This window comes from Pelodiscus sinensis, chromosome 4 (assembly GCF_049634645.1).
Source record: "Pelodiscus sinensis isolate JC-2024 chromosome 4, ASM4963464v1, whole genome shotgun sequence".
NCBI lineage: Eukaryota > Metazoa > Chordata > Testudines > Trionychidae > Pelodiscus > Pelodiscus sinensis.
In genome coordinates, this window is record NC_134714.1 from 54,755,534 (window position 1) to 54,827,622 (window position 72,089).

The following is a 72,089-nucleotide window of genomic DNA, read 5'->3' on the forward strand; positions in this document are numbered from 1 at the left end:
TTGGACTTGTAGAGTCATGAAAATGAAAAATGGGATTACACAGAAAGGAGCATCTCAGGATCTGTTTTAGGTCACAGGTGATGTGCCCCAGTTTCTCTCATAATACTTCATGATTGAGACTTCTTTCTTTCTTTCTTCTCTAAAAACATCTCTCAGCATAGCAGATAGGTACCATTTACAACAATATTAAACAATTCTTGCAACACAACAATGACTCAACCCTCAAAGTAAATTAGGTTGCTTTACAGTGCAGTCTTCTAACAGAAAATTAACAACTAGAGTTATATAGTATTTACATTATTAATGTAATAGTATAGTATTCACAAAATATTTAAAACACTAGAGGCTTATCTAATAATTTCTAATTCATGGAAAGGAAAAAATTGTAGGTTGAAATATGCATGAAACTAAACTAAATCTCTATGGAAATGTAAAGGAAGGGTCAAAACTCTGTTCCCATTACACTGGAATAAATCCATAGGTTTCAGTGGATTTATTTCACATTTACACTAATTTAACTGAGATCAGAAGCTGCTTTTCAGTGCCGCAGATAAAACAATAACAAAAAACCTCTAGCAAGGAAACTGAAATGCCCCCTGTCCCAGTAAGCCCTCTTGTTTTGTTTAACCCCATGATTAGTTTTGCTTTTCTCCTCTTAGCCTTAATTCTGAAACCGAAGCCAATCAAAAGCTTTTCTCCTTTTCTTTTTAAAGTTGACCTGCTATTGATGGCTCTGCTCTCTGAATCTGACGTTGTGCTTAACTGCAGTTAAGAACCTATAGTAGAATGGAATCTAGAATAAGCTCCTTGGATCTGAGGTAATAAAAAGAAGAGGGTGGAACTGGGTCCTATGTACAAATCTCTATTCTGACTGGAAGTCAGTTGAGCTAGCCCTGCAGGAAGAAGGAACTGAAGTTACTTCTGACTTGTTACTTGTTATGGTTACTTCTGACTTGTCAAAGTCATGTTAGCCTGTGGCTGTGTTCCAGACATACAGACAGAGACTTCTTGTCCTATGGCTGAGTGACAGCCAATTTCAGGGCATTGCAGAAGGTCAGTTTCCATTACTGGAGAATCACTGACATGGAGCCATGTATCTTCCAGTGGTGTTTGTTTTTACTATATGCACAAGTTCTGTTGATCTTAAACAAGAAGCAGTGCATAGGCACCTTCCTTTAAAGAAACCTCAGTTCAGTTTCTACCAGCCCTGCTACCCTCCTCAGCCCCATCATCCTTGATCCTCATCCGTCTCACCCTGGAGCCAATAGACAGCCTGTGTTTGCCAACTGTTTCCCCAGTGGTCATGGAACCTGGACAGCTGGAACACAATAAGAGCTGCCAGAAAAACTGTGCTTGCTGTGCTTATTGACCGGTGGAATGAAGGTAGTGCAGTAAACTGTTTAAGATCTCAGATAGCTGGAGGCTACTTAATAACCAAAGAGAATAAATACGTTTTTCAAGTAAAATGTTTGACTACAGCTAGACTATGGAAATAACAAATAAGGTATACAACTGTAGCTTCCATGTACTGGATGGGCAAACAAGACAGGTATTTTGAGATCTGCTGGTGTACTTAGATGCATTAAGCTGAAGTTCATTCTCAACTTCTGGTAATATTGCAGTTGTTTGTCAGCTCTTCTGTTGAATGGCAGCTTTACTGCCTCCCCTTCTTCCACAGCTGATTGTGATACTGAACTTCATGACCAGACACTTTGCCCAGGATATATTTCCAATGAAGGCTCCTTTGTCCTTGTTCTAGTAACTGATCTACTTTCCTTTGTTGTTCATTATACTTCAGACCTACTGTGTTTTGCAGCTGATTTAGGACATCATTTTAGCCAACTGAAGTTGATGGAAAAACTGTCATTGACTTCAGCAGACCATGGATTAGATCTTAAGTGACTGAGACGATGATGAGCTATTAGATGATATTGCAATGGTCACAGTTAACAGTGGTGTCCCATATGTCACTGGATGAGATTCGTACTTTCATCAAATGCTTACAAACGTATTTATTCTGTGTCATTTACCTATTATATTTGATAATAATATCCTGCATTTGTTCTGTGCCTGAAAACAATAATCATATCCTATATAGTCAGGGAAAAGCTAATTCTTTTTTATAGACCATATCTGAATTGTGCAGTTTTGCACATCCTTTTACACTTAGGCTGTGTCTACATTGGCAAGATTTTGTGCAAAAGCTTTAGCTTTTGCGCAAAAACTTGCTGCCTGTCTACACTGGCCACAAGTTCTTGCGCAAGAACACTGACGTTCTAATGTAAGAAATCAGTGCTTCTTGCGCAAGAACTATGATGCTCCCATTCAGGAATAAGCCCTCTTGCGCAAGTGTAGACAGGCAACATGAATTTCTTGCGCAAGAAAGCCCGATGGTTAAAATGGCCATCAGAGCTTTCTTGCGCAAGAGAGCATCTATACTGGCACAGATGCTTTTGTGCAAAAGCACATGCCAGTGTAGACGCTCTCTTGCGCAAATACTCTAATGCAAAAACTCTTGCATTAAAGAGTATTTGCGCAAAATTTTGCCAATGTAGACGTAGCCTCAGTCTTTTCCAGCTATCCTCACTATGACTTTTTGGCTGAAAAGTAACTGCTAATGCTATTTTTCTATTTTTCCGCATGTAGTCACTATAAAATTTCTCCTGTCTTTGTGGAACAATCATCCCAGTCAACCTATATCTATCTGTCGCTTTCCAAAACCTTCTTTTCACTTTTAAATGTTCTGTTCTTCCTCTGACAACCTTTGCTCGGCTCATTCTTTTGCCCATGTACCAGTTATTATAGTTATGACATACAAAAGAAGATTATGGCAAGGTGAAATCTTCAAAATGCCAGCATCATGGGATTCAGAACATGCTTGTCCACTTTGTGGTAAGGTCTTTGATGTAGTAGGCCAATATCTGATAATTTATTAATTTATTTTGTGTTCTAACAAGCATATGGACAAAGTAACAGCTTGTTTTACGTGAAGAAGAAATAAAGACATGCATAACTTTAGGTTAAACTCTATCGCATCTTAGCAAAATGATGTAAGGATTCACATGCATATCACTGGGCCTAAATAAGCTTCATTGTTACTTTGAGAATGTGTACCTGCATTGTAGTGATTACAATGTACAACACTGGGAACCAGGAGATCTTAGGTCTATTACTGGCCCTTTGATTTTATTCTTGTTACTTAAATTCTCTGCTCACTTTTTAAATTGATCTCTCAGGAAGGGGGAGATTAATAACATCTCTAATGGGATTGTTATTAGACTAATTTCATCAATGTTTGTAAAGCACTTAGTGGTGCTACATAATTGTTGTGGGAAAAGAATATCCATAAATATATTATTGAAATTAAATGCTTCTTGAGGGGTAATGATCATAGGCTCTGTCTACACACAAAGCTGCAGGCATTCAAGAGTGTATTTTTAAATTGACTTAGTGAAAATGGTTCAATACCCTGTGGGGATTTGATTTGAAACCTGTCTAAACTGAAGCATCTGCTCAGGAGTGTGCAATCAAATTTATATATTATTTAGTCAAGCAAATGCAATGTTTCTGAATTAAAAAAAGATCTGTACCGTAGCAGCAACACCCAAGCCAGCAATATTAACACGTTTCTATGGTAGGATTTGCTCACATATCAGTGACCATATTTCCAAACCTACTAATTTAAAGGCAGTATACTTTTCATGTGTGGTCAATGAGTGTATGTGTAACTTGTGCTTTATACTATATAATTTAACTTATGCTCAAACAATGAGAGAGAAGCAGTGGGGAGGAGATATGTATTTTAGCTGGCATACTGGGTCTCCACGTCTGCAAGTCAACGGCCCAGAGACAACTGGAACACGTTGTGGCAGTGTCTGGATACTTTCAGGAGTTGTCTTTGAGGCTATAATTATGGGCAATCTGTCTGGCAGGTCATTCCATAGTTACCCTCTTAGGGTATGTCTACACTACGAAATAAGGTCGAATTAAGATACACAATTTCAGCTACGTTAATTGCGTAGATGAAGTCAAAGTACCTTAACTCGACTTTTAGCACTATCCACACTGAAGGAAGTCAAAGGGCGAACACTCTCCCTTGACTCCCTTTACTCCTTCTGGAAGCAGAACTACTGACGTCTACCAGAGTGCCCCTCTCAGTTCAAATTAGTATGTCTTCACTAGACCCGTTCATTCGAACCCTGGAAGATTGACAGCAGCAGATTTGATTTTCTCTGTAGAGTAGACATACCCTTGGAGCTGAGCCAATCAGAGCACAAAATGAAGAAGGGGAGCAGTGAGGAAGGCAATAAGTAGAGGAGTTAAAGAACAGCAGCTAATTCACGTAGGATCAGGAGATATGTCTGCTTTGAGGGCTGGCTTCTAATACCTGTACAACTTTGGATATAGATGAATGCCATTCCCACTCCATTTACTAAGGAAGCTCTCCATTAGGATAATAATATTTGTACGCTGGTGTGCATTATGGGAATAGGTCAGATAGAAACAGACATTAGTTGCCCTAATGATTAAAGGAAATTATACTTACCAGCTAACTGCTTTAAACTGGGATTCTGTCTCAGACAAAAAAAAAAACAGGAGCAGAGCCGAGGCAGGTTAGGGTTTTCCAGTTCTTGCCCAAGTTAGCTGGGCTTATGATGAGATGATACTGTCCTAGAAAGTGGATAGACCTAGGGAGGGATATTTTATATGTTAATCATAATACAGGTTGAACCCCTCTAGTTCAGCACCCTCAGGACCTACCTGGTGCCAAACCAGAGAACTTGCTGAAACATGGGAGGTTAATATTGTCTAGAAGCATTACCAACACTTCTCCTGCTTTTACTGGGCTCTTAGAAGATATTTAAGAGTAAATTAGTGCTAAATAACAGCACAGAACACTGAGAGCCAGGACTGATGGCTGTAAACAAACTTTATGGGCCAACAGGAAACTTGGCCTCACCCATGATATGTGGACATGCAGCTAACTAAAACCATGCCAGACCATCACGCCAAAGAGTGCCGGACTAGAGAGGTTCAACCTGTACCTTTGGATACTGGGTACAGATTTCTGATTTACTGATAATGGAAAGGGCCAATCAGCTGTTCACCCAAGAGCTAGAATGCTGGTACCTGTTGAGTATTGTTGGTTGAAATATGGACTTGCCCAGTTTGCAGGAGTTTTGAAATTTGGTTTCATTATGCATAAATCCAAACAAATTCAGAACAAATACAACCTTTCTAACATTTCTTGCAAACCAGAAGCCTTGAAAAACTTTAATTGCAGAAACACCAACATATGGTATTACCTGCTCCTTGGACCCTGACAGTAGCTGACTGGAACTGACAAGAAGACAATTTCACACTGTAACCATCTGGGTTCTGAGGTATGTATCTCTGAGGCAGCCCCATGATGCATACTACCCTTTGGCTGAGAATCTCACAGCCTCCAAACTTTGGAGCTATAGTTCATCCCAGGACTTCCTGGACTTCAGCTACATGGCAGGGAGCTTGGAAGACTTGAACTGGGGTTGCAGGCTCTCTACTTCAGAGCTTTAGTTAAAGATGAGGCTTTCAAGCACCTGTTTTCATGGTAGGGAGCCTGGAAGCCCTAGCATAGCAGGTCTGCCTCAGAACCATAAACACTAGAAGACCAGGCTCTCCAGCCATGATGCTGCCTGAATGATGGGGTTCTAACTGCCTAAACACTTCCTTGGAAGAGGAGATTTTTTTAAAGCCATTCCAATGACAAATTTTCATCCTACTTTACTGTGGAAATCCCCAGACTGACAAGAGTCTTGAAGAGTTGGAAAAGACAGAATGGTTGCCATTCTTCTCAACTTCTGAAGAGTCAAGGTGATTCTCACTATGCGAGTGGTGTATAATAAGTGGCCATGGGCAAGATATGGTTCACCAATATTAGCCCCTGGCAGACTACCAGCACTTTATTTACCTACATGTCCACAGGCACAACCACTTGCAGCTCTCGTTGGCTGTGGATCACTGTTCCCAGCCAATGGCAGCTACAGGAAGCAGCACGGACTGGGACACTACTTCCAACAGCTCCCATTGGCTGGGAACAGCAATCCATGTCCAACAGGAGCTGCAAGTACTGTTCCTGCAGGAGGGCAGGTAAATAAAGTGCTGGTGGACCACAAGAGGCTATCAGTGGCAAACCACATCCAGCCTGGCCGCTTATTGCCCACCCCTGCACTATGCATTATAGTCATAATATAAAGGGTAATAAATCATATTTGAGAGAAGAAATTTATATATATATATACATATATAAAATCAGCAATAGTAGGGAAATGCATATGGGGCACACACAAAAGAAACACTGCAAATCTACTGGTAATAGTTACTTATAGCATTTGGCACCCTATTTACAAACTGGTATGTTTTCTGTGTTCATTACATATGTTGTTTTACTTAGAAACTGTATTGTTCCCTCTGTCTAATGTTGCCAGACAACTGTTAACCCTTGTTGAGGATTTTATGTACAATAGGCCAAAAGTACATACAGGAATTTACATTTACCAGATAACTGCTTTAACTCAATGTAATGCTGTCTGATCTGTGCTTCAGCAAAGAGTCAAGTGGAGTGCAGAGAGCAGGGGAGTGTGATAGAATTGCCTGAGCATCTCCCTACCCTTTCTTTGAGCTCAGTCTTGCAAAGTGACAAGCTGAAGTACTAAGTATCTTCAATTCCCTATGTTTGCTTTTGGACACTCAGCATTAAGCAAGATCAGACCCTTAGGGCGTATCTATATTGGGAAAGTGCTGTGCCATTACAAGGCAAGGACTACCCTGATGTGGCTTACAGTGGTAACAGAGGGTCATCTGGATGCCATCTGAACTCAGGTGCATGTCCTATGAGGTAATTATTTCCTTGGATGCTGGGTTACACCACTGAGCAAAGTATCTACTCTTGGCCATTCTAAGGGTATGTCTACACTACCCCACTAGTTCGAACTAGCGGGGTAATGTAGGCATACCGCACTTGCAAATGAAGCCCAGGATTTGCATTTCCCGGGCTTCATTTGCATAAGCCGGGCGCCGCCATTTTTAAATCCCGGCTGGTTCGAACCCCGTGCCGCGCGGCTACACGCGGCACGAACTAGGTAGTTCGAACTAGGCTTTCTAGTTCGAACTACCTTTACTCCTCATTCCACGAGGAGTAATGGTAGTTCGAACTAGGAAGCCTAGTTCGAACTACCTAGTTCGTGCCGCGTGTAGCCGCACGGCACGGGGTTCGAACCAGCCGGGATTTAAAAATGGCGGCGCCCGGCTTATGCAAATGAAGCCCAGGAAATTCAAATCCCGGGCTTCATTTGCAAGTGCGGTATGCCTACATTACCCCGCTAGTTCGAACTAGCGGGGTCGTGTAGACATACCCTAATAGATTCTGGCTTGAAAGAAATCTCATGAATGCCTCATGGTAGGAAAATGCTGTTGGGATGCATACAGAAGTTTAAAGGGGGCACATGAGCATGCAGATTAAACCATACTTCATGTGGGCCTAGAGAGACCCAGCAAGTGGAAATGAAGGGAGTGAGTAAGCGGATCAGAGAAGCATTATAGTGTTTGATTTTTACTTAGAGTTTGTTATCCTTTAAGGCCTGAAAGCTTTTTCGACTCTCCTTCTGAATATAAAATAAGAAAATACATTTCATTGCAAGTCTGTTTAATAAAAATGAAGGTGAGAGAAATCCAAATTTTAAACCTTCATGAATTCTTAGGACAAAATTATGAGCCTCTTAAATCTCGTTGTTATAGAAACAGACCTTTAGTCTCTGTACTACTCCTGAACACCAGCACTATGAAACTAATGAGGAATTTTTTTATTATTATTATCGCAAAACTCTTTTCCAGTGCAGTATCTCCGATATACTTGCTAACACGGGATTACCTTATGCATTATTAGTGAAAAATCTCTTGTAGTTGTTTGTCCTGGTTAATAAATGCTGAGTGAAAAATCGACATCCCCAGACAAAACTGAAGTGTCAGGCACAACAAATTCATAATAGTAAATGAAACTTGAGTGTACTCAGTCTTGCAACCTATAATGATGATGGCACTAATTTTCTGACACATGACTGAGTTGCCAATCCAAGTTGACACACAAATGGCAAACCTGGCAAAACATCTCATTTTAAGGACTCACTCTCTTTCCACGTGCATGTTCTTAAAATGTGTAGCATTGATAAATCTTACCAGAAAACTTATATGACCCTACCAAATCTACGGCCATAAAAAATGTCTCAGGGACCATGAACTATGGTCTCACACCATAAAATCTGGCCTTTTGTGAGCTTTTACTCTATACTATTCAGATTTCATGGGGGAGACCAGCATTTCTTAAATTGGAGGTCTTGACCCAAAAAGGAGTTGCAGGGGGGTCTCAGGGTTATTTTAGTAAGGGGGCACAGTGGTGCCACCCTTATTTCTGCTCTGTCTTCAGCAATGGCCAGAGAACAGAAGCTGGTAGCTGGTCACCCAGCTCTGCAGGTGGCGCCCTGCCAGTGGCAGCCCAGAACAAAGGGTGGTAATACCATTCTACGTCATCCTTATTTCTGCACTGCTCCAGGTGGCAGCTCTACTTGCAGAGCTGGATTCCCAGCTGGTAGCCACTAATCTCCAGCTGCCCACCTTTGAAAACTGGGTCACTATCATCAGCAGTGCAGTGCACTGAAATGCGCACACACACACACACACCTTCAAACTTGGCAATAATCATGTATTGCTTAGTATTTTTATTCTGCTTAAACAACTGTAAGAGCTTTTAGTTTATTTAGGCTTTACCATAAGTTGTCATGACTTTAAATTTAATTGCGAAGATTTGTTTTAATAAAGTTGTATTTATTTTTATAACTGATTTTTTAAAATAGATATTTAACCACTTTTTATTTAGCAGAGCACTTAAGTCCCATTGACTTTAAATGGGGCTTAGATATGATTGGAGTTAAAAAATAATAGCTCTTTTCTAGTGCTTTTCATCTGTGGACCTTGAAGTGCCTTCACAGCAGCTTAGTATCATTAACCCCATTTTACACACCTTGAGGTCCTTGAGAAGTAGACTGACTTGTCCAGTAGGGGAAGCAGGAACAGAACTCAGGTCTTGAGTCCCAATGCTCTAGCCACTAGGTTTAATTGCTGTGTTGATGTGGAGTGGAAAGGTTAGGTTACTTCAGCATCTTCCATAAAGGTGGGGGGGGGGGAGAGTTTGTGTTTGTGTGTCCATGTGCCCAACCAGAGATCCCTTTTCCTTATTGTCCTTTGTCAATCTGGGAAGCCAGGTTTTAAAAATCTTGGTGAGCCAGTTGTATGTCACCTCCCCCTTTAATTTAGCCAGCAATACAAAACCAGAACTGGATTTCAAATGTACACTATTTATTAATAATTCCTTGCCTCTAGCTATACCTTTATTTCTTTTTCATCTCATGCACACGGGTGTAAATTGGTGCATTTCAAAGATCTTTCACCACATTCTAAAGAAACCTTTCAATCTGGATGAGTGATTCTTAAGCTGAATACAGAATACCTACACATCAGCTAAGCCCCCCAAAGATTTAACAGCTTTGAGAATTTCTAAAGGCTTTCACCTCCCTCCAATGTATCTGAGCACACATCCTTCTCAAACCAATTTCTGGTAGCATACTAATGAACATCTTTCCCTAAGTATTCTCTCTTGTGTTCTAGCTGAATATAGCTTGGGTCATTAAAATTCATAGAAAATCTATACATATTCAACATAGTGCTTTGTTTATTTATTTCAAGGTAGTAAGCATGTATCCGCTGCTTTCCAAACTGGGCAATAATGAAAAATTCAAACCTCATATATCGATAGGGCCCTACCAATTTCATAGTCTGTTTTGGTGAATTTCATGGCGATAGGATTTTAAAAATCATACATTTCATGATTTCAGCTATTTAAATCTGAAATTTCACCAGGTTGTAATTGTCAGGGTCCTGTTCCAAAAAGGAGTTGTTGGTGCAGGGCACAAGGTTATGGAGGGAGGGGGTTGCAGAACTGCTATCTCTCCTTCTGCATTGCTGCAGAGTTGAGCAGCTGAAGAGCATGGCTACTAGCCAGGGTTCAGCTCTGAAGGCAGAATGTCCTGGTTATGGTACTGCCACTTCTGCTCAGCTGTTGCTGAGGTGCTGCCTTCAGCCAACAATCCTCACTCTTTGGCAACCCAGCTCTGAATGTGGCACAGAATCAATGGTGGCAAGCCCCCTATAATAACCTTGTAAGCCTCCTGTATCTCCCCTTTGGGTCAGGACCGCTAATTTGAGATACACTGGTCTCCACTGTGAAATCTGTGTAGTATACAGTAAAAGCAACAAAAGGCCAGATTTCACAGAGGGAGCCCAAGATTTAAAACATAAGAATGTAAGAACGGCCATACAGGGTCAAACCAAAGTTCCATCCAGCACAGTACAGGCAGTCCCCGGGTTACGTACAAGATAGGGACTGTAGGTTTGTACTTAGGTTGAATCTGTATGGGTATGTCTACACTACAGCGCTAATTCGAACTAACTTAGTTCGAATTAGTTAATTCGAACTAAGCTAATTCGAACTAATGCGTCTAGAACTAAAAACTAGAGAGGCTGGGAGAGGGGAGGGCAACTAAAATGATCAGGGGTTGGGAACAGGTCCCATATGAAGAGAGGCTAAAGAAACTGGGACTTTTCAGCTTAGAAAAGAGGAGATGAAGGGGGGACAGGATAGAGGTCTCTAAAAGCAGGAGTTGGGTGGAGAGGGTGCATACAGAAAAGTTCTTCATTAGTTCCCATAAAGAAGGACTAGAGGACACCAAAGGAAAGGAATGGGTAGCAGGCTTCAAACTAGTAACAGAAAGTTGTTCTTCACAAAGCAAAGAGTCAACCTGTGGAACTCCTTGCTGCAGGAGGCTGTGAAGGCTAGAACTAGAACAGAGTTTAAAGGGAAGTGAGATCAAGTCATGGAGGCTGGGTCCATGGAGTGGTATTAGCCAGGGGGTAGGAGTAATGTCCCTGCCCAAGGTTTGTGGAAGGCTGGAGAGGGATGGCATGAGACAAATGGCTTGGTCACTATCTTTGGTCTATCCCCTACAGGGTCTCTAGGGTTGGCTGCTGTTGGCAGACAGGCTACTGGGCTAGATGGACCTTTGGTCTGACCCAGTACGGCCATTGTAAGCTCAGGGCTCAGGGTCGGGGGTCTCAGTGGACCCCCTTGATTTGCATGCACACCTGCTCCTGGGTGGCCAGGCTGGCAGCTCTCCTGCCCTAGCTGGCCACTTTCCTGTGCCTAGTGCAGAGATCGTGGATGAGGTCCACGATGTCCGCACTAGCCCAGGCGGGTGCCCGCCTCTTGCGGTCCTGGGCAAGCTCCCGGGAGCCGCCAGCCTGGTCCCGGGAAGAGGCGGAGGGCTGGGTGGCTCGATCCATGCCAGGTGCAGGGACTGCTGGCTGGGTGCTGGCAGGCTTGCACCTGGCACGGGCACCGTAGCCAGCCCGTGCCCCTTTAAGGGGTCCGGGGCTGGGAGGGGGGCATACGAGTTTCCCTGGTGTTGGCCAGAGTGGCCACCAGGGAAACCTGGGGAGGGCTAGCCTCCCACTAGTTCTAATTAAGGGTCTACACAGCCCTTAATTCAAACTAGTAAATTCGAACTAGGCTTAATCCTCGTGGAATGAGGATTACCTAGTTCGAACTAAGCGCTCTGTTAGTTCGAATTAAATTCGAACTAACGGAGTGCTAGTGTAGCACCTATGAAAGTTAGTTCGAAATAATGGATGTTAGTTTGAACTAACTTTGTAGTGTAGACATACCCTATGTAAGTCGGAACTGGCATCCAGATTCAGCCGCTGCTGAAACTGACTAGCGGCTGACTACAGGAAGCCCAAGGCAGAGTTGCTCTGCCCCGGGCTTCCTGGAATCAGCCGCTGATCAGTTTCAACAGGCTGAATCTGGAAGCCAGTTCTTACATACAGATTCAACTTAAGAACCCCAGGCGTCTCCAAGTCAGCTGCTGCTGAAACTGATCAGCGGCTGATTCCAGGAAGCCCAGGGCAGAGCAACTTGGGGACACCTGGGGCAGAGCAGCTTGGGTGCTGCTGGGTTGCTCCAGTAGCGCCGCTCCTCGGTGCTACTGGAGCAACCCAGCAGCACCCAAGCTGCTCTGCCCCAGGTGTCCTGATTCAGCCGCTGCTGAAACTGACCAGCAGTGGCTGAATCAGGACGCCTGGGGCAGAGCAGCTGGGGTGCTGCCGGGTTGGTCCAGTAGCGCCCAGAGCGGCGCTATGGGACCAACTGGCAGCGCCCCAGCTGCTGTACCACAGGCGTCCGGAGCAAAGCCACGGAGCATGGGGGCAGCGGACAACCCAGACACGCCACGGCTGTCCCGCTGCCGGCATCCTCAGAGGCTTTGCTCCCCGTCTTCCTGGTCTGCTGGTCTCCAGCAGACCAGGGAGACGTGGAGCAAACCCCGTTCGTAACTGCGGAATAAGTCGGATCCACGTAACTCGGGGACTTCCTGTACCCTGTCTGCTGACAGTGGCCAATGCCAGGTGTCCCACAGCGAGTGAATCAAACAGGTAATGATCAAGCGATCTCTCTCCTGCCATCCATCTCCACACTCTGACAAACAGGCTAGAGACACCCTTCCTTACCCGTATTGGCTAATAGCAATTAATGGACTTAACCTCCATGAATTTATCTAGTTCTCTTTTAAACCCTGTTATAGTCCTAGCCTTCACAACTTCCTCAGGCAAGGAGTTCCACAGATTAACTGTGAGCTGTGTGAAGAAGAACTTCCTTTTATTTGTTTTAAACCTGCTGCCCATTAATTTCATTTGGTGGCCCCTAGTTCTTATATTATGGGAACGAGTAAATAGCTTTTCCTTATTCACTTTCTCCACACTACTCATGATTTTATATACCTCTAGCATATCCTCCCTTAGTCTCTCCTCTTTTCCAAGCTGAAAAGTCCCAGTCTCTTTAATCTCTCCTCATATGGGACCCATTCCAAATCCCTAATCATTTTAGTTGCCCTTCTCTGAACCTTTTCTAATGCCAGTATATCTTTTTGGGGATGAGGAGACCACATCTGTACGCAGTATTCAAGATGTGGGTGTACCATGGATTTATATAAGGGCAATAAGATATTCTCCGTCTTATTCTCTATCCCTTTTTTAATGATTCCTGTTCTGTGATGTGTTTTTCAGGGCTATAAACATGATAAGGCCCTATACATCAAAAACGGCTCTGCCAGATGAGCTTCCTGTCGGACTGTGATGTTTTATCAGTTGCCACATTCCTTCAATACTTTCATCATACAAAGCTCAGTACTCCATTTAATTAACTGCCCGGTGTAAGAAAACTCTGACTACACATCTCTTTAGAATGATTAGAATACCAGTCTTGCTTTGAAGTTATCTTTTAATGAAATATCTGAGTAAAATTGTATATGGCAAGTAGCTGTGACCAACAAATGTTTCATGCACCTTTGATGGTCTCACCTGTCCTCTGATACTGAGCTAAATCACTAGAATTTACTTTGATTTTCCAAACCCCTGAACCCATTCAAACAGCTGCCATCTGAAGATTTCTAGCTTTCAGTGAATTTCAAAAGTTGCCCTCATCTTAGCAGAGCTGTGAAATTGTGGTTGTGCTTTTGTAGGTTCAGAGAAGCTTTTACGTCATTTTTCAGAGTATTATTTTACTTGCTTGGGCTCACCTGCACAACCTAACTCTGGCTTTGCCCATCTCATGCCAATAAAACTTTTTAAACAGTGCCGCATCATGTGTTCAGGAAGCGCAACTTAAATTCTGCTCTTCTGTGCTTATCCCCCAAAATAGGATCATATTAATTTAAATTAGAAAATATTATAATTGTGAAAAATTATAGTAAGGAACATACAAACATCAATTCTCTATTCTATGTTTTAGTGAATTCAAGAAAGTGTAATCTGTATTTTCAGCTCCAGTGTAACTTTCTCAGAATCTCCTTTTCTTGTGGAAATTTCCATACTTAGCTGTAAGCTGGAGGAAATGTTGAAGTGTGTTATCTAAGCTGTTTTCAGGATATTGAACAAAAGATACCCAACATTTCTGAATGCTTGCACTTTTCATGGATATCTTGGCCAACAATGGCCTAATGTGACAAGTTAAACATCTCACAGTCTTAGTCTTTCCAATTAACTAATATTTAGAGTAGATCTGAGCAAAACTGTTGTAAAGAGATCCTTCTAAAACTAGTGTAAGCGGGGGAATGATCCCGCTGTTGTGGGGAACTTTCCTGGCTTCTATACCATCCCGGTGAAATGAACCAGCGAAAGGATCTGAGTCCCCGCTCCCACTTCCTTTACCCCACGGCTCCCTCATCCTGAGGGCTCCCCCTCCACTCTCCTGAGTAGCAGAGCCCTTGAAACCCAAACAAGGCTGGGCCCAGGTTTCCTGGAGCTTAATCCCCGACCTTGTAGTCACTAGGGGCAGGAGTTAGGGTGTCCCCACTCCGAGGTGCTCTCTTTTCACTGCAGGCCTTGTTGGCCCAGTGATCACTTCATAAGGTTCAAAGCAAATACAATTTATTAAACAACAACTGATTAAAGAGAAAAGAATAAGAAAAAAATGAGAATGGTTAAATGAGAACACACAGCCCTGCTCTGTAGCACAGGGACATCAACACACCAGTCTGAAGAGTGTAAGGACAGTCCACAGTCTCTTTCTTAGAGGCCCAGGATATGCTGCAGGGGGGGCTACAGGCTGGACACGCTAGCTCTGGTAGTGGCCACACAGTCTCAAGCTCGAAGTGGCCAGACCCCTGTCCCAGTCCAGAGCCTTTCCCCACACTTTGCTGGTCCCAGGTGCTCACCACATCCAGCTGCAGGCTGTGCTGCTTGGCCAGTTCCAGCTCCTTGTGTTGCTTCTCTGTTCCTTTTGGCTCTCTGAGCACTGCCAGTCTACTGCAAAAACTGCCCCTCAGCACAGCTTGCACTCCTCTTAGCAGTCTCTCAGCTCTCTGTTCCTTTTGCAGGACTTCTTCTGCACACAGCTTGCACTGCTCGGGCTGTCTGTGTCTGGTTCTGTCGCTGCAGGACTTCTTCACAGAGCTTGCACTACGCTTTCAGCTCTCTGTTTGCTCAGAGAGAGCCAGAACAATCCCCGCTTACAACCTGTCAGTCAGGCTGAGCTGGAGTGTTGGCTGCTTTCCATTGTCTCTGGGGTCTGTCAGTCTCATGAACCCTTCCCCTTCTGAAGCTGGGAGCTGGCAAACCAAAAAACTCCCACAGAGTTTTAGTAAGGGGTAACAGTCCCCTTACACTAGCATTGAAAGTTCTTGGTAACTTTTCTAAACATCAGTTATTTGTTCCACTTCTGTATTTAAGTTTGCAGATCAATTTGCTGTTGCTGGGGCAAATTGTGAGCTACCACAGATTGTGAGTTCCACAGATTAACCGTGCCAAATGCTGCTGAAAGAGACAAAAAGTAGTTAGTGTTCCTGGGGTCAGCCAGCTTACTGACATTCCATTCAAGGTTGCTCTAATTGACATTACTCTAATTGTTAATGCCCTGCAACGATCATTTTTTCTGTAAGGGATCACTGATATATATAGGTGCCAGGGGCTAGTAAGAATCATAGAATCATAGAATAATAGGACTGCAAGGGACCTCAAGAGGTCATCGAGTCCAGCCCCCCGCCCTCAAGGCAGGACCAAGCTCCGTCTACACCATCCCTGACAGATGTCTATCCAACCTGTTCTTAAATATCTCCAGAGAGGGAGATTCCACCACCTCCCTTGGCAATTTATTCCAATATTTGACCACCCTGACAGTTAGGAATTTTTTCCTAATGTCCAATCTAAACCTCCCCTGCTGCACTTTAAGCCCATTACTCCTTGTCCTGTCCTCAGAAACCAAGAGGAACAAATTTTCTCCTTCCTCCTTGTGACACCCTTTTAGATATTTGAAAACCGCTATCATGTCCCCCCTTAATCTTCTTTTTTCCAAACTAAACAAGCCCAGTTCATGAAGTCTGGCGTCATAGGTCATGTTCTCTAAAACTTTAATCATTCTTGTCGCTCTTCTCTGTACCCTTTCAAATTTCTCCACATCTTTTTTGAAATGTGGCCCCCAGAACTGGACACAGTACTCCAGCTGAGGCCTAACTAGTGCAGAGTAGAGCGACAGAATGACTTCACGAGTTTTGCTTACAACACACCTGTTGATACAACCTAGAATCATATTTGCTTTTTTTGCAACAGCATCACACTGTTGACTCATATTCAACTTGTGGTCCACTATGACCCCTAGATCCCTTTCCGCCATGCTCCTTCCTAGACAGTCGCTTCCCATCTTGTATGTATGGAACTGATTGTTCCTTCCTAAGTGGAGCACTTTGCATTTCTCTTTATTAAATCTCATCCTGTTTACCTCTGACCATTTCTCTAACTTGCTAAGGTCATTTTGAATTATGACCCTATCCTCCAAAGAAGTTGCAACCCCACCCAGTTTGGTATCATCTGCAAACTTAATAAGCGTACTCTCTATCCCAATATCTATATCATTGATGAAGATATTGAACAGTACGGGTCCCAAAACAGACCCTTGAGGAATTCCACTTGTTATCCCTTTCCAGCAGGATTTAGAACCGTTAACAACAACTCTCTGACTACGGTTATCCAGCCAATTATGCACCCACCTTATCGTGGCCCTATCTAAGTTATATTTGCCTTGTTTATCAATAAGAATATCATGCGAGACTGTATCAAGTGCCTTACTAAAGTCTAGGTATATGACATCCACCGCTTCTCCCTTATCCACAAGGCTCGTTATCTTATCAAAGAAAGCTATCAGATTAGTTTGGCATGACTTGTTCTTCACAAACCCATGCTGGCTATTCCCTATCACTTTATTACCTTCCAAGTGTTTGCATATGATTTCCTTAATTACCTGCTCCATTATCTTCCCTGGGACAGACGTTAAACTGACTGGTCTGTAGTTTCCTGGGTTGTTCTTATTCCCCTTTTTATAGATGGGCACAATATTTGCCCTTTTCCAGTCTTCTGGACTCTCCCCTGTCTGCTATGATTTTTCAAAGATCATAGCTAAAGGCTCAGATACCTCCTCTATTAGCTCCTTGAGTATCCTGGGATGCTTTTCATCAGGACCTGGTGACTTGCTGACATCTAACTTTCCTAAGTGATTTTTAACTTGTTCTTTGTGTATCCTATCTTCTAAACTTACCCTCTCTCTGCTTGTATTCACTACGTTAGGCACACCTCCAGACTTCTCGGTGAAGACCGAAACAAAGAAGTCATTGAGCATCTCCGCCATTTCCAAGTTTCCTGTTACTGCTTCTCCCTCCTCACTAAGCAGTGGGCCTACCCTGTCCTTGGTCTTCCTCTTCCTTTTAATGTATTTATAAAAGGTCTTCTTGTTTCCCTTTATGCCTGTAGCTAGTTTGATCTCATTTTGTGCCTTTGCCTTTCTAATCTTGCCCCTGCATTCCCGTGTTGCTTGCCTATATTCATCCTTTGTTAGTTGTCCTAGTTTCCATTTTTTATATGACTCCTTTTTTATTTTGAGATCATGCAAGATCTCCTTGTTAAGCCAAGCTGGTCTTTTGCCATATTTTCTATCTTTTCTACACAGCGGAATTGTTTGCTTTTGGGCCCTTAACAACGTCCCTTTGAAATACTTCCAACTCTCCTCAGTTGTTTTTCCCTTCAGTCTTGCTTCCCATGGGACCTTACCTACAAGTTCTCTGAGCTTATCAAAATCTGCCTTCCTGAAATCCATTACCTCAATTGTGCTGGTCTCCCTTCTACCTTTCCTTAAGATCATGAACTCTATTATTTCGTGATCACTGTCCCCTATACTGTCTTCCACTTTCAAGTTCTCAACTAGTTCCTCCCTATTTGTTAAAACCAAATCCAGAACAGCTTCTCCTCTGGTAGCTTTTTCAACCTTCTGAAACAGAAAGTTGTCTCCAATGCAGTCCAGAAACTTATTGGATAGCCTGTGCCTCGCTGTGTTAGTTTCCCAACATATGTTTGGATAGTTGAAGTCCCCAAGAAGTTGAAATAGGACTAGCAAAACCAATCCTTCACCATGTAGGGATTTTCTAAGATGAGAAAACCCTGAGAGAATTAATTCTGCTAAGTTTCAACACAAGGAAGTCGGCATACTGGTGAAGCTCTGATCCAAATTAGTGAGGCGACCACGATCTGAGCTGCTAATCCCTGCAACTTTAGGGAAGGACAGATTTAGCAATGGATCCTGTTCCAATCATTGCCATATCCTATGTTAATCATTCTGCTCTTACAGCTGCAAGGCTGCACCTACTTTTTAGAGATTCAAAGGGCAGCATTTCGTGTTCTGTTTACTTAACATGCTACTGTTTTGAAGATACTTTCAAAATGAAAAAAACCAACAAGTCTGGAAGATGAAAGAATTTAATACTGTGATTTTTTTTAACCTACAAAAATGAACTCACTTCTGTTTTGCTTGAAATTTAATATTTGTTCTGTTCTACATACTAATGCTAAATCCTTTAGAAATGCCAACACAAAAGAAATGGAGAACATCATGTCTAATGCTAGGGAAAGAAAGGTGATAGCAGTAAAAAGAGAATTTTAAAAAGATTAAGATAAGAGGAACTAAAATGAAGACTCAAAGTGAAAAGAGAGATCAGAGCAGAAAGAAACAAGTTGGTAAAGGGAAGAGGAAAGTCATAAAAAATATGCTTATTAAACTAGCAATCTTCTTTTATTTGCTTTTCTCTTTCTTAACCTGCTGAAGGTAAAGATGTTCTTCTTCCTTCTTTTTGTTTGATGTAACTCATCTGGCTGAGGTACAGTGGCATGCAACTTTTAGCCTTCCTGTTGAGAGATTACAAGAAGAGTCCAGCACTATGAAAGACTTATGAAAATGAGCTGCATTCCAACATTACGATGAGGGTGGCATAAGCAGCAAAGACAAGCTTTATGGCACGTATTCTTTTAATGAGTGTTCACTAATCATTCATCAGTGACTGTTTTCCTGGTTGAGTGGCATAATGTTTGTTCTTTTCTTTATTATAGTTCCTTTGCTAAATTGCCATTTCCATTTCATGACCATTTAAATCAGTGATGATACAATCATTTAATGTCATCTTTTATTCTGTCGGGCTACGTCTAGACTGGCATGATTTTCCGGAAATGCTTTTAACGGAAAAATTTTCCGTTAAAAGCATTTTCGGAAAAGAGCATCTAGATTGGCACGGACGCTTTTCCGCAAAAGCACTTTTTGCGGAAAAGCGTCCTTGGCCAATCTAGATCGCCATTTTCGTGTTAGGGGCTTTTTTGTGCAAAATAAATCTCAGCTGTCTACACTCCCTTTTGCGCAAAACTTTTGCGCAAAAGGGCCACTTTTGCCCGAATGGGAGCAGCATAGTATTTCTGCAAAAAGCACTGATTTCTTACAGTAGGAAGTCAGTGCTTTTGCAGAAATTCAAGCGGCCAGTGTAGACAGCTGGCAAGTTTTTCCAGAAAAGCGGTTGATTTTCCAGAAAACTGGCCAGTCTTTACACAGCCTTAGTGTGGAAAGAAAGCAGGGAAACAAACTACTATTAAAGACAAATATAATAAGAGAACGGTTGTGTTATTCCTCCAGAACAAGAACTAGAAAATACCTGAGGCTAGTTTACAAATAGCAGGGTCTGTTAAATGGATAAAAAGTATGAACATTTTTCCTTTTGATAATTTTGGGAAAATCAAAGTGACTAGCAGCTAGGAATAATCAAACAGTTGCCTTATAGGCTCTATCAGTTCTTTCTAAAATAGCTTAGAAGACTTTTATCCATTGCACTCTACTAAATGCTTCAGAATGTGAACTTTGGACAAAGTCAGTTGCTTGGTTGTATGGCAGTAGGAACATGTTTAAAACTTTTGTAGGAGTTCAGTTCTGGGACTACATCTTTTTGGGACATCAGCTGCTGATCCACTAGGAGCAGAGCAATCATTGTGCACCCAAGAGGCCAGGCCCCTCTTCCCTTCTGCACATGCTCCAAGTGGAGAACTCAGATAAAAGGAGGCAGCCCCAGGGAGTCATAAGGAGAGGGGTGATGGGTTAAGGCCCTTGATGCCACTGAACCAGCCTGTTCTACCAGCCTGGGTCCCCTTTACCTCATCTTGCTGTGCTAGGCTCAAAAGCCTTTACTAGTCCAGCACACAGGCAGAGCTATGCTTTTCTGCACAGAGAGACCAAGATCTCCTCTGGAAAAATTCAGGCTTAGAGGCTTGCCTTAGCACTCTAGTGCCCACTTCCTTTAAGGGGTAAAAACCAGTGTTCTCTGTAAACTGAGTGCTTAGGCAGTCACCTAGAAGAGATTCAAGTGCTGCATAGCTCGTTAGCCATGTGTCAACAGCCACAGCTAATAACGGGTATTTCTACTGGTGGTGCACATCCATACCCACCTAGGACATGCCTCAAAAAAATTGAGGGAACACAGGTACAAATCCAAAGATTTCATGAAATTTCTTTTCCCTCCATATGGAGGAAGATGCACACAACTTCATGCCATGCTCTGTAAAAAGTTACATAAACTGGGTTATATTATGAACAAGAAATAAGTTTAACTACAAAAGAGGTAGCAAAAAACAAAGCAGATTATTAAGCAAATAAAACACCGCATGCCAGCTAAGCTTGATTCACTCAAGAAGTTACTTACAAATACAAATTCCTCACATTAGATATTGTCTTATGTAGAGTCCTTCACAGGCCAGATGTCTTTGCAGCCTGGCTCAAGCAGGTCTTCCCCCTCACATCTCACTCACGTGTGTACACACACGTACACACACACCCTTCAGTTCTTGTTTCCAGGTGTTTTTCAATTACTGTTTGGGTGGGGAGGCAGAAGCAAAGCAAACTAAAGACCTTGAGGCTACAACTAGACTGGCATGATTTTCCAGAAATGCTTTTAACAGAAAAGTTTTCCATTAAAAGCATTTTTGGAACAGAGCATCTAGATTGGCACGGATGCTTTTCTGCAAAAGCACTTTTTGCGGAAAAAGCATCCGTGGCCAATCTAGACACACTTTTCCGCAAAAAAAGCCCCGATCGCCATTTTCACAATTGGGGCTTTTTTGCGGAAAACAAATCTCAGCTATCTACACTGGCCCTTTTGTGCAAAACTTTTGTGCAAAAGGGACTTTTGCCCGAACGGGAGCAGCATAGTATTTCCGCAAGAACACTGACAATCTTACATGAGATCGTCAGTGTTCTTGCGGAAATTCAAGCAGCCAGTGTAGACAGCTGGCAAGTTTTTCTGCAAAAGCAGCTGATTTTGCAGAAAAATTGGCCAGTCTAGACACAGCCTGATTGTTTTCCTCCCCTACCTTATATAGGATTTCCATAAAGCAGGTGTCCTTTATTTAACTCCTCCACCTCTCAGTAGAAAAGTTCATCAGTCCAACATGGAGTTTAGCATCAGGTGACCAAGTCACCTAACTATAATATTGTAACATCCATGTGTCAGTAGCAGTAAACAGCTTCCACAGGATGGCCAAAACAGTGTCCTGTTTGGCTTTTCCATTGCTATTAAAGACTTACCAGTGGGCATCACCAAAAGTAGCACAGTTGAAATACAGATACATAGTCAATATTCCTAATTTCAAATACAAAAATGATACATGTAGGAGAGTCATATTCAGTAAATCATAAACTTGCCAATGATACCTTACATGAGTTATCTTTCATAGAAGATATCTTAGTTATACTACATTCATATCCCATAAGGATGGAGGCTATGGGGCTATCAGGGTGTTACAGGGGCAGAGAGAGGAGGAAGGGAGTCTATTTCTGGTTCCTGAAGAAATATCTCCATGGTACTAAAGCCCAGAACCTAGTCTACCCACAAGGTAATCTGCTGACTACAGAGAACACCATGGATGCTGAGGATGCACCCTGAGCTATGCCCCAGCCTAGAGGGAGGCAAGGCCTATAAACTGATTGCTTGCCTTGCCCCACCCAAGAACTAAAGCCTACTTGCTGCTCCACCCTGCCCAGGGGACTGTATTCCCCAGATTATTTGATTGTTTTATTGCCCCAGCCAGGAGGTTGTGGAGCTATGCACTGTTTGCCTACCTTGCCTCACCCAGGGTGCAGAAATTTTCCCTATATAAATGTTCAGTTGTTCATACTGATGTCTATAGTGAATTGAACGTGTTTGCCAAAATTGCAATGTTTAGTTATAAGGAAATGTATTAATTATGATCATAATCACACCTGTGATTCAAAATGGAGATTCTGGACAATTAACAACACTGACTCCATATTTGCTGTTTCCTGATTCCTGTTTATGGACAGGCCTGTGTTCCTCCTGCCCTCAGCCATAACCAGGTGTGTAATCAGCTGTAGGTTCAGGACCTGACAAAGCCAAGTTGCAAGGACAGCTATCACCATCAGCTACTTAAAACAGACCAAGGTTATCTATCATGACACAGTATAGTTTTGGGATGTCTTTGTTTAGGATTTATGCTGTTGGAAGTTATTGCCAAAGGACTAGCCTTCACCCTCACCTTTCTGGGGTTACTGTAATTGCTGTTTTATAGCTTGTATCTAGATTGCTATTCACCTTTCCCCTTCCTTAATAAATCATCTCTGTGTTTTTGAAGAATCTCTTTTCCTCTCTTAACTTTAATAAAGAAAAGAGAGTGGTGGGAGGAACTGACATGTGTACTTCACAGGTGATAGATACTGCAAGCTAGCGCAAGTACCTTACCTCCGACTACTAGTTTGAACATAACAGATTTTGGCAACTGCCAGAGGAGTAGCTAATCTGTGTCAGTCTTGAACAAGTGATTTTATTTAGTCTACCCTTTTATTTTTCATTGTGGTTGGAATTGGCTCAGCAACTCAGGGAGGGGATTCTACAGAGGCGAGATTGGCAGCGCTGGGGGGAGGGAAGAGTGTCACAGTGGGCATGCAGGCACTAACTCATTTAATTTGGTGGGCCTGACTTGTGGGCAGACATAGGGCCATGAAGTGGCTGAGGTTACTGCTGCCTTTCCCAAAGCACCTGGCAGTTGGGACTAATGAACTTTTGTAGTTACTGGAGGATAGTCCCAGGAAATTTCCTCATGAAGTAGTGAGGATTAATCCCATTTTGGAGGGAGCTGATTTTCCTTATAAGTGTCAGGAAGCAGTCCTAGAAAAGTCTCAAGTTTCAGGGAGACATTTGGCTAATCTGGAGAACTAAGCAGCAGTGCAAACAAATCTCTTGCTTGTGCATCATCTCAGCTTGCAAGAGTCCGGGTATGCAGCTATAACTAGGTCCTCACCAGAACCTAGGGAGCTGTTAGCAATTGTTACTTTGCTGTGTTAGTCAGCAGTAATAAGATGACTAAGAAGATGGAAAAGGTCTTTGGGATCTTCTGCTGAACAAAGCAGCTTAATAAAACTTTACTTGAGTACTGCATGTCATTATTCATGAAGGGGAAAAAGTAGGAGAGGTTGTTCTCCTTTCAGAAGTTAAACAAAATATGAGAGGTACATGGTGTTCAAACCCCAATCTAACAGGAAATCACAAAAAGATACTCTTATTTATGGTCTATCCATGGTGAGCAAGGAACTTGACAAACAAGTAAAATTGCTTAAATACTCAAATGATTGAGTTCAAAATAAATTAGTAAGTAAAGATCTGGACGTAGAAAAGCTGGCAATGAAATACAATGCTGCAGCTGCTCAAGTTACTAACCAAATTATGCTGCTCACACAGTTGGAAGAACAGCTGTGAAATCTTAACAAGAAACTGGTGACAGCTGAGCCGGAAAGCTTTGTCCTGAGTAAAAAGCTAGAGGAAGCCCAGGCCACTGGAAGATCACTGTTAAAAGAAGAAAACCATTCTGGTGAGAGTAGTTGCCTGCCAGAAGAAGCTACTGAAGCTAAAAGAACAACTTCAAAAATCATAAGAGGCAATTCCTCTGATTGGATTTGCTTTTGATGAGTCAGAGTTGGATGCAGGTTCTGAAGATAAATGGCTACCACTAAAGTATTCCGAGTATAAAACAGCATTACTATCAGCTCCTCTCAGCCATGAAGAGAGCCAGAAGGGGAGGCAGTGCCCCCGTGTTTGCTCCTATAACCACCATAGTGGTTCACTACGGCCTAAATCAGCTACAAGAGACAAAATACGAGCTTAAGGTTTTATCTCCAGAACAAGAGAAAGCAATCAGGAAGCAAATAAGTTATCTTACTAAAGAAAGTGCATTTGATTGGCTTATTGGCTGAGTAACACTCCTAACCTCAAAAAGTAAGATGTGGTGACTACTGTAAAAGAGTGTATGGATGGTAAGTATTTCAACACCTTGCCTCAATTTAATTAATGTTGTTTTGTGGGGAAAAAAGGTGGAGAAAAGTGACTCTTGGCCAAAAAAGTAGAATTTGAGAGAAGGGGGAACTTCTGTACAGATTTTTTTTAACTGACCAACAGAATTCTTCAAGAGGGAGATAGTAGTCTAAAACTCTACAGTATTATACACAGAACTATCTACTGCAGAGTCTATATCTTTTCCAACAGTTACCGATTCCATGAGGGTTTTCATTTTATTCAAGTCTATAAGGAAGCCAATAAATCAAATTAAACATTAGGCTGTGAAAGTCCTGACTGAAGGCATCATAGTATTGGTGAGATGATAGACAATTTTTAAGTTGCGATTCCATCCAATAAAGGGCAAAGATGCACAGACTAGTCAATAGTATAATGTTGATGGAGAAGTCATTGGGCATGCATATTTCCATGTCCTGTATGGAGAAGAAAATCAAGATAATCCAAGATTAAGTATATAGTAGTAGTTTTAATGTAAGCAAATATCTGATCACATCACTTGTGAGGAAAAACAAGGGACTACTGAAAGTAAGTTTTGCTGAATGAGTTGCATTACAAAAAGCAATCCTTACAATGTAACATAACAGTACTGCAGTGAGCTACCAATTAGGGCATGTCTACATTGCATTCCTCTTTGGAGAGAGGAATGCAAATGCAGACGAATGAAATTGCAAATGAAGCGCAGATTTGAATTTCCCATGCTTCAGTTGCATAATCTATTTCGAAATTTCAATAGGGAATTTCAATACCCTATTTCGAAAAAAAGAAACGCTGTGTAGACACGGTTATTTCTAAAGAAAACCCTTATTTCAAAATAACCCTTACTCCTTATGCAAATGAAGCACGGGAAATTCAAATCTGCGCTTCATTTGCAATTTCATTCATCTGCATTTGCATTTCTCTCTCGAAAGAGGAATGCAGTGTAGAGATACTCTTAGGCTGTGTCTGCGCTTGCGTGATCTTGAACAAAAGCGGCCGCTCTTGCACAAAAACTTGCTGCCTGTCTACACTGGCAGCATGTTCTCACGCAAGTAAACTGATGTTCTAATGTATGAAATAGGGGCTTCTTGCACCGGAACTCTGACACTCCTGCTCAGGAATAAGCCTTTTTGTGCAACTGTTCTTGCTCAAGAGGCCAGTGTAGATAGGCAACATGAATTTCTTGCGCAAGAAAGCCCTATGGTTAAAATGGCCATCAGAGCTTTCTTGCGCAAGAGAGCGTCTACACTGGCATGGATGCTCTTGCGCAAAAGCACATGCCAGTGTAGATGCTCTCTCTGGAAGAGTTTTTGCAGAAGAACTCTTCTGTAAAAGAGTTTTTGCACAAGATCAAGCCAGCGTAGACGTAGCCCCGGACAAAAGTGCTGAGCAACTGGTATGTGGGCCAGTATGCAAAATGGAAAAACTGTTTGAGCTAAGATGAGAAGGGGAAGAAAGGGACATGATGAATAATCCATATTCAACAAAAGCACTGCTGAATGCAACTTGGTGCTACCAGACTGCCATTGTCAGAAAAAAAATGCTATAGTTGGGGCAGAGGCTAATCTATTCCTGCTATGAAAATAATGTAGATACCCAGTTTGCAACCAAAATGATATACGAATCTCCTGGCTAGACTCATGCTCAGGGCAGAAGGAATAGCGCAAATTAGGAAGGTCTCTTACTAAAAGTGTACATCTGTGCAACTTGGGAAAGACAATATAAATTATTCCTATTTTGATTGTCAACTATATTTTGATATTAGTGTAAAATTTAATTGCCTACCCAGAAAAAATCTAATCTCTTGTCTAATCAATCCTCCTTTCTACACCTTCATTAATTTGTGTTCAGCACACACACACACAAAACCCTTCATGTGTGGGTGTGCACTATTTATTGTATAATTTTTATTACATAAATAAAATTTTCATGAGAATTTAAATTATACAGATCTTGTGCATCACTGAGAACAGATGGAGTTGTCATGATTGTTAGCTGAGTCTAAGAAGAACAGTCTGGCATATCTCCACAGATTTTCAGGTCCATTCTCATGGTGGCTAAAGTGTAGTAGCAGCAGAACACTGAAGATTAGGAAATGACCTTTGAAACCTGTGAAATGCTCAGTAAGATCTCACCAAGATCAAAGGTGGCAAGTGACTTTCATTAGAAAAATCAGACAGCTCTTAATGAGTGTTAAGAACCTGGGACCTAGATCCACAAAGGTACTTAGGTTGCACAATGCTCAGCATTGTACTACTGTACCTAGAAAATCAAAGGCGCAACCCTGCAATCCACAAAGCCTGAGTTGGGTGCCTAGGCTCCCTATACAATCACTAAAGAGAAATAGGGGCTTTAAGACTGATCCACAACAGCCAGGATATTTGGCTCAGTGTAATAGCAACTGAAGCAATGGGAAATGCTGATGTGAGGGGTGTATCTGAAGCCCTGCTGCTCTCATAGAGATAGGTACCTTCCTGCAGCCCAGGTGAATAACTCTGCAAGTAACCTACAAACAGGACCCTATCTGGAGTCAGGTGGCTTGGGCAATTGAAGCAATTTCTTACCAGAATGAATTAGGTGCTTGCCTGGCTTCATACTAAAGAGATGGAGGAGGATAAGGTGGGACTTATAATTTTATCCCAGTGGTCAGAGCACACCCTAGGGAGGTGGAAGATCCAGGTTCAATTTCTCCTCCACCTGATGATTTGGACAGGGGTTTCCCACCACTCAGGTGAGTCCTCTAATCACTGATATATGGTATCTTCTGATGTGGGGCCTCCCTCAGTCTCTCCTGTTGAAGATGTTTCACCCTAGACAAATATTTAAACAGGTATTATACTAGAGAACCCAAAAGGGAGACAGGAGAGCCAGGGTCCAGTTCCCCTGCCCACATGACTATATTAATGCACAGCACAATATTGTCTTCCATATCCCAAGAGAGTGGCCCAAACACTGAACTAAAAGTTATAAAGTGGGCATCACTAGGGGGCCAATTTTTGAATGGGGCCCATTCTGACCAGACAAACTCCTTAACCTCTTTCTGAGCGAAGTAGGGACCTGCCCCAAACCAACATCTCTTAGGCTGTGTCCAGACTCCATGCCTCCTTCGACGGAGGCATGTAGATTAGCCACATCGGAAGAGGGAAATGAAGCCGCGATTAAAATAATCGCGGCTTCATTTAAATTTAAATGGCTGCCCCGATCTGCCGATCAGCTGTTTGTCGGCAGATCGGGAGAGTCTGGACGCGATGCCCCGACAAAGAAGCCTTTCTTCATCGACACAGGTAAGCCTCGTGAAACCAGGTTTACCTGTGTCGATGAAGAAAGGCTTCTTTGTCGGGGCATCGCGTCCAGACTCTCCCGATCTGCCGACAAACAGCTGATCGGCAGATCGGGGCAGCCATTTAAATTTAAATGAAGCCGCGATTATTTTAATCGCGGCTTCATTTCCCTCTTCCGAGCTGGCTAATCTACATGCCTCCGTCGACGGAGGCATGGAGTCTGGACACAGCCTTACTTGTTAAAATACAGAATAATAGCAAGTAGTCAGCCAGACAGGTCCCAGGGATCTTAAAGCTGGAAGCTACTTTTTCATTCATATGTAAGCCCTCTTTAATCTAAAAATGGATTAGCTTGTTTTGCCTCTCTCAAATCCATACATCCTTTTTGTATTCAGAAGGTTAACACAGACTTGTGTTGTTAGGTTCACATTCTGCCTAGAAGTGGCTCTGAAAAGGGGAACAGAAAAGAAAAAAATTTCAGTGGAAAAAATTAAATTATTGAAGAGAGGAAAAGAGAAATTCTAAACCAGAATGAAAACCAGATATATAGAGGTACATTTTTAGGAAGATATTACTGGAAAGGGACCTGCAGAGTCCAGTCCAATCCTCAGTTATGGTAGGCAACCACATCACATAATTCTGTTAATCAGTTTATCAAAGGTTTATTTTTAATATGGCTGAGAACTAAGCTCTTTTTTGCACTGAGTAGTTCTAGGTGCAAGTACCCAGTTTTGTACCTGCAATATTCTATTTGTTACCCAGGTTCTCAAAACATCCTATCTATGCAATCTGTGCTATATAATCTAGCATAACCCTACCAAAGAGGGGGGGGGCAAGTATGTAGGGACTGAGATGGCTGGGGCTCAGATTCAGACCCCTTCCTTTGTCTACCACCTTCTTCAGCCACTAGCTGGACCATTGGTGACTCAAGAGCAGGGCTAAGGGAGAAGTCCTAATCCCCTGACAAGAAAAGTGTGGGACCCACCATACCAATATTGACTACTTTCTCTCAGACCTTAGACATGATGGTCTGTCCCTAATGCGCAGCCTAGTCTTTTCCCTTTCATTAGCAGAAATAAATGTTTTGATTGAGTAATTGGGGGGGCATTACTTTTGAGAACCCAAAATAGTTTACAAGGTTGCAAATTCCCAAATACCATGAAAGCGCCTTAGTTTTGTCTCCATTAAATATTACATGAACATTTTCTTATTCCTAATAATGTTGGAATAGAAGTTATTCTCTGCTCAAGCTCACTTTTTATTCTGATCCCGGAAAAGATTTTCTGCTCCTAAAGGGTTAGAATAAACTGTTAACTACAAACCTTTTTTGCTCTATTCAGCACTTGTCCCCAGAAATATACATATCCCATATAATCTGAATGATTAGAAAGGTTGGTGCTTTAATAAAATATATGAACCCTTTCTAACAGACCTGACCAAAGTGCTCTTGTAATATTTGGTTGGTTTTTGATGTTGGTATTTACCCTTCACAATAATACATTTTCAACACCAATTGTCGATGCCAGAATGTGCCTGAATACTGTCCCTCTTACTAAACAACAATCTTCCATTAATATGTCCTAATAATCCACTCTTGAGGTTTGCTGAAACTATTTTCCTCTTCATCTTCAAAAGTGAAAGCATTGTAATTCTCTAAAGATCTTCTGAAACAATTCTGAAAAAGCAAAGAAGATGCTACCTGAATTAGAATCCATTCTGATCTATTGTGTATAGGAGTATATTTTAGACATCTGTATTACTCGAGGCTTAGTCCTATTTTCACTTCAGTCAATACCAAAGAACTCAATGGAAGGAGGATTTGGCCCATATATGCTATTGCAGCTTCTGTTTTCTGGGATAAACATAAATTACATTATACGTTTATTCTAAACAAAGATTTTTGATTTATGATGTCCTCCCAAACACCAATAATTTTGCAAAGTTGCTTTCTTGTTCACACAAATGTCTTATAGTGGTACATTAAGTTACACTTTAAAACTCCTTACAGCAATTGAAAGTGCAGAATAAACTCCTCTTAACTTGTATCAGGATTGCAGATGAAATAATGTATATCAAAATAAATCTGCCATTGTATAATAACTAAAGGCATTTTTGCCTGGGGTATTTCTTTTAAGAGTTTAGTGGTTCATAGATTTAAGACCAGAAGGTACCATTGGGATAAACTCTGACTTCTTGCATAATACCAACCATAGGACTTCCCTGGGGTTCTGCAAAGCAAAACGAGCGGTTCTGCGAGAAGCCAGCACTCCCCCGCCCCCTCTGAAAGAGGAGCGAGCCAGCTAGCCAGCAGAGGCATTGGAGGTGAGTTGTATGGGCTCGTGGTGCCCATGCTCCACCAATATTTAGAGCTGGAGCAGGCCCCAGTCCCCCCCCCCCCCCCCCCGCGTCCTCCCACCCTGGCCCCAGAGCGTCTCTCCCCCAGCCCCAGCCCAGCCCTTCCGTGCACAACCTTCACTGAGCTCCCCCTTGCCAGCTCCCTGTTCTTAGATGCCGACAAGGTTAAATTCTGTTCACAGAAAGCTGCATTGTGCACTTACAAGTTATGCTGTCTCAGAGTGTGTCAGCGGCCTACATTTTCTGTGTGGGGGCCTTTGTGTAGCAGAATGGGCAATGCGCGTGCGAGGCCGTGGACAAAAGGACCTGCTCTGCGACTCTGAGATGTCAGAATAAGCAGCCCATTATTTCAAAATCTATTAGAAATAACAGGCTGCTTCAATAGATGGGTTACTTCCACCATCCCAAAAAAGCTCCATAGTGCAGACCAGGGTGGGCAAAAGGGCCTCCGTGGGCCGGATCCGTCCCACCAAGTGGATAGATCCAGTCCGTGGAGGTCCTGCTGCTCCCCCGCCCTCAGGCCTTAATTGGAGCTTTGAAGCACCTTGCGCTGCTCGCAGGGCAGGGGCGAGAGCGGAGGAGGCTTCCTGCGTTCCCCCTCCCCCAGCCCCTAATTGGCCTGGAGGTGAAGGAGCATGCCTAGCATTTTCCAGGCCATGGGTGCCTAGTGGAAAGGGGAGGCAAAGGGGCTCTGCCACCCCAGTCATGGTCTGGGGGTGAGGTAGACCCGCTCCTTCCTGTTTAGGCACCACCCCTTCCAGGGTGGCCCAGGGCCACTTCAAAAAAAATTTAAGTAGCCCTCAGGCAAACATTATTGCCCACTCCTGTGTAGACATACTCCATGTGAGTAGAGGAAGAGCAATGTAGTCTGAGGATAGCTGGAAGACAATTTTGTTTCCATTATACAAACTTTGTTAACTCTAGAAAGGGTAGAATTCTTCTCTTTCATCTAGGGAGCTAAAAAGGAACCTGAATCCTATGGTACTCAGTATCGTGCCTAACTTTTAGGCACCTAGAAAATCATTCAGATTCATGGAGCCTAAATTAGGCACCTAGGTTTCCTATTATACGATGGACAGTGAGAAAATGGCACCTTGGAATGCAATTCACAAAAGCCAGCAAGCTAGGCAACTCTTAGCCTAAGCTAGCCAATGAGAGATGCCAAGTCCAGTATGTACTAAGCCCAGTACCCGTCTTAGAAAAAGGTAACTAGATCTAGATTTCAGATAGGTACCTCCTCCTGCTTGGACTTCTCATCTGCAAGCCCTTGCTTGGAGTTAGACAACTGCATTGTTTTGGGGGGAAGGAAGACAACTTGTATACCCTGAGATAGTATGAAGGCAGAGTGAGTTCATGCACGGGGGGAGGCAAAGTGAGGACAGTGGCTTCTGCAGTATTACTGAGCATGCTCAGTACAAGCCAAGCAGAAAATCAGGGCAGTGGAGGGAGGACGACCATGTCCGTCCTTCCTCTCACATGTATCACCTCTTTCTAAGGGCTACCAAGACACTTGAAAACTCTAGTTATTTGGCAGATAATATAGCAATTAGCTGACAGGAACACTATCTAATTCTTATATAAAAGAAAGAAAATTAAACAAATATTAGATCCATTCAACTCTAATACTAATACATTCTCACATCTTATAGTGAGGTGCTTAAGAGACCCTGGTGAGGCTTAAAATTTTAATATATATTCTTACTTTACTAACTCAGAGAGAGAGAGAGAAAGAGTTAAGACTCCTGGGTTTTATCTCCGCTTTAGAGAGGGGTGCGGAGTCTAGTGGGTTACAGCAGGGATAAGATACATCTTGGTTCCGTATAAGAACATCAGAATACCCATATTCGGTCAATGGTTCGTCGAGCCTAGTATCCTGTCATCCAACAGTGGCCAGTACCAGGTACTTCAGAAGGAATGAAAAGAAGAGTCATTCATCAAGTGCTCCATCCTTGACACCATTTCCAGCTTCTGGCAGACAGAGGATAGGGACACCATCCATCCTGGCTAGTAGGCATTGATGGACCTATCCTTCATTAACTTAATCATTTTGAGTAATTTTGTATCGTCTGCAAATTTTGCCACCTCACTGTTTACCCCTTTTTAAGGTAATTTATGGATAAGTTGAGCAGCACTGGTCTCTATACCTACCCTTTGTTACCTATCTTTTAAGTGGAGTACCTGGCAATGTTTTCATGATCTTCTAAGGATCCTTCAGAAACTTGCATGATAAGCCCTTTGTAATCTTTATCACCCTGCTTCCCTCTGTTTATAAACAAACTGTGGTCCAAAGGCAAAGCTGGAAGCAACTCAAACTCTGTTGGGATTAAAGCATGTGCCTAAGCCCCAGACACCGCTCTTAAACAGACCTCAAGTATGAAATTTAGAGGTTCAAACTTCAGGGAGGCTACAGCCTCTAGCCCCTCCTGAGGAACCCCTAACTATGGGATATTCTGAGGTAACGATTTCTCAATCTTTCCTATTGAAATGGTTCCAGTGAGGTAGGCTAAGTGAGCACTGGAGTAAGAGAGAAAGTATGAGAGCGGCTCCGTGACTGGGCACTTAGGATGCCCACTTGGGAGGTGAGATACCTAGGAGCTAGTCCTCTGCTGCAATGAGTTTTTTTTTTTTTTTTTAATTTATTAGCCACAGTGTTTGATCACCAATGAAGGCCAATTCTGGCAGATGAGCTCTGAGCATGCTTCCTAGATCAGGGTGGCCAGGTGAGTTAAGCATTCTTCCACCTATCTTTTCTTAGTTTGTGAGCTACTGTGAAGTTACAGTGTCTAGATGCCTGACTGCTGGGCATATGCTATAAGCATCAAACATAGGCATTTAGGGAGCTTTTACTGAAATAATTCAGGAATGAAGCAATTTTGGGTCCTGACAAGGTTCTGGGGTCACAGAGTAGGGGGTTTGTGAATGTCAGAATCAGGTTCCACAGGCATTTAGGTGCCTAATGTGGCAGTTATACACCTAAGTCCTTTTATGAACCTAGCCCTATATGCCTCCGTTCTCTAAGTTTAAAACAGAAATAATAGTACTTCTGTATCCCACAGAGGTGCTGTTGGAATAAATACAACGAATCCCTCCGGCTATGTCTACACTGGGAAGATTTGGCAACAAAAGTGCTGACAACATGCAAAAGTTGCCAAAAGTGAAAGCCAGTCAAAATGTTTTTTTCTGCATCCCATTGTGAACATTTCATAGGCCCACTGCTAGCACCCTCTCATCAGATGCATAACACATCATCAACACAATATGAGTGAGCATTCCCCAGTGCAGTGATGTGGGAAGGCAGAGCTGATTCTTGGGATTCCCTCATAGCTCTGTGAGCTCTCTGTGCTGAGGAATGCACAGCAGTCTCTCCAGCCTTCCCTAGTAGAAACAGTCTGTATGCCTCCTGTTCTGCCCTGCTAGGAACACAGACCATTTTAATGATTTGTTCTTTGTTTGTTCCCAAAACGGAGCAACTCACTCAGCTGTCAGATGCTTCAAAAGGGGAGATGTGCATGAATGTAGAATAGCAGAGATCACAATATACTGCGAACAGCCATCAGGGCAGGTATTGTGGGATACTGACGGAAGCCAGTTCTCTCGACAAAACAACAGAGTACACACTGGCTCTTTGTCCACTATCAAGAGAAGGGAAAAGACAAAAGTCTCTTGCAGAGCTGGAAGGTTTTTGTTACCAAAACTGGGTGTTTTTTCTGACAAAAGTCACATTGCAGTGTAAATTGCACTCACTGTTTTGTTGCCAAATGGCAGGTTTTGGGTGACAAATACCAGTGTAAACAAGCGCTAAGATACTACATGCTGAGGGCCGTGTATGTGCCTAAGATAGAGGCCACAAGTTCCTTCTTTAAAAACACGAGAAACAATTATTTTACTTGCTCCTACAGCACAAATATGATTTCAGGTGAAAGAGTTGAGGGCTGTGCTTTCTGGAAATGAGCCAAATCGCGCACAGTTCCAAACTCTCTCTTCCCTGGGAGTTAAGGTCTGGCACAGCCTCAATGTGATTTAATCTAATTGATAGCATACATAAGTGGTCACCAATCAGTAGATCAGGATCTACCAGTAGATCTTGGAGCCTCTGACAGGTGATCCTGACTGGTTTGGCCAGGAAGCTATCAAGCCCTGGTACTTCAATTGCCCGTCCCCCCACTGTCATGCTGCTCCTTCCCTCTGCCTTGGAGCTCCCCTGCAGGAGTCTCCTGCTCGCTGTGCAGGCTATGAGAGAGAGAAGAGGTAGGGTGCTGTTGTCTGGGTGTCCCTCTTCCCCCCCCCCCCCCCATCCTGTACCCAATCTCCACATGGAGAGAAGGGGATGGAGGGAGCTTGGCAATGAAAATCTCTATCACACACACACTGTGTGTGTGTCTGTCATTCTCACAAACACAAACTGTCCTTCACTCTCATCTCCAGACACAACACATACATAGGGGGTTATTGTTACTACTTTTACTGCTTGCAAAGTGGGTTATTTTTGGTTTTTGACTGGTCTGTGCATTTCATCATTTTCATTTCTCTCTTACATTTAAATTTAATTCTTTGAGTAGTGAGTTCTAAAATGCCTAACCTGTTGGGGCTGGAGTAATTATTCCTATGGTAACTGGTGCTCCTGGAAGGGGCTTGCATGTCCCTACAATCCACATGCTTTCCTTGCCTGCAGAGACACACCCGTAGCTATCATTGATCAAAAAGGGGAACCGTGGCTAGTAGATGCTGGGAGTTCAATGCCTGTGGATGAAGGGCAGCATGTGGTGCCATGGAGCCATTGCTGTACATGCCAGCTGCTTTTAGGAGTGGTGCGGGGCCAGGGCAGGAGTAAGCCTATCTTAACCCCCCTGTTTCACCACCCGGAAGCAATCTCAGTTAAACAGTGCCCAGGCAGAGCCTACTTCCTGAACCCCAGCCCAGCCCTGAACCTCCTCTTGCACCAAATTTGAGTTTGCTTGCACTCAAACTCCTTCCCAAAGCTTGCACCCTGATACCTCTCTTAGACTCCAATCCCTGCCCTGAGCTAAGCCGGGAGCCCCTCCCACACTCCAAACCCCTTGGCCCAAGACCAGAGCTTGCACCCCAACTCCTACTCAAGCCTGGTGAAAGTGATTGAGGAAGGGGGAGGGAGTGACCAGCGTGAGGCCTAGAAGAGGGGGTGGAGCAGGGGCAGGAAGGAAGTGGGGCAAGTGTATCTGGGTTTGAGGTAGATTTTACTTGCACTTCAATTGAAAAAGTGATCTTGTGGTTAAAATGGTTGGAGACCACTGGCTTACTAAAAGGAAAAATGACCTCCCATTTTGAAAAGGACCCTAATTACTGACAACCCAGATTTGTCTTCATAATTGTTTAATGCCTATGCTTTCTGCAGCTATACATAATAGCATAGTTTATTAATATTAATCCACTGAAAGCATTAATGGAAATTTACATTTCAGAGTAGTTAGAGCCAGTCAAAATGCATTCATAATTATGTTATTTAAAATTTAATTCAAATATACCAGCCTAATTGTCTGCAGAGGAGGCACATTTAACCTCATTTTTGGTCAAACTAGCAGTGCAAAGCAGTATGGTTAAGTCTTTGAATATGTATAGGTAACTAATTCTGAAACTCTGAGACAAGAGAAAAAGCTAAAAGCTGATATCCTTTCTCTATTGAGGCCTTGAAATAGATATGGGAGCACACACCCAAAAAGTAGAGTTAAGGTTGTCAAGTTCATTTCAAAGCAATGCGTACCATCACACAAACCTCTCAACTTGTCAAGGCCCAGATATAAAACACAATGTATGACATTAAAAGTAGATTCATGCAGAAAAAATTAAATGTTATGGGGTTCCTTCCTTTAGCATAAATAACTTTCTGTAACCTCAGTTTCAGATGTCTTTATTTTTGAGGCTAGTAATTTCCAACACTGTAAGTGATATGTAGCCGTGTTTGCACCATGTGGGAACTTTTGGTTCCAAAATGAGTAACATCCCTCCAGCTGAGGGACAGTGCACACGAGTAAAGAAATCCGAATGTGAAAACCGAAGGAAGTCCCAAGCTAAAGTTGCAGAAGCATTAGTCACAGAAGTTTGTGAATTTAAAATTAAGACTGCTGAGTGTAATTCAAAAGAAGACATACAATTACATACAATGTTCCTTAAAAGGGAAGACTAAAAGCAATACTGTTGAGCAGTCACCGTGGATGTCAGCAGAGGTGAATGTAAAATTAATTTCTTCCAGGTGTGTGGGGGGGAGCATGCCAGCTATGGGGGACCATATGACCTCCTACGAGACTCTCAGTGCTTAAGGCCCCCACACTCTTTCCCTCCCTTCCCTGAAGGGACAGGAGCTGGGGAGTTGTACAACAGCTGCTGCTTTCCCTGTTCCTCCCCTGTCAGGGAGGAAAGGAGCACTGGCCCCAGGCATGCCCCTGGTCTTCCAAGGAATGATGTCTCCTCTCTGTACAACACAGAGGGACTTGGGGTTCTACACTTTCTCTTCTGGGAGGGGCAGGTAGTGGGGAAAGCAACAGAATTGCGGCCAGCTCCTTGGGCTGCTATATTGCTCCTTGCCCCTCCTCCTCTTCACCCTGCTTTCCTGAGGTGTGGTTCCATGGAGGGGTTGGGGGTGGTATGGTGTCTTGACCTTGCTGTCCACTTTCTTGTTGGTACAGAGTACTTTCACCTCTAGATGTCAGGAAATGTCCCTGATGTTCTATCAGCACTTGTATAACCATACAAATAGCCCCGTCGTCTGAAGTATTCTGTGGCAGGATGGTCTGATGCTAAAATACATGTGGGATGTATTGCTGCATTGTAGTTTGGGAATCTCATTGCTGCACATCCATCTGCACATTGCCAAGAATCACAGTCCAGCATAGCATGTGGCAATTAATTGCCTTGCACTCTTCCATGACCATGGCCCCTGAACATCCTGCAGCTCTGCTTATCATGCCTAAACTGTATTCCAATGCAATCCTACCAGTCAGTACCCATTTCTCAGGCCCAAAGCAGCATTCCACTGTCAGCAGTTACTTCGTGAACACTACCACCAACCTTGAATTGGTTCTCACTGTATTCCACAGCAATCTCTCCTCCAAGAAATCATCATGCTCTCTGATATTGAGTACAACAGGTTGCAATAACAGTTGTATAACCACATCAATAGGTGTTCATCATCTTTATCACATTCTATTTTTGTCTTTAACATACTTAAAATATCTATTAATCATTAATCTTTTAGAAATGTATTCTTATTATTTAAACCGTTTTATTTTTGGTTAGGAAGTTTCCTAGATTTTTAAGAGTAATATTTGTGATAAACACATGAAATCTTTTACAGAGAGTCATGAACGAAGAATGTATTATTCTACAATACCACCATGTGAAAGCCTTTTTACAGCAGCACTGCTGAAGAGTAGACTAGTTATGTTTAAAAACAAAATATGTTATTCTGCAATATTATTTATTCTATTTAGATTTATAGAAATTCTGATCAGGTTAGCCAAGGTCTATGGAGGGACGTCCTTGACGCAATTTAAAACACATCGAAGTTCAGCTACTTGTGTAACTTATCACAAATCCCCTTTTCACTTGAGTAGTACTCTACCCCTGCAAGCAGAATTCACTTCTCATTTTCAAGTGCCTAGAAAAAAAATTGAACCTTGAAAAGTCTGGAAGGTCATGAGCTATAAACAGATCTAATCCTCTGTACAGCCATTTAGCTTTGTAAAGATGTCCTTCTGAATACAGTAAATGTCTGAATTTGACATTGAAAAATATATTCTTTAACTGTTGACAAACAAAATACTCTAGTCCTGACACACAATACTCTCCTTTGACATGGCTAATTATGAACAACTATATTATTATTATTTTATTTATTTAGTAAAGTCAACTTTGAATTTCAGAATCTGTTTTTTAAATGGATTACATACACCAGTGACTCAAAAGGTAGATAGACATACATGTTTACACTTCTACAGTGAACAGTATTCAGATGCAAGCCAAAAAATGAATCTTATTTTTACTTTGGAAAAGAGAGTATTTGAGTCATTGTCATATGGCCATGTCTTACCTTTGCTTCTGAAAATGTGCATAACAGAAAAATCTATTACAAACTGATATTAATCAGAAGAATTCCTTTTTCCAAAATGTTACAGGGAAGGGTCGAAATAAACCTCGTCATGAAAATGTGATTGCATCTATTACTACGAAGTTAGTCAGCTTCTCCATAATACCATAAAGTATTAACACATCAGTATTACACAGTTGAACAACACAAATATTATGTCTCAATGATCATTAAAGTTCTTGCATTTAAAATTCAGTCACTCTTTAAACAAAATCTAAAGCAAGCAAAGAATCAGCCATAATCTGGTGACTCCAGGAATCACTAAATAGCAAATGATTGTCAATTCTAAGGGGACAGAACTATAAGGCATCCTTAAGGTAGATCTGTGATGGCATATAGAGTACATACAGGCTGGCTGTGTCTAGACTGCATCCCTTTTTTGTAAAAGGAATGCAAATTAGACATATCGCAATTGCAAATGAAGCGGGGATTTAAATCTCCCCCGCTTCATTAGCATAAAAATGGCTGCCGCTTTTTTCCGGCTCGGAGCTTTGCTGGAAAAAAGCGCGGTCTAGACGCGGATCTTTCGGAAAATAAAGCCTTTTAGGGATCTTTCGGAAAAGGCTTTATTTTCCGAAAGATCCGCGTCTAGACTGGCGCTTTTTTCCGGCAAAGCTCCGAGCCGGAAAAAAGCGGCAGCTATTTTTATGCTAATGAAGTGGGGGAGATTTATATCCCCGCTTCATTTGCAATTGCGATATGTCTAATTTGCATCCCTTTTACGAAAACGAGATGCAGTCTAGACACAGCCACATTGTAATGCCAATGGACCTACGTCATCAGTAGGCAGGACTGAACATGGGATCTTTTGAGACTAAAGCCATGAGCCTCTATCACCTGAACTAAAATCCAGCTGGATGTAGAGTAGACTTCACTCTCCCTCTCTAAGGTCTCAGTGCCTCTGGGTTATACATTAACAAATATCTCCTAGCACAAACATAAGTAGAAGTGTAGCCAGCAAGTAAAGACATACCTGAACACTGGGTATGTACTCTACTCTGCTCTCTGCTTCCCCAAGCAGTGCCATGCCAGTGTTGGGAGGCCAGAGCCACTCCCTGTCACCGGCAGCATTTCCCCACCACCATAGGGACCTCAGCAAGTGTTTACCTGCTACTGTAGAGACCCCAGTAATAGAGAGAAGTTCTGATGAGGTGAGGTAGTGGCAAAAGGCTCTGGTGGCTTCCTGCTGTCCTTGTGGTAAGGTCCTGCCAGAGTCTTTCCCCGCTGGCTGCTGCCGCCTCCTGCCAGAGCCTTTCACTGACACATGTAGTTACATACTCATGTGTGGACAGATGCACCTTGCACAACAGCACGGGTGAGCAGAGAAGATATAATCTCTGTTTTCTTCTCTGCCCTTTTTTTTCCCTTTGCCTATAGCTTCACATTCTTTGCTTTTTGCTTTCTTTTTCTAACAAAGAAGATAAATTGTTACTAAAAACAGAATGGGGAAGTGCTACAAGAACCAAAACACACAAGGACACTGAACTGCAACGTACGACAGCAGTTATACTGTGGTACTGCAGTGAGGAAGCAGTAATTGTCATTTATTTATTTTAACCCAATAAAGCTAATGTAGCGGTAAAACAAAGCTCTCCAACAGGAAGTTGAAGAGGCAACAATTAGGATATTTCTGGAGAGATAGGCGGAAGACTTTAAATTCCAGATCAATCACTATACAAACTACATCCAGGCAGTGCTACTGACTGTTAATGAGAGAATTCTACAATATTATAAGAAACTGAGCTGGCACTTGATAAATATCTGTAACTTCAGAGTAATTATGTCATACTGTTGTCATGGGTTAATCTTCATTACATTGTAAAGCTGTATCACTTTCATTATAAAACAGAAACATTTTTATTAAAAACTGCTATTTTTCTCCAATGGTAAAAGCGACCTTATTCATGATCCATCCATCATGGCATTCTGGTGTGCAAAACAGAAACTTCAACTGAGACTTTACTGCTCCTGTCAGGTCAAAAGATGTACTATAATATGCATTTACTTCAAGACATGTTAGTTGTTAATTGTTATACAGGGCTACACATCACTTCAGCAGGGACCGGCCCGTAGGCAGGGAGTTTGAGACCTCTGATCTACCACATTTTGGATACCACTGCAATATAAATAATATTTTGAGGAAAGGATGTTTCCTTACTCTTTCAAATAGAAAATATTTAAACATTTGTAATCCGAGAAAATTAAAACAAAGATGACTCATGCTGTACAAAGAGATTGATATTGCGGGGACTCTTTCTGCTACCAACTCAGTTTCCTTGTCCAAAGGCAGTTGTTTTTGTCAGACCATGTAGTTTTTTCTACTTTTTTCCACCCTCTTTTAAGCATAGGTTATATTTGTAACTGTGGAAAAAAATAACTACAAGAGAGCATTTACTGTGGATTTATTTGAAATATTCAGAGCATTTTGCCTTGAGCCCGGCATAGACAGCACCCCTGTAGTTAGACAGCAAATGAGGTCTCTGGCAATAGATAACCAGTAATTACTTTTCCTGAAACCACATTAACATTCTAAATAATGCAACAGTTTCTGTGTTAAAATTTCATGAGCTTGATTGTAATTATTCTTCAGTATGTGACAGTGTAGGGTGCTACAGTATATTATCACTTACAAGGAGGCCTACACCAAATCTAAAAATAACATCAGCTGTGCCTAATTTCTCCCTCTTTCTTTTGGCACCAGGAAAGTGGAAATATGGATGGAAAATCCACTTAATATGTTATTAAAAACTCACCAGCTATGCACAATAATGACAATCTATTTAAAGTCATGCTACCCTCTAGCAAAAGAGGCTTTTTTTTCATTTTATGTCAAGGACCACATATCTCAAATTTTAATTCACAGGGCTCTTAAGCAACCAGAAAGTCTGACCTCCCACCCAGTGAGTTGCTAACAACTTTCAGTACTAGAAGCTGAGCCCAAGAGAAGATGCCAATCCTGGGTTCTGATTGGCTGAGCTTTGGGCAGGATGTTGATTGGGGCTTTGCTTCTACTTAAATTAAGCAGAGGAACAGGAAGCTCTCTTACAACTGGGTTTCTCCTGCTTAGTGTTGCTCCCCTGGTGCTATTGCTCTTACTGCCTGATTTTGGTAACCTGACACTCACTGAGCTTTTGGTAGCTGATCTGTACCTAGATCAGACCATTCACATCTTGGTCTTGACATTTTATGAATGAGCGAAAGCCTTTAAACAGAGGTGTGAAGCGGGCACAGGATTAGAAGATGAAGTACCAACAGCATAAACAGAATTTATTCTCAGATGTAATGACATTAACTATATTAATTTTCTTTAAAATACGATGGTGTTTGTCCTTTTAAAATTTTTGTCAATTTATACATTGTCTGTGGACTTCTTGGTAAACTGCCACCACCTAGAAAGGAGAAAGACAAACAATATTTCCAAGTCAATCAATCACATAAAGGTGTTCTCTCTGGTCATTTCTACCTCTGAAGAGAAAGATCCCCTTGAAGAGAAAGCACGTTAAAGCATTTACTCCTGCTCTGAGGAGCAATACTTTCTGGGCTCCCAAACAACTGTTAATATGTAGGATGGAGTTCTGTGTGTTTCTGCCAGTGCCCCTTGACAAGTTTGTCTACACTCTGCCATGTCTCCATTTGGAAGCAAGTGGGGAGTGGGCAGGAGGAGAGCATGCCTCCCACTCCCCATATGCTACAGCATAATATGTAATAATTATTGCTCCTGGGCAAAATGCATGTACTGTGGAGGTTCTACCAAGCAGAGTGATTTGAATGATTCTGTATATCCCCAAGCAAGAACAAGCCTAAACTTGTAATGAGAAACCAGCCTAGGGAGTTGCTGAGGTCATAATGCCTTCACTTGGGCTATGTCTAGACTACAGAGTTTTTCTGGGATACCGGAGGTGTCCCGGAAAAACTCTGCTGCATCCAGGGAACACATCTGCTCTTCCCAAAACATGTCGGAAGAGCAGATGCACTCTTTCAGAAGCCCCATCTTCTTCATTTCTTCCTCATTGAGGAAGAAGAGCTCTTCCAAAAAAGGAGGTTTTTTCCAAAATTTGGCCCAGTGTAGATGGGCCAAATTTCGGAACAGTCTCTTCCAACAAAAATATCAGTAAAAGGTACACAAATTGCGGAGCACAATTTTAGTAACTTTTTCTGATAAAACTCTGTAATCTAGACATAGCCTTGGAGTTGAGGCAGCTCAACAAGATCTCACAGGATTAGGGTTGATATGCTTCTTTTTAATTAATTCTGAAGTCATACTGAACTCTGTATAGTCACTGTAAGGCTGTTTGCATATGTTGTTGTTGTTCCACCTTCTTGGTGGTGTTACTGCTGACAGTTAAGGGTATCAACCCCATCTCTTTAATTTCAATTGGTAGATGTCTGCAGTTTTGGATTTGAAAAACCAGGATGCTCATCATAGTTTCCCCAATATGTGTATAATTTTTCTAATAAGTGTCTCTTGTCTGCAGTATTTGGATGCTATACAGAGCCCTACTGAAGGCAAGTGGACTACATAAGGTAGGTAAATCAGAGCAGAGCTTGGCTCATTAATTTTACTAGAATAATCAAACAGGTATATTAAAATGTTGATACATCAGTGTCTTTTCAATGATGTATGCTTCATTAGAAAGATAGATCAAAATGATCTTTCATTTAATCAGTAGATATCTTGAGCCAGATTCTGTGCTGCATCCGAGACATAAAAACAGATGGCGTAGCAGAGCAGATGACTTTACATTCCTGGATTCTAGGCCACTACAGTAGCTAAAACTGTGCAAGTTCTAAATTGGAGCAGCTCTGAGAGGTCTTGCAAAGGTCATACAACGAGTTAGAGGTTAAATCAGAGAAGAGAATGCAAGTCTAGAATTCCAACTTGTTGTTCTTGACACGTGCAGCTACATTCCATGCTGTCCTGTGTGTCTTCTTACTCAGCTTGCTCCTTTTATTCTTGGTTCAATAATCTACTTCTTAAGCAACTGAGAGTCTGATTCAACTCCATCAGCTTCAGTGGAAGTCTTTTCACTGATTGAAATGGGAATTGATTGAGGCTTTGTCCTTCCTACTGCTCTTCTAGATTTTATTAAAAGCTTCTTGTAAACGTTTTATATCTTGTTTATAATTCAGTCTTTCTTCTGCATGCTTTCTTGAGAATTGCTTAAATCTGACTTTATGTTAAATGGCATCTTTTGGAATATGTTCCACCTGCTTCAACAATTTTATCTTTAAATCAATTGTTTACTTCATCTTTTAGAGTACACTTGGGGGGAAAACAAATAAAATTTTTGAATTTATAGAGAAAATTGAAGGATCTGCTGAGTTGCCAAATTTAGGGGCAGACAGAAATAGGAATGCAAAAGAAAATATGTAGGGGAAGTCCCTTCTGAGAACTGGGTGCTAGCATAGAGAGACAGAGGATATCAATGGCTCTGAGTTAGAAGAGACAGAGATTGGTCCCAAACAGGTGCAATCTTTTGGGCAATCGAGGATCTTTTTCTGCAAGATCCTTATGCCCCAAAAAGGGAGGTTTACCAATCTTGCGGGAAAATGGGGTTTTGCGCAAAAAGAAAACGTCCACACTACTTGTTTTTGTGCAAAAACAGATCGGCAGAAAATATGCAAATGAGATTGCGACTCATGCATATGAGTCCCTCATTAGCATTTTTTTGCCGAGAAAACTCATAGTCTAGACATAGTCTCAGTGCTGTTGAAAGAGAGTTAGATTCTCTATTTGAGATGGGTGAAAATCTTCTAACAGCAGATTCTCTCAATGGTGTTATCTCTCTGGAGGTGGGGGAACACAATGAAGGAGGGCAATCCAGATTCAGTCCCATGGAGTGGCAACAGATTCAGATCTCTCTGGTGTGAAGCAGACTGTACTTGTTCAAGCCATTGGTGCTGGAGCAGACTGTGTAGTCTTTGCTGTGAATAGGCAATGCTCATAATGATTGATCTTCATTGGTTCTGTCAGACCTCTGGGTTTGGTAAGTGCTGACAATGATGGTACTGATGGATCCTTATCCATTAACAATGTAGCCCAATGCTTATGGGCTTTCTTGTCATGCCTCTGGGACTTAGGATGTACTAAGTCTTCATGAGCTGAGCTGATGTGCTTTCTTAGTGCTGAATTTGACTTCTTTGAAGTGGATTTAGAGGAAATCTAGTCTCAGGCTTATGAAAGTTTCCTGGATTCTTAACAAGATCCAACTAGAAAGTCTTGGGGATGGGTTCTCTTGCGCCAGAGTCAGATTTTGCAACAGGAGGCACACTCCTTGCTGAATCAGAGTGCTGTACAGGGCTAAGGGTTTCCCCTGGTCTGGGTCCAATTCAGGCCTCATGACCTTCTCCATGAGGTATTTTGGGAGATAAAGTTCTTGCTTTTCTCAAATATGATGGGGAAACAATTGGGAGATCCTGTATCTTGCTGCGAAGTGGGCTTTCTGTAGGCAGATTAGACAACGGTGGTGGTCGTTGCTGATTGAGGATTATGGGCAGGAAGCGCAATTTGAAGCATGGAGTCCTGGGCATAGGCTGATACACTTTCTCCACCCCTTCAGGTATCCCCAGAAAAGACTAAATCTAAACTCTAAGAAATCTATAAAACATTGAAAGATCCGCTGAGTTGCCAAATCTGGTGGCAGACAGAAATAGGAATGCAAAAGAAAATGTGTAGGGGAAGTCCCTTCTGAGAACTGGGTGCTAGCTTAGAGAACAATTCCAATTGAATCCCTAAAATGGCATTTTAAGAGATACTTTCTGTCCTCTTGCAAATTAGGGAAAACAAAAAAAACTTTGACCTACGCGTGCTTCTAAATTATGGGTGTTTTAATTCACTCATGCATTATTGGCAGTAAATTGCTTATTATATAAAACACAACCACTTCATGTGGAATAGTTTAAATAAAGCTGATATAATTGCCAGGGCCTTGATTTAATTAAGTTCTAAGCATGTGCCTAACTTTAAAGACATGAATAATCCCACTGAAGTCAATGGGACTATTCATGTGAGTTAAGTGCTTTGCTGGATTGGGACTCTCAGACAAACCTTTCATCTTGATGGGGAGTTAGATTAGATGACCTTTGTGGTCTCTGCTAACCTTATAATTCTGTGTGTAGGACAGAACAGTAGAAAAACATAAATAGCATTGTTTTCAAAATTGGCTCCTAAATCACTTAAGTGCTCTTGAAAGTGTTTACCCAGAGATTTAAATACTCTGCAGAGTTCTGTGCCTACTCAAACTTGTTCTGAATTTAGCCTATAGTATGTACTGTATACTCAGTTTAGTCCTTCAACTGCTGCCTCGCTGCTCTTTCTCCTCCTTTCAGTTGTGCTGCCCAGTTAAACTGACATTTCATTCGATTTAATGTATCAACCAAGTGATAACTCTGGACATATGTCTTAAAATTCCGTCAGAAAACAAAAGGCATGCTGCTATAACAATGATCTCACTGCATGAAAAATGGACCTCTACAGCACAGGAAGGCTTGCAAGAATTAGCTTTTTTTATAGCTAAATATTTATTTAATTGACTATACACAAACCAAATAAAACTAAAAATATTTACATTAGTAAAAATTATCAATAGGCAAAGTAAGAAAAATGCTTCTTGGGAACTTATAGAAGTTTGATATAAGGCTAACATTTGGACATGTGACATTGCGATTCAGAAAGTAGAGCTTTATATTCATTAAAACACAAACTTACAACCTATATTGTTAAATTATTGTCTTACTCCCCCAACATAATTTTCCACACCTGTAAAAATTTAAATCAATAAAAGTGGGAAATGCTTAAAAAGAAACATTAATATCTGATAAAATGATAACAAAATAAAAATTTTGCCCAGCAGGGTCAGATTAACTCTTCTAGCTTGTAGATTTTGTGGTGCTCCCTAGACTCTGGGCTGGGTAAAAAATGAGGGGTTCAGCATGTGGGATGGGCCTGCTAGGGAGCAGGATGGAGGTGCAGGGTCTGGGTAGGCAGTAGAGTACAGGAGTGGGCTGGAGATGGGGGTGCAGGTTCTGAGTGAGAAGCAGGGTACAGGCTGGGAGTGGGGGTGAGGTCTGCGCAGGAGGTAGGATGCAGGAGTGGGCTGGGAGTGTAGAGTGCGGGTGAGAAGTAGGGTGCAGGAGTGATCTGGGAGGGTGGGGTTTGAGTGGGAAGTAGGATGCATGAGCAGGGTGGGGTGACCGGATCTAGGCGGGAGGGGGCAGGGAATTGGGGTGCTTCCCTAACATAGCTCCTGAGGCTAACAGGTAGCTCCGCATGGCCCTGCAATTGCAGGTACTGCTCCATGCTGTTCTCATTGGCTGTGATTCCTGGCCAATGGAGCAGCGGCTGTGGTGCCTGCAGGTGAGCACAACTAGCAGTGATGCATACAGCTGCAGCCAACAGGGAAGGGGGGGACACTAGTGTGCAGACCCACTCCCCACCCCCACCAGGCAGAGCTGCAGCATGCAAGGACATTAGGAGCTATAGCCCAGAGCCCTGAGTTAAGGGGGCCTTCAGGCTGCAGCTCTAAAAACCTCTCTCATAAGCTGGCTCTGCTGACCAGCATAAACATAGGAGAATGTGTATGTATAGTCAGGGTATGTCTAGACTACACTCTAAAATCAAAATAAGATACACAATTTGCACTACATAGCATCAAATTTTGAAATAAAGCGCTATTTCAAGCCATACTTTATTCCTTGTGGAATGAGGTTTAGAGGGATGCTGAAATATCATGGCCATTATTTCAAAAATGATTTTGAAATAGCAGATGTGTTCCTGGGATGAAAGGTAGACGTTTCGGGATCCCGAAATAGCCTTGCAATCTAGACGTACCCTCAGTGTCTCTCTTCATCATTTTTTTTCTTTTTTCCTAATGATCATTGGAGGTTTTGACTCAAACCTGTGTCACTTCACTTATGGAAATCCCTGTCTGATAATTACATTTTTCAAACACAGCAGAGCAGATGTAATAATCAGGTGGACTAGTTCTGGCTTTAAGATTTTAAGATTTCAGTGTTTTCTGATTCTTTTTTTCTGACTATAAGGCAACTTCTGTTTAAAATCAGTCACATAAGAGCTCTCTTTCCACAAGATCTATTGTTTTGGAGTTTGGTTTTTTTTTTTTTTTTTTTTTTTTGGTTGGTTGGGTTTTTTTGTGAGGAGAGTTTAAAGTAAAGAGGACCTTTTTGAAATGAAAAGCATATTTCAGATTTCTCTGTTTATCTGAAAACTGGGATTCTCTGAGAAAAAGGAGCAAATGACATGAGATGTGAAAGACATTAAGAATTATATGGAGAAAAGTGTGTGACATCTTTTCTAAGTACAATTTACCAGAAAGGTTCTGAAACTTAATTATATAACTGACTTCATTATGTCTATCAAATGATACCATAGTAAGGCGATATTTGTGGAAATATTTAACTTTTTTGTTCTAATATGTTTCTTTGATGCAAGCCCATTTGTATTATCTTAGAATCAGTTGTGAGAGCAGAGTCAAGCTTCCAACCACTCTGTCCTTGCCTAACCACTGCCTGCCCACTCGTGACTGACATAATTTCTGTCCTGGCAATGCGGATCACTGCTCCTAGAGCACTCCTCTGCTAGGTCCGGGATAGCAAGGAGAATTCTGGAAGTGGGATTTATGCCTGACCAAAGGCTATGATTAATTTAGCCCCAAGTCTCTTAATATCTATGATTCTATGCTTTTATTATTCTTCCTTGTAGCACAGGCAATTCTGCAGTAGTGTGAGACCTGCATTCTCATTATATAACATTTCTGATTATATATCACTTTTATAAAAAAAAAATTATAATCCCGTTGTAACTGCTATTTAAGTAAAATTATACCAGTAGTTCTGCATCTGAAACAAATGATAGAATAAAATATCCATTAAGGTGAAATTTTAAAAGGATAGTTACATTTGCTATAATTGTTGTTTGTTTAGTCCAGATTATACATTTGGAAATTGGATGAGGAGTGTTTAGGAATTTTTTCAGACAACTAAAGGCACTTGTTGCTATTGTCAGAACTGTTACATAATTTATGGCTGTCTGCTACAGATTCATTTGCTCTTGAAATTCTGAAATGAGATCTGGAAACAAACAAATACTGTCAAACTGCCATTTGAGATATATAGTTTAAATATTCCATTGTGGTAATCTGGGATATATTTCAGTACATACTGGTAGACTATAGATCATTTTAGAAAAAGATCAATTTAGACTGATCTAATTTACAAAGCAAAAATGTCCAAACTATGAAAAAGGCTGATTAAATGTTTGTAAGTTTCAGGGGTAGCCGAGTTAGTCTGTTACAGAAAAAAACAACAAATGGTCTAGTAGCACTTTATAGACTAATGAAACATGTAGATGGTATCATGAGCTTTTGTGGGCACAGCCTGTGAAAGCTCATGATACCATCTACATGTTTCGTTAGTCTATAAAGTGCTACCAGACCATTTTTTATTTTTAAATGATTGTAGTAAAACAAGCATTTTTCTTGAAGACTTACCTTTTTTAAGAAAATGGGAGTAGCCATACTAGGCTCAGACTAATGGTCTATTTAGCCTAGTACACAGCACCAGATGTTTGAGAGGAAATGAACTGAATGGAAATTTCATGTGATCTAGTCTTAGTTCCTGACAGGTAGACATTTAGGGGCACTTAGAGTATAGAGTTTTATCCCTAAGACTCTTATCTAGCAGCCATGGAGGTAGCTATTCTCCAGTTTCTAATTATTTTTTTAACCCAGTTGTCCTTTGGCCTTCACAACATCTCCTGGCATCTGATTCCACAGGTTGATTAAGAGTTGTGTGGAATAAGTACTTTCTTTTGTTTGTTCTTAAATTTGCTGCCTGTCTGTTTTATCAGGTAACCTCTAGTTCTTATGTTATGTGACAGGGTAAAGAACACTTCCCAATTCATTTTCTCCACACTATTCATGATTTTCTAGACCTCCATCATATTTTGCCTTAGACTTTGTCTACACTGGCAAGTTTTGTCAAGGGAAAAGAGATGACAAAACATTGTATGTGTTCATACTGCGGCACAACTTTTGTTGGGGAAAATGACCATTTTCGTTAAAAAAAAAAAAAAGTAGAGCTCCTCAAAGAACTTTTCTTTTCCCCTCCCTTTCTTGTTGATAAATATGCACTGTAAACATGTTTAGGCATTTTGTTACTGATTCTGGACTCCAAGAAATGGCCCACAATTCCTAATAAGCCACTCTAGTCAGCAGTTTGTACTGCCCTACAGCCAGGTAACCAGCTATCCACCTCATCCCTTTGCAAGCCCCACAAAATTTAAATCCCATTTCCTGCTGGCTGGCTCTCTGAGTTCATTGGAAAGGATAGTGACTGGTTTCATTCACATGGTTGTTGAGGTGCAGTGGTAAAGGTACAGCACATAAGGCCAACCTTACAAAACATGGCACCTCATGCAGCTTAAGCACGAGGATCACACCAACCACAATGGGATGGCTCAGCAAGCAGAGGTTTCATGATGTCTTCCCAAGTTCCTGGCCATTGCACCAAAAGCTCCCCCACTTGTTCTGCCACAGAGGTGTTGGATCTGATCAGTGTGGGGAGAGAAGTCTGTTCAGTCCCAATTGAGAGTGATCTGTAGGAACGGGGACATGTACGAAAGGGGGTATGAGCAGGACATGCTCCAGTGCAGAGTGAAGATTAAAGAACTCAGACAAGCTGGTCTGGGCTCTGAGTTTGCTACAAGACCACAAAACAGACATCTTGACATTCTACGTGCTTTCAGCTTTCACTGCAAATAGTTTTGCACAAGTCTAATCAGAAGACACAAGATCAAAAAACAAAGCCTATGATTGGGAACAGTACATCAGCAGGGATGGCGACAGACTTCACTTGGTTTTGGGCAATGTTTGTGAGGGGGAGGACTCTGCTCCAGGGCCTCTGGAAGGGGCAGAACCTTGGGCAGAAGAAGTAGGACAAGGGGGCCACCAGCTCTTAGTACTGCCCAGACCGATGCACATAGGGCTCCAGCTGCTGCTGTTGCCTTTGTAGATCCTGTAGTGTCCTGTAGACATGCAGATCCTGCAAGATCTGGTTTCCAGTTAATAAATCACTAAGCCCTAGGACAATTGCCCTGATTTCCTTTCCTGTCAGCAGCCCTGTGCGACAGTGCTATCAGATTGCAACATTATTCAGTACCCTTCAGGTTTTTTGCAGTTGTTCTAAAAATGAACCGAAATGTATAACTATTTATGTATTTGTATAGTAGAAAAGGAATCACCCCTGTTGAAGATAGGAACTCCTCAGCAGAAGAATGTTCTTTTTTTTAATTTGTATGGCAGGTGAGAGACACCAGCAGAAGCAAAAAGGGGTTAATAAGATCTGTGGACCCAATCCAACATGGTAGCAATTAGGGTACAATTAGAATCTTATCAAAAGCCACTGAAATCAATAAGTGGCTTTTGATTGATTTGTTCATGGATTTTTAAGGCCAGAAGGGACTATTACATCATCTAATCTGATTTCTTGTATTACAGACCACAGAATTTCACTCTGTTACTCCTGTTCTGAGCCCAATAACCTGTGTTTGGCTAAAGCATATTTTCCAGAAAGGCGACCATTTCTAATTTGCAGACTTCAGGAGATGAAGAATGCACCACTTTGCTGAATAGTTCCTTTGAAAGATTAATCAGCTTTAGAGGCTTTAGCCTCCAGCCATCAATTTTTGTGATGCCTTGCTCTGCTAAATTAAAAATTCCTTTAATAACTGGTATTTCGTCCTGTGAAAGTTTTAATATACCACAGTCAAGTCACCTCTATGTCCTTTTTCCCCCCCATTAACTAAACAGATTGATCTCTTTTGAGTCTCTCACTGTAAAGCATTTTTTCCAGCCCTCAAATCATTTTTGTTGCTCTTCTCTGGACTTAATCTTGGTGTGACGGCACAGTGGAATATGCACACACACAGAGAAAAGCTATATGATTGGCAGACAGACTAAAAGGCTGGGATGGCAGGAAAAAATGGCCAGTTTTATGAATTTATTCAGTGCAAACAAATTTATATGCATTATCTTGAGGAGAGAGATAAATTTATGCAGGTTTTTGCATTGCGAATAATTGCATGGGTTCTGATTATATATTATGCAAAATCTGGTTTCCAATTGATAAGTTTATTTTCAATTTATATGCTGTGGAGAAGGGTTATACTCCAGCATTCTGAGTATATACTAATTCACTCACAATTTGATACTAAAGAGCAGTCTGTTAGCACAATATAATTTTAATAATGTTGGCATTTTTTTGAAAATATATTTCTACATACTGATTAATTAGAAAGCAGTAACTAACAATAAATTCAAATTACTAACGTGCATTTTACTAAAGGATATTTCTCTTACAGTGATTGTTCTCTGTCCAAGAAAGGAAAGGTCAAGCTGTACAGTATTTTTTAAAAAGCTAAGTTATTAAAGAGCTAATTCACAACCATAACTCAAACGGGAGCAGCTGGAAAACATAGGTTTCCTCCAGAGTGTTGGCAGGGAGTCTATCCTATGTATCAGGCTATCGGGTAGCCCCCTCACTTTATCAGTGCCTGATAATGAATTCATGGAGTAGACGTTCCACTGATCCCAGCCATGGAAAAATCCCACTGTGGAAGGTTGCAAAGGTGGGACCTATGGAGAGGCTGTGTAGCATGTAGGAAGTAAGTAAGTTCCTTTCACTGTTTTCCCACAACCTATAAGCAGTCCCCAGCTTGCCTGGATCCAGCCCCTGGGGCTCAGAGTTCTAACCCCCCAGCTTTGGGGAGCCCATGCTAGTGCTCCAACTCCTCAACTCCCCACCAAACTGAATTTTTTTCTGTGGGTCAGCAGCCCCTGACCCAAAAAAAGGTTCCCCACTCCTGCTTTAGAAGTACAGACATGTTTTTTTCTTGTAGTGATAAAATCTAGCCCTTATTAGATGCTTAACTGAAACTGAATGTTCTTGAACATCTGGATCCATTGTGCCTTTCCAAAGGTGCTGAAGATTTTGGTCCAAAGCTCTACAAGTCTTAGCTTTGCAGGCAGGCAGACTGGTTTTGGCCACTGGATGGTAAGTCTCCTGGCCAGAGCCTGCCTCTGACACCCCAACTCCTCCCTTCCCCAATCCTCTGCCCCATAATCAACATACCCAAACCCTCTGTCCCTGTTTTGCATCTATACCCCCTCCCTGATCTGGCACCCCAATCTACTGCCCCAGATCACAATCCCCTCTTTCCCTAGGTTACATTCCAAAACCCCTCCACTCCAGTCCCCTGGCCTTGGTCACAACCTCCTCCTTCAGCCAAACTCCCTCCCAGACTCCATTCTCCCTCCTGCACCCCAATCACTAACCACAAGCTCCCTTCTGCACCAACTTCCATCCCATACCGTGCATCTCCTCTATTAATATCATGGAAGAGTGTGGCCCTTGACCACTTTCCAAAAGTATGGAGTGCCCCACCCCCATCAAAAATTATTGCCCATCCCTGTTCTAGAGAGATGAGAGTTCAGTCATCCCATCATTTAGTCCTTTGATTCTTACTGGTTCTGCTATCAAGTCTGACAGATAGTGCCAGTTGTTAAGTCCAGACAGGACTCACTTCACATGGGCTACTGAACAGCCATTAGATAGTTAGGGCCTTACCAAATTCATGGTCCATTATGGCCAATTACACAGCCATGAGATTTGAAAATTGATAAATTTCACATTTTTAGCTGTTTAAACATGAAATTTCCTGGTGGTGTAATTGCAGGGCCCTGACCCAACCAGAGATCAAAGGTCACGAACCTGTTGTAGGGGGAAGTCATAGGATTTCCACCCTCCCATCTATGCTCCCTTCAGAGATGGACTTCGAAGGCACCAACCACAGAGCTTCCTACAGCCGCAGGAGATTCCAAGAGGTAGAGGTGGGTCTGGTCAGCAGGGGAGGGACAGGTCCTGTCCTTTCCCTTTCCAGTAAGAGTTAGGAAGCCTCATTTCATGGCACCCACCCACCAACAAAGGAAAGATAAAATCCAATTCCTCAGGTCTCCTACAGTTGCAGGAACCTCAGGCTACTGCCCAGTCCCAGACTGCATCCTGCAGCAGGGGGAGGCACCCAGAGGTGGGTCTGGTCTGGTCTCTTCCTCCACTGCCAAAACAGTTTGCAGAGGCGGAACAGGTCCTGTCCTTCCCCTCCAGGGTTACCAACTGTCTGTAAAAAATTAGCCAAATTGGACATGTCCGTAAAGTCTGTAAAAAAAAGTTTAGGTGTCCGTAAATTTCATAAAAGTGCAATAAAATTTTAAAAAACAGCAATTATTCGATAGCAATTACATTTCTTCTGTGCTGCTTCAGTCATTTTACTGCAGAGCAGTGGAAATTGGACGTTTTAGTTGTTTATTTAGCTCAATGGTTGAGGTGACATAATGTGAATCACGTAATCCACATGATGTTATCTACATTATCCCACCAAGTTAGCATCAGCACATTGGCAATTTATGTAATTTAATATTGTTTACCATTAAAGTTTACAATGTCAAAATCTATGAGAAGAATGGATTGTTCCAGGACCATGACTAACTAAATGAAAGTGAGTTAAATAGCATATTGTTCTTGTGATGTATGAATGATAATGACTACTTTTCACTTTTGGCCATTTATGTCATCTTAATATAGTATAAAAATTATGTCCATAAAAAAATATGTCTGTTCGTAAAATTTTCCCATTTTGTCCGTAAATGAAATTTCTGTGGATTGGCAACTCTGTTCACCAACCTAGTCAGAGGTAGGAAGTCTCCTGTGATGGGGTGCAAATAGTAACAAGGAGACATCAGGTTTCATTGGGAAGAGTTTATTTCACAGTCTGCGATGCATTTTTCATAGCCGTGAAATTGGTAGGGCCCTACAGATAGTAATGACTTTCAGACATTGCCAATCTTTATTCCTTAGGTCCTATTGTGAAGTGGCCAGGAAGTGGACACTTGAGTTCCTATCATTTCAAAGTGATATTAATGGTACTGCTAATACTATCCCTCAGGATAAGTGTTTGGCTCAGTGATGTGCAGCTAACAGAATCTTCTTAGTGCTTAAAAGTGTGGTTCACAAGAACTGTAATTAAGAAATTTGCAGGCATCACAAGAATAGCAGTTTCCTTGTTTTGAGCCATCTATGAGCAATGGGTTGGGTCTGAGAATCTCCCAGGATGGTTATCTTTTCTAGGAGTTGATGTTTGTTGTACTGTTGGAGTACCTGCGTGCTTTTGAAACTTTGGTATTGCTGCCAACAAGAGAAGGAGAGGCACAGTCTCCCTGTTAGAAGGCTGGTTATGCTTAAGAAACATGACTTGGAAGACCCCTTCAGGAGCTGTTTAGAAAGCCTCTTTGAATCATGTCCTCTCAGATTTTAAGAAAGCTACTACTGTTCAGGTTACAAAGCTGATTCTGCTGTTGTTGTAGCCAACTTTATTTTAGGCCACATTATCCAATCAGCTTCTCTGGGAGTGTTGTGATGCCAATGTTTCTTTTTATTACAAACATTAAGTCTTCCCAAACATCTGGCACTTACACTCAGTTTGAAAATAGCAGGAAAAGCCTCTCCTTCCCTGGTAACATATTCATAGTCTTATCCTGAAGTATTTTTAACTTGCCATTTCTTTTTTAAATGTTTAGGGTCGTCCAGCTAGAGCCATATGCTCAAACTCAATGAGCCTTCAGTCAAGGTCATAGCAATGAGAGAGCTAATGAAGATTTGTAGTAATCTTTTCCTCAGGCTATGTTGCATATTTTGTTCAGTAATTCTGCTATTGGATCTGTTAATTCTATTTAATACTTAGAATGAGTAAGTGAGATAGATCAGAGCACCTGAATGGTGAGATTATTGGCAACTCTGTAGCCTGGAATTTCCTTTGCACTTGCTGAAGAAGTTTTAATTTGTTTCAATCATATGAATTTTGTCAGGTTATAATCTGCTAGTTAGACTATCCAGGACTGCTTTTAATCCCATGTTGACCAATATCTGCATTACTTGCATGGCATCAATTGCTTAGCAGAATTAGATGCATTAACACTGGGCCTGATCTAAAACTTCTTGATGCTAATGAATCTTCTGCTGAAAAAGAAAGCATTATTTACAGAGGAGAGAATGGGCTCTGTCTTGCATTCCTTCCCAATGCAACCAGGATTGAAAAGGAGTGAAGTTCTGGAAAAGTCTTGAATAGAAATAGTAGGGCAAATCAACGAACTTGTCTGAAAATGGTGCTTGGTAAATTTGTGAACAGAATTGTATGATTAGATTGCTCATGATAGGAAGGAAGTCCCTTCCAATCCTAAATTCAATGTTCTTATACAGGTTGCACTTCTCAAAACAGGCACTTTCTGGTCCAGCAACATCCGTGGTTGAGTAAGACCATAGATGTTCCTGGAACATAGAGCCTAGTAGCAGGAGGGCCTGGACCAAAGCCAGTAGCAACCCAGAAGCAGGGCTAGGGCTAGAGTCGGCAACAACCTGTGTTAGCTCGGGGCCAGAGCCAGAACCGGTGGCAGCCCGTGACAGCTTGATTCCAGGGCCAAAGCCTCTGACAGCCTGCAGCCTGGCCAGGGTCAGCGGAAGGGGGGATCAGAGGCAGTGACGGGGCAGTGGGGTAGGGACTGGTTAGGGTGGTGCTAGAGTCAGCATCAGGCTGGGGGACCGGCAGCAGGGGACCATCCCTTGTTTGGCAAATTTTCTCACTTGGGTCCAGTCAAGTCCTCAGGTCATGAGGGTGCTGAACAAGGGATGTCCAACCTGTATTCCTATTTATTCTCATGGAGGCAGATAATTCTAAAGGTATTATCCCTTCCCATGAGTTAGTCACTGGATGGGAGAAGTAGTTCTTCAGCACATCTGAAGACCAAGCTCATGATAATCATATTCACAAGAATCACAGTGATTGGATATTTGAATTTTATAATTTTATAATTCAAGCATGTCAGGCACAAATGGAATTATGTAATTAATGGTTATCAATCTGAAATTAGTATAGCACTATACAAATTCATACATTATTACCTATAGCATAAGGTCAAGAGCTGGCCTTCATGTCTCTCCTCTGTAATAAGTGGGCTGCTGGCCGTTTGTATGCCTTGACCTAATTTTTAAGCCAAAAAGTCCTTGGTGGGGGGAAAATACTTTCCTGTGGTCAAATATATCATGTGCTGTTTTCCCAAATACTGATAGAATTTCTTTACAGTCCCCAGTTTATTCGAATGAGCAAGAAGGAACCTCTTATCTGGTCATATTGCTAGCAGTTGTAAAAATTGTCAGTTCTTATAACAACATCTTTCAATTGGTTATTATTTATCCGTTAAAGAATCCATCTGTAATGACAATTATTCCTTATTGATCATCCCCACTACAGAAACTATCTGCCATAAAAATTATCCCTTATCAAAACACTCAGTTTTGTTTAAAACATACTTCTGGAGACATATATCTGGGATTTTTCTCTCAGGAAGAAAGGAAATTCTGCATACACAATGTTAAATTCTGCATTGCACAAAATTCTGCATTGTGCAGAATTCTTGTAGGACAGGAGTGGGCAGTAAAAAAGCAATGGCTCACCAGGGTTAGTATCTGGTGGGCCGCCACCACTATGTTTACCTGCACCTCAACAGGTATTGGGAGATCACAGCTCTCATTGGCCGTGGCTCACCGTTTGCAGCCAGTGGGACTGGCGGGAAGTGGCAGAGTCTTCCCACCTCTCTCAATGGCCATGAATAGCAATCTGCAGCTAACAAGAGCTGAAATCGCCCATTACCTGCTGAGGTGCAAGTAAACATAGTGGTGAGGGCCTACCAAGGAACTACTCTGGTAGTCTAAATCCATCCTGTGGGCTGTTATTTGCCCACCGCTGCCCATGATCTTGGCCCATGCTCCTGGGGCCTGGCTGGAGCTGGCTCTCATTGGAGTGTAACTCAGTGTAGCCTAAAGACTGCTCTAAATTACACCTCTGCTTGAGGGATTCCTCTAGAGACCCCATGCAAATGAATGATCAGCAATGAAGATCAAACTATGCCATACCATCTCCCTAACTGAGACATGCTCCTTCTTTCTAATGGCACTGTAATGGGGTGACTATTACACTCTGGCTAGAAAGGACTTAAAAGCAAGCTTGAAGGAGCCTGTGTAAACCAAGACAGTCAGAGAGAGGTTCATAGGGAGCCAATCAAAGGGTGGCTTGCTGAGGCAGGCCTGTTTATAAGGAGTGGCTCAGCAGAGCAGAGAGCAGTTGGGTCCTGACCACTGAAGGGGAAGGACCAGCTCCCAGAAAGCATCTTGGGTGAAATTGTTCTGGGTAAGCTTTGGAAGCAGAGAGAGAAAGAAACTCCAGACTGACACCTTCCAGACTGTGGACCTTGTACACGGGCTAAAAAGGTGCTAGGGTCACGAGGAATGACCCAGGAAACAGGAGCACTGAGTGAAGGAGGGCAGGACAAGGCTGCTGCCAGAGGGTGCCTGGGTCAGGACCCAAACTAGTGAGCAGGCCTGTTTCCTCTCCTTCCTCCTTGAATTGTACCTGGTCACACCAGAGTGTGGCCTACACAGACTGTGGCTTGCCCCTGAAGCAAGGGGCTAGACTTTGGGACTGCAGTTGGCCACAGTGGTGGGTGTAAGGATTGTAGATACCCCCAGAAGGGGACAAGAATGGAGCAATGGGCGCTGCCGGAGGGCACTGTCCCAAAGAAGACACCACAGTCCAGGGAGCGAGGCAGATCCTGAGGCAGAGGATGGAGAGACGCCGGCCAGAAGGTGGCATGCTCCAGCAAAGTGAGCTATTTCCCAGTATGAGCAGCAGGAAGTACCATGGCAGTGAGTCAGCCCCACTACACCCACACACTGTGGTGAATGTTGGCGGGAACTGGCTCTTCTGGCTTTACACAGGCAGAGTTCCCTTCAGCTGAAGGAATTCCCTGGCAGAGAGGTGGACCATATCAGAGAATCTAGCCTAAATCTTCTGCTGCTCCGGATCTAACATACGTAGGAGTTCTGAATGCAGTTCTAAAATGGTATTATGACTCTAGGTTCACTAGTCTCTTTGCATTTAAATAATTAAACAGAGTCGGAGAAGATTGCTTTTATGAAATCAACCAAATGGTTGATGATGTGACATTTTAAAGATTAAAGCCTTTTTGTAACTTGTCCAGTGGATTGTATAAGCAATGTTACACTTTAATTTAAGAAAGATTAATGAGCATGGCATGATTTCCATAGACAACAGAGGACAAATAGAAGGGTACTCAAAGACTTTCAGTGTTCTGTGTTTGTTGGAAAAGGTCAGGCTTGTGAGATACAATTAATAACTTGTAGCAAAGGCTGGGATATATCTGCTAATCTTCTAGTTCAAAAAAGTCATACATATATTTGAAATTCGTGTTGTTTCTACTCCCTATCCTCTGTCCCACTGACAAGTCAAATCTAAATGTGGTTTTCTCTGGACAAGCATATCAAAAGCCCCTTCTTTAGCTAAAGCAAAATATAAAAAAAATCATATAAGAGCACAAAGGAAGCATAAGGGGTTTTGCTATAGTTATCATAGTATGAATTTTAAAGAATATTAATTGTATATAACATTTTCTCTTTTTGTCAATAGAGGAAAATATTCCAGAGCTGAAAGATAAGATTTAAATTCATATCTGAACAGTCCTAAAGCGTTGGCTTGGTTTTTAAGTTGATTTAAAGCATGGTATATAATATACACTGTATTAGAAAAGATCTCAGAGTAGTTTCCCCTGACTCTATCCCTTGGGAAAACTGCATGAGACTTCAGTCTCCCTATGCTGGGCTTTTGGCTTTTGGCTTTCAATGATTCCAATGGACAATTGTTAAAAGTATTCCACTCCTTTAGAATACAACATTCAATGCTGACCTACTATAAAATGTAAAGCCAAAGTAAAAGGCTGCCCATGAATAACACTTCACTTATATAGCACTATTTAGCTTGCAGATCTTTAAATGTCTTATACAAATTAATTAAAGTTCAGAAGACCTTTGGGAGGTAAGAATTATTATTCTGTGTCATCTTTAGACTTCCTGACCCCATTATAATGCCTCCAATCTGTTCAAAATGCTGCTGTGAAAAAAGCTTTCTCTCTGCTGCTTTAAAATATGTTTTTACAGTAAGAGGACAAAACCATGAATGGTTATTGTTATGGTCTGACTGGAACCTTGTTACAGGTTGAGTTGAAATCTCTTAAACTGATATATGAATCAGCCCTGCATCAAAGTCAGTTGTCAGATACAATTAAGGGACCACATATAAAACAAAGCCTAATGGAATCTGGCCAGAAAATAGTGCCAAGTGGATAGGTTTGACTGAATATTCTGACTATTTGTGTGGGGGGGAAAGGGGGACACAGAAACCGAGAACCGACTGAGTGAGAGAGCGTGAAGGAGTAATTGAAAGTGCATGGCTGGCCCTCCAAAAAACTTGGGAAGAAGTTGTTTGGTCATGAGCACAGGCTGAAAGAGTGTTTTTGGTGCTGTGAACAAAAGAAGCTGTTTTCTGCTATTTTAGACCTTCTGTGTGCAGAGACACAGGGCTTTGTACATTTATAAATAGACAAAATAGCATTATAAAAATACCTGATCATTGCTAATTTCTACTCCCAATGAAACTGCTATAGGGCCCCAAAATTTGTCTAGCTGCTTAGGTCAAAAGGGGGCATAATTATCATGCTATAACTTGCTAAGTGGAAGCCAGACATTTGTAGTATTTACTTCGTGGTAGGTGGGTGAAGTCAGTTCTAGACTCCTATCTGGGGTTTAGCTCACAGTAAAACTAAGTGCCTAGTCTCCACTAATATTAGACAGCAGGATAGGTAATAAGTATTAATGATTCCATGATTAAAAACATATCTTTTTAAATTTATTTTTGGTTGACTCTCACATCTTGCAGGGTCCTGGAGCCCAAATTTCTACCACTTTCTCTGCTGCTGTGCCTTGTTCTGTCCTTAGTGCAATTGTTGGCTTGTTATGTCTTTCCAAATCAATGAGCCTAATTTTTGACCTCTACCATTCATCTTCTTCCTACTTCAGCTCATCTTCTTCCCTTCTCCTCCCATTCCTCCTTTGCTCAGCCCAAGCAGCATGTATGAGTGGCAAATGGAAGGGCTTTTATACCTCTGCATTGCCACAGTCTCGTAGTTTAAAAAGCCCATGTATAACTTTCAAAATGCATTAGTCTCAAATATATTTACTTTGTATTCATTTTATCCTTCATCAAAGCTTCCTCAGTGCCCTGGTGCCTCCTATTCTTGCCTTAACTTACATTGTAAGAGATAAATAGATGTAATGGCTTTAACACAGGCCATATAATTTTATCTAGTGGCTTCTGAATCTAGACTGAGTTAAAGCATATATTTTAGCAAGACATGCAATCAGAAAGCCCCTAGTGATAAAGATTTTTCAGTACCCTTTAGTAATCCATTCCAATTTAATTACCCTTGCTAACAATGTGCATCTTGTTTCCAGTTTGAACTTTAATGGCCTCAACTTTCAGCCACTGGATTTTGTTATGCCTTTATCTATTTGATTAAAGAGTCGTCTAGCCATGTGATATCTTCTGCCACTGGAGGTAATAATAGACAGTGACTAAATCACCCCTTAGCCTTTTCTTCAATGAGCTAAATAGATTGAGGTCCTTTAATCTCCGATTCTAAAGTATGTTTTTAGACCAGAAACATTTGTATAACCTTTCTCTGAATAAATTCCAATTTAAAAAAAAATGTTTAACAGCAGGGATGCTATGATGCCACAAAAATAATAGAACTCATTTTATGGCTAGGGAAACTGAGGAACCTAAATCTAGATCTTGTCCAAGGTCACGTAGTGAGTAAGTGGTAGAGCCAGGTCCTGCCTGCAGGATTGAAGCACTGGACTATACGGGTACATCTACATTGCACACTTATTTTGGAATAAGCTATTCCAGAATACTCAAACAGCTTATTTCTAAATAATGCATCTACACTACAGGGAACCCTGGAAATTAGTCCGAGGCAGGGCCCCCCCTAATGTGGACGCGCTACCTCGTTTTAGAGCCCCAGGGAGCACTAGGGAGTAATTACTCTGAATGGCCCCGGGGAGGAACTATTTCAAAATAGCAGCAGCAGCGCATCCACACTACAGCTGTTTCAAAATACCTATTTCAGAATAGGCATTATTCTTTGTGGAATGAGGTTTACAGAAGTTGGAATAAGCCAGCTGTTATTTTGAATTTATTTCAAAATAACTAAATTGATGTGTAGATGCTTGTAGTGTTATTTCAGAATAATGGTTGTTGTTCCAAAATAATGCTGCTGTGTAGACACACCCTATCTGAACTACCATTCAGTGGTCTGTGGAATACAGATTGAAAACCACCAACATAGAGAGAACTCCCTCTGACTTTAATGAGTGCAGGATTTTATGTCTGTTACAAAGTAACGCTGAATTTTTTTAAAAAATAGAATATAGAGATCTTCCAGCATAAAGTATAAATGTCAATCTACTGCACCAAAAATCAAATATAGCCATATAGACTTCTCTTCTTTAGTCAATGAATACTTGACTAAAGAAGAGATTTCCAATAGAAAAAAAAAAAGCTAAAACAGTAACATTACCTGAAGTTCTCTTAAATTAATGCCTTTTCTGATCAGCAAGCTAAAATATACTGAATAAAATATCAATTCCCATTGAACTATATTTTGTATCTTGAAAAATCTAACTTGTAAAAAAAACACTATTTGGTATAACAAAGTCATCTATTTCAGCAAGTTTCTTTTGTATATTACTGCTCCATAGGCTTTTAGAACGGGATTTGAGCAATATAGCTATTTCAGTGCTGCTACTCCTGCGGTGTCAGGCAGTGGGATTTTTCACAAGTCTCTGCTGACCTAAATAGACTCAATTTTGTTAGGAAAAATATTTTGTTTCTCCTATTATGTGATCTCAAACCCATCTGCTCTGACCTTATCTTGCTATGAAGATAACTAGTAATTGCTGGTAAAGCTCTAGGGGGCGATGTATTTTCAGTTTAAATTGCTATATACATTTTAGTAAAGAAAGCTAATAGTTTAGAAGGCATCATTATCTAACACCATAACCTAATAGAAGTGAAAAAAGTCAAGACACATAGAAAGCACAGAAGACAATGTAAAGACTAGAATAGCCAGATACAAAAGAACAGATGAAGTAAATAACATGAGAAACAAATAACATGGAAAAAAACATCAGATTCCTATCACTACCTACTTTGTAAGATATTCTTTAAAACAGTATCTGATCTAAATTACAGGGGAGTCAATGGGAATTTTCCCATTGACTGACTGTGCTTTGGCTTAGATCCCCAGCAGTCCTTACACTTGGCCACATCAAGTCTGTATTCTTACGTACATTTCATTTTCTTTCAAGTATATTAGAATCCCTGGATTCTTTAGTATTGCTTTTCTAATACTAGGAGAACTGTAAATAGTTTGTGCATATGCGCAACATGCCTCAGGTGGCACGTGACCAGGATTCATCCCTGGGTTTGGTCACTGTCCAGATCATAAGGGGTATAAAAAGGAAAAAAAAGAGAAGGGTCAAGTTAATAGGATTATGTAGTTGTTTGGATGAGCAGTGCCTGTGTCTTGAAGATTCTAAAAGGGTTTGGGTAGCTGTTTCTATTTTATTAATGTATTACTATAATTCATTATCTACATGGGTTTAGAGAAGGGACATAAAGGAGAGATGTGTCAGTGTATTATGGATATGTTAAGAAGGGGTAGCTGGTAACAGCTGTAGGATGCAGAAGAGTCATAAAAACTGTTTTCCCATAAGTTAAAGCTTTAAATAGAGATCTTCAGGTGGCAGTGCTGTATGAATCTGCAGAAAGGAGTACAAAGGAAGCTACGTCTAGTTGGAAAGATGCTGATGCAGAAAAAGAACAGCCTTTCATAAAGAATTTGGAAAGGGGGTAATGGGAGAGAAAGTGATCCAGATGGGTGGATGTGGAGAACAGGTACATCCTGTTCTGTTTGATTTTGCAAAAGAAATGACTTCAAATTCCATCAACCCATCAGAATAAGAAATTGTGATCAATGGGCTGGGAAAAGATTGTGGGAAGCATTGTGCAGGCTTGGGGGAGGGCGGGATTCCATATGTTTGATCATGTTTTAAGAATTAAAAAATTGGCAAGCAGTCGGTTTGTCTGTATGTTTCAAAAGGCAATTTGGCACTGTTTCTATTGGGTGTGGTCCTGTGCGGTACAGAATGCCCCAGTGGGCCCACTAATAACAGGAAACTGAAGCAGCATTTCTGGGAGATCTATGAAAAATGTACAATCTTTAAAGCTTAGGAAAATAGTATCCCACTTCTTAGTTATTCTAGAATAAATCACTGGAAGAGACAGACAAATGATCTTCAGTCATAGTGTCCCATAGACAATGACTAACCATGTTATTTCCACCTCAGTGACTTCAGTTCTCTTTTTTTTAAAAAAAAAAGGGAAGGAAGGAGATAGACAAATAGTACAGGCAGTCCCCGGGTTACGTACAAGATAGGGACTATAGGTTTGTTCTTAAGTTGAATCTGTATGTAAGTAGGAACTGGCTCCTGATTCAGCTGCTGCTGCTGAAACTGACCAGGGGCTGACTACAGGAAGCTGGAGGCAGAATTGCTCTGCCCCCAGCTTCCTGGAATCAGCCACTGATCAGTTTCAACAGTGGTTGAATCTCGAGCCTGGGACAGAACAGCTGGGCTGCCAGGTAGGTCCCTGCAGGACCAACCCGGCAGCACCCCAGCTGCTCTACCCCAGGGTCTACAACAAAAGCCTGGTCTGCTGGGGGGGGCGCACTAACTGCGCCCCGACCCCCAGCAGACCAGGGACACAGGGAGCAAAGCCGCAGCGGTGGCGGGGTGCCGCGCCTCTGAGGTTTTGCTCTGGCAAAGCCTCAGAGGCGCGGGACCCTGCCGCCGCTGCGGCTTTGCTCCGGGTGTCGCTGGTCTGCTGGAGACGGTCCCCAGCAGACATGGGGCACCCGGAGCGGCTTTTCTCGCCCCGGAGGGCGAGGTGGCGGGACTGCTGCGCTCTGGGCGCTCTGGGCCTGCGAGCTCCGAGGCGAGAGAGCACCATTCATAAGTGAGGATCTGACGTAAGTCGGATCCGCGTAACTCGGGGACTGCCTGTATTGTCATCAGGATCATCCCGTGCCCTTCTGTAACAGGCTCCATCTGAATACAAAATGGCAACTACCTTTTAAGCATGGAGGATGACTTCTCTCTATGGAAAGGAGGCTATACACCTGAAAATGAATGATAAGGTATACCCGATACATACACCACACATCCAGCCATAATGTTTTGATTTTCACAACATATAGTAAGTGATGAGGAAACTCACTTTTTTAAAGACAGAACTTTATTTTAAAAAAATCTGGGCATCTTTTCTGAAGTACAGAATTTAATAACTTCATGGATCAAACCCACGGTTCACTTCACTTCTTGTTAATTATGGATATATAAAGTATAGTTTTGTTTCCATGACTAGTGATGTTCCTGATTTCTTTTTAGTTATTTGTACTGATGTGAGAAACCTCACTTTAAAAAAAATAGTGGTCAGTGTCTCCCACAAATATAACCAGGACCATCCCTACCAATGCACAAATGTGCAGGTGCGTGAGGTCTCAGAGCAGGGACAGCATTCCTCAGCAGCCTGTCAGCCGAGTGCTGGTCCCACCGAGTGAGTGAGTGCACATTGGACTGGGGCTGCTGCAGAGCACTGCATGGGTAGAGAGTCCCATAGTGCCCCACACAAGTGGAGACCAGCCCCAAGCTCCTTCTCTCCAGTGCTGAGCAGCATGGGTCCAGGTGCAGCCTAGACTGGCTGCCTGCCAGCCTGCTAAGCAACTCTGTGACTCCCACTTGCACCTCACCAGCCAGCCCAAGCGACACACTCTATGTGTTAACTTGGAAAGCAGATCCATGTGCATTGCTGCACTGCCCCGCTCCTCACAATGCCACTCACCCTGCCAAACCACCACTAACACTATGTTCTCCTCCCCCCTGCTCTACTGCGCCCTCCTCTGCCCCCATCTCACTGCCTTCCACCCTCCCCCAACTCTGTCCTCCTTTTTTCCCTGGTCCCTTCAACCTCCCATTGTCCCTGTTCCACACTCACTGCATGGGGCAGGAGGAGTAGCTGCAGCCCTGCAAGTCTCCTGGCCCCAAGAAGGCAGGTGGCAGTTATCTGGTAGCATGACCTGACCTGATGGCTTGCTGCTGCTTTTGACACTCTGCATCCCAAGCAGTAGATTTGAAGTTCCACAGCTTTCCACCTGTCTACTCTCCTGCAGCTAATGAATCAGCTGGCTGAGGGTGAGCCAAGCATAAAAGCATTTTACAGCACTCCCATTGATCAGCATTGAGCATGAATATGTTGTTAGCAACAGAACATTATCACCACATCAGACCTCTTTTTTTATTACGGGTTATTTTGTCTTTACATTTTTTCCAACCCTATGTTCTACACAGAGTTCAAAATGGACTGGTTCTGCTTTTTTCCACAGTCTTGGTGATATTTGAAATACCTTTATCAAAATCCTGTGAGGTTGTCATTTAACAACTTTCTTTGCCACAAATTCCTGCTAACAATCCTGAATCCAATTTCAATATTTTTAAATAAAATAGAAAATTATGTTGACAGTTATTTGTGACAAGTTTTTGGTTTGGGGGAGGGAGGAAGAGGGCCAATTTTCATCAGAGAAAGAAAAAATGTTGAGAGGCTTTCCTATAACCCTGTTACTGATAAATAGAGTGCTTAGTCCTTCCACATTATAATGTGCTTAATTGGTTTTAATAAAATGCTCATGGCAAGTTTTCCAATACCATAAATTTGTTTGTTTTGCTTAGAGCAAGTAAGGGTCACCAATTTATAAGTACTGCATAGGACACCAAAAATCCTAAGGACAGACTTAGCTAGAGCAAATGATCAGAGCCTCTTGAGTTCATTACAGTAAAACTCCATTAGTCTGGCATCCAATGCTCCGGGACTCCTGATGGTCCGGCACCATCAGGAACCCGGAAGTGCTGGGGCAGCCGGACAGGCTTCCCCCATTCAGCTGCTGCTGAAACTGACCAGCAGCTGAATCGGGGAAGCCAGGAGCAGAGCAGCTGGGGTGCTGCGGGGTTGGTCTCGTAGCGCTGCCCCTCTGCTGGGCTCCTGTACATTTCAGAGGAATGCGTAACTCCGCGTGCAGCTCGGGGCCAGCGGGCAGTCCCCAAAGGCGGCCTGTGTGTATTTCAAAGCAGAAGTGCTCTCATGGAGCCTGGGGTCAGCACTGGACTCAGAGTTCCCCGCTGACCCCGGGCTCCAGGCTGCACTGCCACTTTGAAATGCCACATGGAGCCCGGGGTCAGCAGGGGAGTCCAACTGACCCCAGGCTCTATGTGGCACTGCCTCTTTGAAATGATGTGGTTGTGTTTCAAAGGGGCAGTGCTGCATAGCTGATCCTGGGATCAACTGCGCGGTGCTGCTGCTTTGAAGTACCCCCTTCCCTTCCCTCCCTTTGCTGCCTCTATCTGATTTTTTTTTTAAAAAAGCCATCTGTTTTTTCGAAAGATAGCATTCACACTGAATGGACGCTATCTCGCATGTAAGCTGTGATTACTATGGACAGAGTGGCCACCAGGGCACCTGTGCTTTTTCCTCTTCTTTCGATAGAACTCCCTCTTCCCCATCCACACACGCCTTTTTCTGAAAGAGCTTTTTCGCAAAAAGGCTTCTTCCTCATAGAAAGAGGTTTACTGCTTTCAGAAAAACCCCTTTGTTCCTTCGATTTTCTTTCACAAGAATGAGATTGCAGAGTGGGCATAATTGAAGTTTTTTTTCGGAAAAACTCTGTAGTGTAGACATACCATCTTCACTAAAGCACTACAGTGGCACAGCTGCAGTGCAGTCAGGGGCATCCTTAGAGGACAGAGGGCCCCAGGCAACCTCCCACATTTGCCTCAGGGCCCACCCTCCAACTCGCTTCTTCCCTATCCTGAACAATGTGACCTGGGGGATTACCAAGGAGCCTGGCACAGTGCAGCAGGAGCAGTGCCCCCAACCCATCACACTCACCACAGCAACAGGAACTGGGGGAAGTGGAGTGACCCAGCAGCCTGTTCTGATCTGCCACCATCTCCCAGCCGGTCCTCTGCTTCCCCATGATGGCAGGAAGTGAAATGGAGTCTATTGTGCTCTTCCCCTCGAGCCTACACCAGGCCCCCCAGGTAATCCCCAAAACCACCCTGTGTCCTACAGGCTAACCTCAGTATGAGGGACTGTCCCATCCATAGGACATTTGGGGCAGCTGCTATAGAGCTAGGTTGACAGAAGAATTCTTCCCTCTACTGAGGGCTGGTCTCCACTGGGAGTTTTGGTCAAACTGAACCACATTAGGTCGATTTTTCTAAATAATGAGTCCACAACGCCAAGCTCATTCTGTCAACATTAAGGGTACGTCTAGACTACCGCGTTTTGTCGATGGAAGTTTTGTCGACAGATACTGTCGACAAAACTTCCGTCGACAAAGAGCGTCCAGACACATTGAGTTCTGTCGACAAAGCAAGCTGCTTTGTCGACAGAACTCCGTAGTCTGGACGCAATGTTACAGGCAATAACACCTTCTGTCGACAGAGTTCTGTCGACAGAAGGTGTTATGCCTTGTAAAATGAGGTATACCAGCGTCGACAAAACTGCTGAGTTCTGTCGACGTTATGTCGACAGAACTCAGCGGTAGTGTAGACGCTGGTATAGTTTTGTCGACAAAAGTCCACTTTTGTCGACAAAACTAGGTAGTCTAGACACACCCTAAGGGCTGTTGAACTGGATTTTGGTACTCTTGCTTTTCATGAGGAGTAACAATAAATTCAGCCTTGCAAGGTTGATGTTGGAGTAGTGCAGATGCAATGCTGGGTAAATTGACTTTCATGGCCTCGTGGGACCACCTCCCTCTTCCACCTGCGGGCTCATGTGGGAAGAGAAAGTTGCACTGTCTCAGAAAACTCAAAAGCATAACTTTAGCCTTCTGTATAACATGTACCTATTTTCCTGAACAGGCATCCCTAGATGCTAAAGAGTGTTTCTATGCTCCACAATGCATCTCCTATAAAGTCTGCCCTTCACTTTTCATTACAGCAAGAGCAACAGCAAGCCTGCTGCACACTCTCCTGGGTCTGGCTCCTCCAGCTGTTTGTCTATTACAGGTTCAAAGGCAAAAACGTAGTAGGGATGACATGTTCAATGAGCAAATGCAATCTACCCACTTGGACAGGAAGCAATAAGTGAGTGGAGGAAAATGCTGCTGCAGGAGAAGAGAGCAGAGGATAAGGACAGAAAAGCAAACAGGCAACTCAAAGTGAAGAAAATCTTGATGGCCATGAGAGATCTAATGATATGCACAGCCGGCTCACATGACAGCCAGATGCACAAGCACCCTCTGTCCAATGCCAACCCACATTACCACGTTCTATAGGCACCTCTCCCTGGGCCCTAGAATGTGGGGAAGGGGGAAGTCAAGGGCAGCCTTACACTCAACCCCCAAGTATGTGTCCTGGAACAAAAGACTGTCATTCTCACTTGTGGGATTGCTGAACGGGAGGATTGTAATATGCCACTTTCCCTTCTTCCTTCACTCCCCACAAACTACTGCCCTGAACTCCTTTTCTGTCCCTTCTTGCTGGTGTTCACTAAATAAAAATGCCTGATTTCTCAACAACAATATTTTTATTGCTTGTGTTGTATAAGGCAGGGAGGGAAGGGTTTACAGGCAAGCGCACTTAATGTGGGAGGCACTATTGAGAAGTACCCCTTGCAGTTTATGTTCTCTTTGGCAAGGTGGTTCAGGTTCCAAGATAGGGATGTGTGTTCCATCTATTGCACCACCACAGTTAGGGAACGCCAGCATGGCAAAGCCCTCCACTATGTTCTGCACATTTCCCAACATCACTACCCTTTGCTTTACACATGCAAAATCTTGCAGCCACTGCTGATCATCGCATATCACATAACTATGTGGGCCCACCACTATGTGCTTGTCTCATGGCACCAAAACTGGCATTCCACTGTGTCAAGAAGATCAAATGCTACCATCATCTGACAATTGCTTATCTCAAGTGCTACATAGAAAAGACTATTCATGGCCTCCTGAGATTATTCCTCATTCCAGCAGGCTCTGGATAGGCTCTGGACATAGTGCAGCATAAGGCACAACATGTTTGCTATGACTGCAACAGAACTTTGCTGCTGTCTGGTTCCAGGCTGGGAGGTATGCTTACCTTGCTAAGACATCTGCTACCCTGCTATGCATCTGCATGGATAACCAGAGAAAAAAGGGCAGAAAAAGATTGCTTACCTTGCATTGCTTTCAAGCAATGTGAGGGAAAGAGAGAGGAGATGAGTGCATTATGGGATGCTGACAACAGGTGCTCAGAACCACCTGCTGCACTGCTTTGGTCCCATCAGGCACTGGGTCATTACCCAGAAGGCCAACAAGTGGTAAGAACTGTGGGATCGCTATGCACAATGTATTGCTGTCAAAGTTGATGGTATCTACCCTACTGGGGATGTACAGCGTTGAACTCTTGTATACAGTGGGGACATGCACCTTTGACTTTACAAAATCTGGTGCTAAAAATCAACCTTAATCAATTCAACCTTATCTCTATGTAGACAAGGCCTTAGTTACCACCTCCTGAGGAAGTGAATTATCTATGCTGATGGGAAAACCTCTCTTGCTGACCTAGGTAGTGTCTAAATTACACTGAATCACAGCGTGGCGTTTCAAGTGTCAATAAGCACCCTTTTTGTTCTGTGTTCGTATAGCATCAGGTACAATGGGTTCCTGGGGCAGGATTAGAGCTCCTGGGCACTACAGTAATACAAATAATTAATAATAATGTAACTGCAAACAGTCTAACTGAAGTACAATGTTAATCTCTAAGGGTATGTCTACACAGCAAAGTTATTTTTTCGAAATAACAGCCGTTATTTTGAAATAACTTTACCAGCATCTACACAGCCAAACCGCTATTTCAAAATTAAATTGAAATAGCGGAGGGCTTATTTTGAAATTGGTAAACCTCATTCCATGAGAAATAGCACCAATTTTAAAATTGTTATTTTGAAATAATCGCTGTGTAGACGCTTATTTCGAAATAGGGGGCCTCCAGCCCTTCCCAGGGTATCCTAGTGGCCACTCTGGGAACAACCAAAAAAACTTCTCTCCGGGTATGTCTACACTACCCCGCTAGTTCGAACTAGCGGGGTAATGTATGCATACCGCACTTGCTAATGAAGCCCGGGATTTGAATTTCCCGGGCTTCATTAGCATAAGCGGGGAGCCGCCATTTTTAAATCCCCGCTGCTTCGAACCCCGTGTAGCGCGGCTACACGGGGCTCGAACTAGGTAGTTCGGACTAGGGTCCTATTCCGAACTACCGGTACTCCTCGTGAAACGAGGTGTACCGGTAGTTCGGAATAGGCACCCTAGTCCGAACTACCTAGTTCGAGCCCCGTGTAGCCGCGCTACACGGGGTTCGAAGCAGCGGGGATTTAAAAATGGCGGCTCCCCGCTTATGCTAATGAAGCCCGGGAAATTCAAATCCCGGGCTTCATTAGCAAGTGCGGTATGCATACATTACCCCGCTAGTTCGAACTAGCGGGGTAGTGTAGACATACCCTCCCTCACCTCCTCCCCGGAGCCCTTAAAAGGGTAGACTCTGGCCACAGTGCTTGTGCCAGCTCCAAGCCTGCCAGCCCAGACCCAGCAGTCGCTGCACCTGACCCAGTGGCCCCAGCATGAGCCAGGCAGCCAGTGCCAGCCAGCCCTCCGTGGCTCCCCAGGACCAGTCTGCCAGCTCCCAGAAGCCTTCCAGAGGCTGGAAAAGGTGGGCACCTGCCCGGTCCAGTGCAGAGATAAGGGACCTAATTCAGGTTTGGGGGGATGCCTCCAATGCCCATGATCTCCACATTAAATGGGGGAACGCAACCATCTACAGGAGGATGGCTGCCAGCCTGGCCACCAAAGGCTACATGCGAACCCAGGAGCAGCTTCACATGAAAATAAAGGAGCTGGTGCAGGTGTATGCCAGGGCCACAGGGAGCAGGTCCCAACTAGGGGCAGACCCAGGCCCCTGCCCCTATTTTGATGCCTTGATGTATGCTGGGGGGCAGGACAGTCCGTGCCCCCCAGGTGGTCATTGACCCTGAGGCAGAGCTTGCTGCCTCCTGCTGCTCCAGCCCCTGCTGTCTCCCCAGCTACTGCTTCTCCTCCCACTCCTTCTTCCCCTCCTACTTCTTCCTCCCCACCCTCACCACACCCTCAGGGACACCGAAGTCCCCGCACCCACAGTGCTGGGAGACAGTTGGGCCGGCGAGACCCCCAACCCTGAGCTTCTCCTCTCCCTTTCTCCCCTTGCCTTCCCCTGCCACCTCCCTCCTCCCAGGTTTTCCCCTCCCCTCTCCCACTTTCCCTCCTCCCCTATCCTACCTTCTTTCCCCATTCTCACCTCAGTTTCATTTCCCCCTCCACACCCCAGTTTTGTTCAATAAAGAGGCTTTGTTGTAATGAACACATGTACAGCAGGAGAGGGGGTTAGGGAGGGGTAAGTGGAAGGACGTGAGGGAGGAATGAGGTAAAAGGCCCCAGTGGGGCACACCAGGGAGACTGTTACTGTCTGCAGAATGTGCTGCCAGGCTCACAGCAACAAGTTCAGGAGACGCACCAGAGTGCCCAGGCGTGGCTCTGGCTCTATGCTGCAGAGTGCTGTGGTGTCCTGAGTGAAGGCAACCAGAGCATACAGAGGAAAAAAATGCTTTGCTGTCCCTCAGCGAGGTAGGCAAGCAAGCAGGAAAACCTTAGAACCGGCTGTCTGGGGGTGTTCCTTTAAGCACAGGTCTCAGATAGCCTCAGGTAGCAGCCACTCAAGGTAACTCCTGACCTGATGCCCTGCCAGAACTGGTTCCAGCCAGCTTTAAATGTGATTCAG

At 42.7% G+C, this 72,089-nt stretch overlaps 1 long non-coding RNA gene across 1 annotated transcript; it reads left to right on the top strand.

Moving 5' to 3' along the window:
• The first annotated feature begins 23,886 nt into the window (after positions 1–23,886).
• LOC142828981 (uncharacterized) lies at positions 23,887–50,810 on the top strand. Its single transcript, XR_012903178.1, has 5 exons — positions 23,887–24,313; positions 29,824–29,932; positions 32,609–32,685; positions 42,560–42,608; positions 50,600–50,810. It is a non-coding gene; the product is annotated as an uncharacterized LOC142828981 (long non-coding RNA).
• Positions 50,811–72,089: the final 21,279 nt, after the last annotated feature.